Below are 60,948 nucleotides of genomic sequence, written 5' to 3' on the forward strand. Positions count from 1 at the left end.
ATCCAGATTATGAGCGCACTGGAGGACGCGTCCCACAAGAGACCGTACGTGATGTAAGTAGACTTGAAATGTGTTTAGGGGAACGTCTACCGTACAAAGCGGGTGTTTATGTACATAGCACGTCATTATCTCTCTGCAGCCTGATTAGATTCTCCAACGTTTCTCATGTTTGTACACCTAAATAAGAGAGCATGATGGCCCAGACCACCCAAACACACAGGGTATCGCACACACACTCAGTAAGAATAAGAGATGTTCATTATGTGGCAGGCAGACAGTCGGACGCGACGCGTTCTCCTCTCGTGGTTTTAGTTTAACCCACTTAACCCGTTTAGACCCGAGGGCCGATTCTAGAAAATGGCTTCTAAATCCAACCTAAGTTTTCAGGAAAAAAAACTTTTTTTTTTATCCAACTAATGTGACACAGATGCTGTTCCGGATTGAAAGGTATAGACCTAACAAGGTATAGGTTTAACCGATCCAGCATCCGTATTCTGGGGAAAAAATCGGGAGTACTTTTTCCAGGAAAAGGTGAATTAAAGTGATCAATAAATAATATCGAATAATAATCAATACATTGAAAGTTCAGTTAAAGGTAGGGTGAGTGATATTTTGTGGTAAAAACAAAAAGTTTTTTTGTGAAAACGTTAAGCACTATATTCTGATATTCCATTGCTATGGAGTGTTTACCTGTCTCTCCAGCTCGTTAATTAACAGAAAATAAATGTTCAGGTAGGTGACAGAATTACAGCCAATCAGGAGAGAGTACCCATTTTTCAGCTTAATTTTTTATTGTTTTCCGGTTCCAATTGTGTCTGCTAATTTCTTTGTGTCATCACTTCCAATTGCACTTTCTTTAATCTGTATCCTGTCTGAGTTCTCTATCCTGATTGGATAAAAGTGGCATTCCTAACTGAAAATGCATTTTCAGTTTAATAAAGAGCTGGAGAGACGTGGAGACTCCTGTTACTGAGCAAACACTCCATAGCAATGATTACTACCAGAATATAGAGCTATTTAACACTTATTTTAACCAAAGAAAATCACTTACCCTACCTTTAATTACGTTCAGGAGGCATAATGTATGCGTGACTTAATTTCATGTGCATGGCTTGTTTTTTCATGTGCAACATTTCAGTTCTTTAAACATCTGTCAACAATATGCCTTGATTTGTTGATGAATTAACCACTTAAGCCCCAGTATCTGTATTGTGGGGAAAGCTTTCGCAGAAAATAGCAGATCGAGAAGCTCACATGTCAATCGGCTATTTTCAGCGAAAGCTTTCCCCACAATAACAGAAAACAGAAAAGACACTAATATAGAGCCCTGAGGGATGTAGTCCACATGGCCACCGTTGGAGATGCGACAGGCCTATAAGACTTAGCAGGAAGACCATCCCATTAACGAGTAGCATCTTTTCAAATGTTTATGCATTGTAGAAATGCAATTTTGCTAGTAAAAAAAAACTATGAAAATAAAGAAATGAAACCACTTAAAAGTGATGAAAGTGATTGCTGTGTATCTAAAAGGCATCTAACACTGGACAGACTAGCACTCCCTAGTGTTCAGTTGTGGGAATGCACCCACCCAAACACACATCCCTTAGCGCCAGTGGTGGAAGATGTACAGTAGTAGCGTTGTGAGCTTGTAGATCAGCTATTTTCAAATAGCCTACGTATAAGATAGGGCTAAAGTGGTTAGTGTATGTTTTATGATATAATGTATGTTATAGGATGTTTGCAGGATGTTTGGAAAGCAAACAGTCAGACCAAGTTTTCAAATAATTGTAGTGGAGTAAAAGTACAATATTTGCCTCTGAGATGTAGTGGAGTAGAAGTAAAAGTATTGAAAAGTAAAAAAAATACCTCAAATTTGTACTTAAGTACAGTACTTGAGTAAATGTACTTAGTTACTTTACACCACTGCTTGACACACATATAGTACAGTACATGCATGTGCATGCCATGCTCACTCATATAACCCTTAAGAGGCCGTGCACTTTGTTGAGAGTTATTTCATCACCACATATACTCCACATCTAAGTTTGAGTTATATTTTCTTTTTTTTTCTCTTTTAAACATATAGTGCTATATAATGAGTGTGCTGCCATACTGAAACAACATGTTAGCTGATATGAGGCATTTATATAGCTGCCGAACGTAGTAGTAACTCGCTGACGAGGTTGTAAAACATTCTGGAGCACAACTCATAAAACAAAAAAAAAAAGAATATGTATGATTCCCCATTGCCCTCGGGCTAATGTTGCTGTGATCACATTACTGAACACGCAACTCTTATGGAGTATATGTACCCAAGTCCTTGTGATCCCTGAGATAAATAATAATCATAGGAAATATTTAGTGTTGTGCTTTATACCGGATGAAAACATACTGTGATTTACTTGCTATGCTTAACTAAGAAACTGATTACATTCAAGGTTAACCTTTGAACCTTTAAATGAATAGATGTAATCAAATATAATTACTGTTGGCCCGGATCGCTAGCCTTGCGGTCCGGGCACCTAGGCTCATAAGCAGCCTGACAGCGCGCCGCGGGTTTGAGTCCCGTTCCCGACGACCTTTGCTGCATGTCTCTCCCTCTTTCCTGTCTAGTTTCGCTTAAAGAAATCTATCAATAAAGGCAAAAAGCCAAAAACAAATCTTTAAAAAAAAAGAATATATACAGTATATAATTACTGTCTTCTGAGAAATATTGCTGAACTAATAATGTGGGCAAAGAACTTACTATAATACTTGGTGAGCAGCGAAAGGGTAATGACATTTAAATATGTGAGAGAATGACTCAGGGTTGAGCAACAAACTACTAATGTTCCTTTCGTGCCAACAAGCCACTCTCCCTGCCCATGATGTCTCTTTCCCAGCAACCATATTCAGTTGTTTGCCAAGAAGATGGCTTTTCATTTATGTTTTCAGTTAGTTGGACATAATTCCAAATGAGCTATTGTTTTAGCTCCGCTGTTGGGGCCATATTACAATTGCTAATAATGATGGAGTGCGTTATATAATAGACAGTGTCACTATGATGAATGTGACCTTTTCCAAAACATCAATTCCTTCTTTAATTACCTTTGATTAATTATCGTCTGGGCACAATGCACAGTGATGCCTTCGATGAAGACATAATTTAAATCTGTCCAATTACAAAACCTACTTTCATGTGTTTCTGTTGCGTCTTGTTGAAGACTCATCGGGTCAAATAGGAAGTCAACTCGCACAGCAAATCCCAGGAAGCATTTATGAATATATATTTAGCTCAGTTCTGAGTTGCCTTGGCTCTCATACCCTGCTCCCTGTGAGTCAGGTTTCCTACATTACCTGCAGAAAACTTGGCACGGCTACTGAGCAAGAGATGGAAAATTTAAAAACCTGAATGCCCATGGGTGAGAAACAATTATGGGTTTGTGTTCATTACAATGGAGCACAAAGGGAATGAAAATTCCACAGCTAAGTGTTTTACCGTCAAAACGCCACGAGCAAAATGAATGTAATTAAAGCCCACAAATACCTCCGGCTTTCGTAACAAAGCTGTTTTACTGCCTTCACCAGCATGCGTGTGCTTTGCTTAACACCAAGACCTCAAATCAAGGGCTTAGGCTTAAACTAACTCTGAAATCAACCATGCACAACAGAAACTTTGACATTTTAGTTTGTTGAATTTTTGTTCACAAATCCCGAGGTATTTTTTCCCTGTTTCTAAGAACTTTCTACATACTGAACAATTGTGTTCTGTGCAGTGCACAGCACTTGCACAACCCATATGCCTATCATTCAATATTCTCTGTCTGTCTGTCTGTCTGTCTGTCTGTCTGTCTGTCTGTCTGTCTGTCTGTCTGTCTGTCTGTCTGTCTGTCTGTCTGACTATCCATTGATACTCCTCATTGTCATTGCAGTGCTACACGGTCATTGAAACCACTGAGAAGCAACAGCAGTCAATTTAGTGGTGTGACAACAAACAATTCATATCCAGCTGTAAAGGCTCCGAAATCTGATCACATTCATAATTACCATCTATATTAAACAAACATGGGGAAAAGAACACATTCTTCTTAGCAGTAATATGCGGTTAAATCCCAGAGACTAGACAAAGTGCCATTTCCCTTTGTTAGAGTTGTACTACACCCCGTAATAATGTCATTGTTTTGCTCTTGATCAACAGTAGTCCCACAATATGTGGAGGGCAGCGTATGGGGTTCCACACAGTCTGTTACGGTCACTCCGAATCCAGAGGCTACAACAACAACAAATACAGTCAGAGCTACTGTAGCCTACCATCTACACCCCCTCAGGATGTTTGGAAAGCAAACAGTCAGACCAAATGCTTAAGTATTACTCTGTGTGAGAGAGAGAGAGAGTGTGTGTGTGTGTGTGTGTGTGTGTGTGTGTGTGTGTGTGTGTGTGTGTGTGTGTGTGTGTGTGTGTGTGTGTGTGTGTGTGTGTGTGTGTGTGTGTGTGTGTGTGTGTGCGTGTGCGTGCGTGTGTGTGTGTGGGGTGCATGCGTGCGTGTGAGAGCGAAAGAGAAAGAGTGCTGAAACTTCTTACTGTACAACCTCAAGAGAAATAGCAGACAACTCTGAGACGATATGTTTATAAGATGAGGCGTGTTTTATTTTGTACACTTTGTACACATTTACTTTATCAAAACCACACAAAAGAATGCTCTTATGTGCCCTTGCAACTGTACCCAATTGAAAACATTGTTCATCATGATTCATAATCAAATCCTAAAGTCAGATTTCACTGTACATTTGGGTCCTGAAATGTGATTTCTCAACTCTTTGATGCTATGTCCATATTCCTCCCCCCTCCCCAACATGTGTCCCTTGTTACATCACGTCATGCCAACGAACAATCAGTTTGTCAAAACACATCTCAGGGCTCGGAGAAAAGGGATGAGAATGGCTCGAGAGGCAAAGAATGGCTGAAAACTGAGCACACTGTCAGGGCTATTACCGAAGCAGTAACAGATATCTCCTCTTAGCCATTAGCACTGGATGGCTAACGGCTCCAGGGGCCTGGCCTGTAGCAACTTCTCCTTGATGTCAGCAGTGGGCTGTGGTAACACACCGGACTACGGCGGCTCACTGACTGACAGCTTCAATAAGGCTAATTATAGTGGGCTGCAGGGCCCAGAGTTATGTTGTCTGGCGACCCCACCCACTGTGGAGCCAGAGTGACTGTGTTAACTACGGTGTCCGACCAAGGTAGGCATCAGACAGCTTCCAACGCCAGCCAGCGAACCACTGCACCAACCGGTCTGTGTGTGTGTGTGTGTGTGTGTGTGTGTGTGTTTACTGGCTTTATAGCAATAACCACACACAGGGACACACGTACAGAGGCTAGCTGGTCCATGCTCACAGTCACTTTGATTTTACTATAAACATTACCTGCAAAACAATCTTCTACATCCACACTAATATTTTCTAATATTTAAAAAAAAACATGTTTTTAGCATAATTTCAGAAATTAGCCCCATCCAGACTACACGCCTGAAAACACAAAATTTGACAGCCATTTGACATCAACATCCATGAAACGGCACTATGTTTGTACATTCGAAGAATGTTTCCCCTTTCTGTTGTGGTACAGTAGCCTGTGGATTTAGCTAGGGTTGTTTGTATGCAGTCATTTGCTCCCAAGCATTGTGGCATAGCGTGTGTTTGGGAGAAGTTGACAAGATCCTTCCTTCACTTAGGGCTCTGTACGCAGTGTTTTGATATAGTCTGTACCCAGGACGATGGTGAGGATAGACTTTTCTAATGACGACTGGAACAACTTATTGGGATGCATCCAATGCGTGTGTGCACTGCACGTTAATTGTAAGTACGTCAATGGGTTAATAGCTTTTCTCCTGCACATGGAGGCAGTAGTTGCATTATGAAATGCAGAATTTAACTGCACAACAGCCGCTAGCATTGACAACAACTAGATTTGGGGAACACCCAAGTCAGGGACGGTGTAAATCGGGAACGATGCAAGTTGGGAATGCATGTCCCATGCCAGTTATGCAATAGCCGTTGTACCTGTTGTCAGAGTACTCGCTGTACCCGTTGTTAGATTGCCCAGTGCTGTACCCGCTGTTAGATTGATTACCCAGTGCTGTACCCGTTGTTAGAGTACCCAGTGCGGTACCAAGTTGGGAATTTAGCAAGTTAGGAATGCATGCCCCACCTGCTTATGCAAGTTTATGTACTTGTTCATGTACTTGTTCCTGTTGTCATAGTACTGTACCTGTTATACCCGTTGTCAGAGTACCCAGTGTGGTACCCACTACCATAGGACTGATCAACTAAATCTGGAGTGTTGTTGATGACGTACAAGAACACACCACCACTTATATTGGCGCAGTGGCACAAACGTGACGCAAAGCTTGGCCAATCCGTGAAGCCAATGCATTGGGTTGGCCAATCAGGGAATCGAAAAATGCAGTTTCCGAAACAGCAGTGTCTCTAAAGTGATTTAGATAGATGAATTGAAAAGGTATTGCCATCCCAACTGGCCAGCAGCAGACTGGCCTGTGTGTGTGTGTGTGTGTGTGTGTGTGTGTGTGTGTGTGTGTGTGTGTGTGTGTGTGTGTGTGTGTGTGTGTGTGTGTGTGTGTGTGTGTGTGTGTGTGTGTGTGTGTGTGTGTGTGTGTGTGTGTGTGTGTGTGTGTGTGTGTGTGTGTGTGTGTGTGTGTGTGTGTGTGTGTGTGCGTGCGTGCGTGCGTGCGTGCGTGCGTGCGTGCGTGCGTGCGTGTGCATATGAATGGGTGTGTGTCCAACATGCAAAATCTGAAGATTTTGTAGTTCTGTTTGTTGTTTGCCATTACATGTTTGCCATACAATGACATGCATTGCCTAACCAGGGCAATGCACGTGATTGTGTGCATTCGTATCTTTGTTCATATGACGTCTGGTTGGTTACAAATCATCTGGAATAATTCCTTCGTTTAAAATGATCACTGACTCGCCAAGCTGTCTTTTTTTGGCTGTCTGCACAGTAACCAGGGCCAACAATGTTTGTTATAGTAACACTCCCTGATGTCCCACAGATTCTGATTCAGGTGTAATCTAGCCTGTTTATATCGGAATGAGCAATTATGCATAATTAGAACCCGATTTAATGACTGTCATTGTGGCATATTGTAATTCATTATGGTGTATTGTAATGACTTTTTCCTCATGATAATCACCATGCAATCATGTTGAATCATTATCATTACATGTAGTTTTGGTCTTAAATCTCAAACTATACGTTTCCCTGGTGGAGGTCAACTTAGACCACCTGCGCTGTGTGGTTTATAATTCTGCAAAGACAGCATCCTTGCAATTCAAAAGAAAATAATTTGAGTTAGCCCCACAAAACATCAACCTGAAAAACACATGTTTTTCTTTGGGGGCTTTCTTGTATCGGTAGTTTCACCTCATTTTCAGTCACGCAAACCTCCAGCCAATCTGGCATCCCACCACCAGGCAGATCAGCAGTGTTCTGGAGGTTGCTTGGCCAACTTGGCAACCAAGCAGATAGGACGGTCGATGGCACTTTGGAAGTCAGTGGGGCTAGCGGGGGAGGTTCATTCCACAGTGGAGCCAGGGCCGTTTAGCAGCCTGTCTTGTCTGGAGTCTCTCGGGTCACTTTAATATCAGCCCAAGGCCCTGAATCTGCCCCATGCCGCTCCGCCAATTACCCAAGGATCCCCATGCTTCCCTCTTCCTCCCCTCTTTTTTGCTTTTCTTCCCAGCGTCCGCGTCTCCCTCCCTGCCACTTTGTTGTGTCTACTAAACTCTGACTTCCTACGTTGTCTCACTTCTGTCTGTCTTTATCAGTCGTCTCATTTCATGACTACGCTACATAGTCCGGCCAATTAGGCGACACTGAAGAGAGAACGCAGTATTACACATAAGTGTTGTATTTATCAACTTCTCTCTACTGGTGTTTTAGCCACAGTAGTTTGACTAAACATCCAGCTCTTGGTTGTGCGGGAGGTTTCACTGAGAGCTGTAACCCCCAGTTTTACAGCATGTTGTTTTGATCATCAGCCATTGGTTTATGCCCATGTCTATCCCTTCACTCAGTGTTTATACAATCACTGACACTGATCTCCTGCTAAACTATTCCTGTCTGTGTACTTGCGTGTAAGTGCACGCGAGTCTTCCCCATGAGCTTGCGTGTATACAATAATGCTTTAAGGAGATCAGGGTCTTGCAACGGGCCCTTTAACTTCAGTCAGCGCTGCATCCTGATATCCTGGTGTGACTGGTTCGAGGGGATAATTCGCTCCGCCAGAAACACAGCCTTTTAGAGGTTCCACATGTGCCTTGGCACCAGACAGAAGAGAGGCCGGTAGGTTCATTAATTACGGCAACATTCCTGTAGTGTTGTCACACAGTTTTATTAGCGTTAGCTTAGCCTGCGGGCTCTGTCATTATGCCTCATTTGGAGCTGTAACCCTCCCCATGGCTGTCCATTCATTACCGCCAAAGAACACGGTTAACTACAAGCAATATCATTATGCATAAATTCAATGAAGAATACCGTGACAGTCTAAAGCGGTTTAGTACCTGCCAATAAGTCTACACTTATTTGTACTAATGTGATATTATTTTAATTAATTATCAAAACCGTATATGGCGTTCTTCATAAAGAGGTCCAATTGTGATCACAGAAAGGATGGGGGGGGGGGGGAGAGAGTGAGAGAGAGATACAAGCCATAGCAACAACAATAGAAAAAATATGATGACACCAATAACAATAATGGCAGGTATAACAATAATATTATTATAATAATAGCAAGAGAGGGAGGCGAGAGAGAGACAGACAAACAGAGAGAGAGAGATACAGTAATAGCAATACAGTAACAACTGAACTTGGTATACTATTGGTCTGTACATTGTCAAATTTGATATTCATAACCAACTATATTTGCAATACTCTGGAAGCCTCTGTACTGTTAAGTATGAGGATATACAGTAAGTATTCTTGTATTTGTTTCATTGATACAGATCTTGGGTGAGATTACCAGGGTTGACTTCTTCCACGCCTCACATCACAAAACTACTTACCTGCATGATTTCTTAATGTTTTGGGGAAGAGCAGATTTAGCTGCTCAAACACGATTTTCAAAATGTATATTTATTGTTTATCAGAATGCCAACACCGTTTTTCATATTATTTGAACTGCCAGTGTTTAAAATTAGCTGTAGCCCCGTCTTTAAGAGTTGCCACAAAAGCCACAATCAAGTACTTGATATAATGCGCACAGGGATGGAGATTGAACAAAAAGTTTGCGGGCTCATCTGTCAGATGTCCCATAAGAAATGTCAACCACTCCTTTAATCCAGGCAGCTCACAGGGCCGATTCAGCAGAGCAATCATCCTAATAACAGTAAATCCACAATAATTGAGCTCTCACAATTACTAGCAGAAATCTTGCCTTTTTCTTGACAAAGACCTTTAAACTGGGTGAGATGATCCAGCGAGCTGAAATGAAAAGCAGATCATTTGATGGTTCCAGCAGGCATTAACCCCTGCCTATGGGTTTGATCTCCCGGGGTCATTCTTGGCTACTGAAACAGTTCCCAGCTCGATTATGCTGATCTGAGCTCTCTGACAAGGTCAGCTCCAGCTAGCTATGGGGTTGTCATGACTGACTGCGACTGCTCCTGACTCATCTGTACAATCATTTGTCAGCATGTCATGGTGCTCAAAGCAACACATTGAATGAAAGCACTCCAAGAATGATTCAATTTTGAAAACGTAAAAAAAGGCTGTTATCTACTGTTGTCAGCCACGCTAAATTAGTTTCAATATACATACTCTTGATTATTATTTATTTCATTTCTCATTTACAAACAACCTGAGTGCTTGGAGAAACCATACACAACTGAATATACTGTATTGTATACAATTATTTCTAGGGGTTTCTGTTGATAACATCTAAACAAAACATCAGAGTCGTCCAGGGACATTTTGAAACTTGGCAGCTACTCATGTACACTACACTTTGTACACTCTCAGAGTTAAATTAACAGTGAGGATTTGTCTTGTGTCGTTGACGTGATGTGGTGAGAGGGGAGTGACAGTTTTCTGCATCCTCTCTCCTGTAGCACTTATTTGTTTAACTGCTTTTCATTCCACACTTCAACCGCAAACTTGCGCTCCGTGTTGTTGTCAAAGCCTGAATCATAGATTAGCTAATCTGTGACCAAGATCTTTGGGTCCTTGCCAAAGATACGCGGCTTTAGATGAAGAAGAGCAACAAGGTAATTAATATAATCGACTCGTTTAGCATGGATAAATGTGGTGCAGATGATTCACGCAGCTTAAATGTTGCGCAATCAAGAAACATATTTTAAATACTTGTTGCTGCGTAGGCCTATTGTGGGTGCTCGGACATGATTTGTTTGTAATAAAAAGGGATTTAGAATCATTTGTAAAAATCCAACATGTGAACATGAAATGTTACGTCTTTTTCCACCAATGCGTCCAAAATCCCTTTAAGGTCAGAGAATTAAAATGGATTAGATTTTTTATTAGCATTGTAGATCGTTGTAACAGTCTATCAGTAAAACATGACTTTGATCAAGTTTGCTGAAGTGCACATGGACTTTTACTTGCAACATGTGCTTGCATGCGTGTGTGTGTGTGTGTGTGTGTGTGTGTGTGTGTGTGTGTGTGTGTGTGTGTGTGTGTGTGTGTGTGTGTGTGTGTGTGTGTGTGTGTGTGTGTGTGTGTGTGTGTGTGTGTGTGCGCATGTGTGTGACGTGCGCATGTGTGTGTCCAGTTGACCTCATCGGTTGGGATTGTGCTATTTTTTCTTTTTGTCTTTCAGTAGAAACAATATTATCTTATGACACCATTACCACTTCGTCATAGATGTGCTGACCACACCAAACGGTGTGCACACATCATCGTCCTGTAAGTGGCAGCTAATTCACGTTTTTACCAGTGTCATATGAGCCAACACTGTGTGTACCTCCCTGCTTGCCCGTCAGTTTGCTGCAAGCCTTCTGTCCCTCTGCACAGAGTTAAGATGTGAAGAGTGAGAGAGAGGAGCTCTACTGCCATCCGACTGCAGATCAAATACACATCAGGCAGTGGGTGAACGACAAACAGTCAAAACAGAACCTGATCTCAGGGGCAATTACCAGTGTTTGCTTAATCTTTGGAACGTGCTGTCGAGAGCTGGGGTCAATGACGCCGTTTGACTCCCCTCTTTCTAGCTGGGGCGAGGATAGGGATTATTACTCATTAGGACTTCACAGCTTGGGGTTTCGAGTTGTGGGGGTTGGAAAGTGTAATACCCTCCCCAACAAACGTGAAGTTAGAGACGGAGTGGGGTGGAATGAGATGGTGAATGAGAGAGAGTGTGTGTGTGTGTGTGTGTGTGTGTGTGTGTGTGTGTGTGTGTGTGTGTGTGTGTGTGTGTGTGTGTGTGTGTGTGTGTGTGTGTGTGTGTGTGTGTGTGTGTGTGTGTGTGTGTGTGTGTGTGTGTGTGTGTGTGTGTGTGTGTGTGTGTGTGCGTGTATAGAGAGAGAGCAAGAGAAACTGGGAGAGAAAGAAAAATATATTGAAAGCGAAAGAGAAAATAATCTTTTTGTTCTTTTATTTAAATTTAAAAAAAGGAAAACTACTAGAATCAAAGGAACTGTTAAGTACAACTGATAAGATGTAGACATTTCTCTCTCTACAATTTTCTTATTTTTATCTTCCAAGACTTTTTACAGAGAATAAAGCTGTGTGAGACTGAAGCTCTGAACCATTTCAACCGTTAACCCACTGGCAAAACTCTCCCAATGATTCAGTTACCTGTTTGTTACCTCAACAATAATTAAAGCTACTTGAAACCCCAACCACCCACGGGCGCTTTGCGCCGTACAATTAAGGTGGCGTGAGACCTGGGTTTACTTTAACCTGACTCCTTGGCACATTTTAAATGACAGCGTAAAAAGGCCCTTGAAGGCAGTGGGAATTGCTTTACTGCGAGAGCTAAGCATTTGTAATTACCTGAAAAAGTTATTACACCTAATTCCACCCAGCCGAGGCTATGCTTTAAACCACAGAGCAACACGTTTGGTGCCTAGTTGTCAGAGCTTGTCTACATTGGAAAATTAGGCTGTCGATACATACACGTTCTTTCTATGAATCATAAGCGTTTTTGTTTTCTTTTGAGGCAGACGAAAATAGGTTTTTAAATGAGAGGCTGTGTTGTAGTTACTGAACTGTGTCTCATTCCTTCTTCTTCCTCTGGTTTATGTACTTGCTCATGCTACATTCATCTTTTCCAACAAATGCACGCATGTGCGTACACACACACACACACACACACACACACACACACACACACACACACACACACACACACACACACACACACACACACACACACACACACACACACACACACACACACACACACACACACACATACACACACAGGTTTGTAGAACAATACTTGTGAGGAAAACAGTTGAAAATACAAGGTGAAATTACAAAGTGTCCAAGTGCAGCGCTTTGTAGATCGGCTATTTTTTTCGGTGCGTGATATCACCGCACAACTAAGTTTAAAATAGGGAAAAGCTCTAACCCCAAAGCCCTAAACCTAACCCTAAATGCCTAATCCTAACCCTAACCCTGCAACCACAATATTCTTTCACCATAAAACAACCATTTCTCACAATGTCTAATTCCCAATATACTTTTGGGGACATCTGGCGCTCACAAGTATAGCAATACACACACACACACACACACACACACACACACACACACACACACACACACACACACACACACACACACACACACACACACACACACACACACACACACACACACACACACACACACACACACACACACACACACACACACACACACACACACACACACACACACTCTCTCTCTCTCTCTCTCTCTCTCTCTCTCTCTCTCTCTCTCTCTCTCTCTCTCTCTCTCTCTCTCTCTCTCTCTCTCTCTCTCTCTCTCTCTCTCTCTCTCTCTCCCTCTCTCTGATATTGTGGTCATGTAGTGACTAACCCGGGGGATAAGAAGGGGTTCCATGCTGACAGGATGTCAGTGCACAGTGGGAGATGGCTAACTAGAGGGAGCATCAAAGAACGACTAAATCAGCTCACTCCGCCACAGCACACTTAGTGCATTCCTCTAGGGCAGAGATATGCAACGGAATCTGTTGTTTTGTAGACTTTAGCGGTGAAAATGTGGTGCAGGGTGAATGGAAGTTTTGTGTACTTCACTCTCAATGTATATATCCTAAGCCATTTTGTGGCGAAACGGTGAAATTGCAATGTCTTATTAGTTTGGGTGAACTTCGGGGCTTATCCACATATTTAAAGCTACCATTGCAGCCACCAACCATCTGTTCTTTCAAAGGGCATTCATGCATAGTAGAACAATATTACAGTCTGCAACTCATATCCTATGGTTTTATAGTTTTGTACAAGGCAGCCGTTAGGACTACACATTTTTCTTGAGCTACCTCCCATACAATTTCATTGTACAGTACTTGATGCTCATTGCAAAAAAACACATCTATCTTAACTCCTCTAACAATGCCCTTTTTAACGCTACAGCTGTCTTCACTTTGTACTTTATTGTTCACCCTTTTCATTACTTTGGCAGCAATAACACAGTAACCGCTGTCCTAAAAGAAAAGCCCATATAACACTCAACGCTCACTGAGAGGCCCTATGCGTGTATAGTTTCACCATTATGGAATGGCAAATGTTGTTGCAGAAAGGCAATATAATGAGACATTTATTTGGTGACAGCTTCACTTGCTGCGTCTATGAGCCGCACTCGTAAAGGGACGTCATAAATGACAAGACGGAAGTCGTGAACATGCACACAAAAAGGAAAGGACGGTTATACTTTAATTTCGTAGTCATTTTCTCAGAGTCTCCCAGCTGGGGGCAGATACATTTTACCATATGCGTCTTTATCCTCAAATGTTTTTTGTTCGGTGTCACGTTGTTTTTTTATTGGTAGCTTGCTTGTTGCAACATAAATGAAAATGCCCACAGACAAGTAGTGGGCTAGTTTTACAACTTCATTGTTCACACATCAAAACTGTCACCCATAAATGGAGGTGAGTAAACATTGCCTTTGCCTTTATTTCTATCCCTAGTGGGTTTTACCTCTCTGCGCTCTATAGCCTCACCCATTGTGTGCTAGCCATTCTCATGCTGTCCAAAGTATCCCCCCCCCACCACAAACCCTCTGACTTTGCTCCTCTAAACACGCCCCCCCCACCTCTGTCCCCCCAACCCACCCCACCTCCCCCCTGCCAGCTCTGTCCCACACCCAACCCAACACAGGACCTGCTTTGATTGCCACTTAATTACACACCGTTTTACTCCACCATTTACCAGTCAAAAGGAGGGGCCAACTGGAGGTGGGGTTGGTGGTGGTGGTGGTGGAGGAGAGAAGGGGGGGGGGGGGGTTATGGGGCCCCCAGCATCTCCTCCATCAATGTCGGCGGCCCCCACAAAGGCCCCCGCGACAGGGGATGAGTAGCCATAATGCTGTGGCCGTGCCTGCCGCTCAAAGCCACCCCATTCCTAATTGCCCTCAGAGATGGCAGATAATGGAGGGGCTTTGAAGTGAAAATGGGCCCTAATGAGCGGGAAAGAGAGAGAGAGAGACAGACCGAGAGAGAGAGAGAGAGAGAGAGAGAGAAGGAGGTTGGAGGAAAGGGGGATAGTGTGCATGGGATAAGGATCAGATGTCAACCTGCTTATAAAAAAAAGTAGTCAGAGAGAGAGAGAGGGAGAGAGCGAAGTACAGAGAGAGCGGATGTGTTTTGGAGAGACTGCTGTCCCTCCTGTCTCCCTCTGTGCTCACGGGAGTGCGGAGGAGTCGGAGACAGGAGTCAGAGACGGACACTCTGCAGGGGTCCGCTTCATCCATCTTCCTGCCCCCCCCTCGCTCCTTCCGTCCCACCCTCCTGTCTCCAGCATAGCCTTCAGGCGCCTGTCTCCCCCCAACGGTTGCTAGCAGCACCACTCTCTCTCTCTCTCTCTCTCTCTCTCTCTCTCTCTCTCTCTCTTGCCTGCCCACTCTCCCACGGATAGAACTCTTTTTTCGCCTTCCTCTTTCTTTTGCTCTGTTGTAATTTTGTCTTTCTATTCCCCCTCTTCCTTTTCCATGCCCTCCCTCCCTCCCTCCCTCCGTCCCTCCCTTGTTCTGTCTGTGTCTCTGAGAATGGGAGCCTCTATGAGGAAGATGACAATAGCACCGCCACTTGGTCTGGCGTCAGGGACTTCTTCTCATACCAGCTAACATGCTTGGGATTCTTTGCACTGTCTCCGTATCTCTTGTCTTTCTCCTTGCATGATGTGGAGGCCAGACTTCAAGGCGGATGATTTGCATACAAAGCGCCGTCGTCTTTTTAACTGCATGCTTCTTTTGTCCAGCTCCTTTGGTCCTGTCTTCACTTTACCTTTCATTGTTATTACTATTATTACTACCCCCCCCCCCTTTCTCTCTCTCAATTTCAATTCAAAGGAGCTTTTTTGGCATGCATATGTTTACATTGCCAAAGCAAGTATTTAAAATAAGACAAGATAAATGTTTGTTCAATTAAGTATATAGTCATACTAGAGTAAAGAAATGTGTATAAACAGAGCGGAATATACATATTCTCTAATTACAAATTATCTCTCTACTACCCTTAAGTCAGTCCATATCCCCGACATCAGAACCCTCTTGCGATGCCAAATGGGAGTACGTTCAAATCAACTTTTGCATGCATTGAACTGAGTAAAGACAAATATTTCTGTATTCAAGCATGAGAAAAAGGAAAATATTCGCACATGACTGTCTTCAATGCTCCCAGTTCGATTTTTATTGAAGTACAAAGTTACTTTTGACCTGGATATGTCTTTGCCAGGTACATACATGCATGTATTCAAGCATGATACATAGAATATCTTATCTATGGCACTGCATTTTTTCTATTTTGGTTCATTATGACTATTATGATATTCTTGTGTTTTTATTTTTGTCCACACTGTTGAAAAGTACAAGAATTTCAATACCGGCAGTATTTACTACAGCTGTGTTGTAAGGTTTCAAGGTTTTTATTGCCATATGTATGTGACAATAAAAACCTTGAAACCATCATATTACAACACTACACATGTTTTAATGGTAGCACCCAGAGATTAATAAAAATAATATATACATGTATTTACTGGCAGACCCATAGTCGAGTGATTAAAGTTCGTACCACATGGACTCAAATGCGTGACACTACTCTTTCTCTGTGTTTTCTGTCTCTATCAAAAAAATTACCCCCGCTCCCCCCCCACACACACATAACAATAGTGGGCGCCGATGGCCTAGTGGTTGAGGCGTATACCACATATAGGCTCTAATGCAACCTGACAACGAGTCGCAGGTTCGATTCCCGAGCCCGGCGACCTTTGCTGCGTGTCACTCCCTGTCTCTCTCTCACTGATTCCTGTCTGTCTCTACTGTACCAAAATAAAGGCAGAAAAGCCCCCAATTTGTTTAAATAATAACAATAATAATAGTATATAATAATAATACTTTAACATGTATTCCTTGGACTACACATACAGTATACCTGTTGATGACCTTTAGGTTCAAGTCCAACCAAGCCCTTCACTGCTGTATGTTCCTCTGAAGGTTTCCCACTGTTAAAAACTGCCCATTTACCTCTTCAGAAACCTATAAACCTGTCTGAGAAGCTGGGCTGACAACGGCCACTTCACAGCCCGTGAATGAAAAAGGCCTCTCTGCTCTCTTTAAACAAAGAGTCATCACACCAGACACTTGCAGGGGTATGTGTCATGACCCTGCCTCGTTACACCATAAAACAGCCTGTTTGGCTAAATGAAAGAGCCGGTTTAACTGTAATCTGCCTTTATCAGGCTCCATCAGCCATGGGAGGACTCCCTTGGCCTTTGTCTGGAGCCTTAAACAAGTTGTGGTTTTTGCCATTTCAAAGGGAACTCTCTCCGCTCTCGACAAAGAGCAGCGACAGCAGGGACCTTCTGAATGACAATTGTTGTTGCGAATCAGTTGGTATTTACTGCTGAAGAGGGTTGAGTGCATTAAAGCCGAGGCAATGATTGTTGATGTGTTTGCCTGTACTAATTGGCTCGAGGGCAACAGGCTGCTTATACAATGCAAAGGGAAAACACTAGTATCAAAAGGGGAGCTTGTGGAGTGGAAATTGCATATTAACCACTTAAAAGCCTTTAGTTGACGGGGATCCACCAGGGGGTCTATTAGTTGGTGCCCTCCTTTTTTCCGTCTACACCAAATCCCTTTTCCGAAAATAGCCGTATGTGAGCTTATTATGACAGGCCCAGAATAGGGATGCAAGGGTTCAATTGGTTAAATACAAAATAAATACAAAGACACACAGATCCTTTTACGGGTCCATTTTTACCCAGAGTTAAATTAACACAGAGTATTTTACTGTGTGGCTGGCATTAAGAAGTCCGATGACAACATCCACATGCAAAGCGTGCGGTACGGCCGTGTTTATCCAAAACTAAATGATATACTCCAATATCTGAGGTTGGCCTTCATCAATGACTTGCATTATGTTCATTGTGAAGTTACTGTATAATACCTGCATAATATGTATGAACCCGCACCATGCACGGTGAATATAACTTAAAGCAGACTGATTTTTATGTCTGTTTGACCTTCAAGGGGGTCTCCTGTCCTTCAGTGAAACCTCAGAGGCTGTCACTCTGAAATATGAAGGCAGTGAAACGAGCAGTGCAGGGACCTGGTTCCATCTAACCATGGGTGCTTGTCTACTTAGTAATCAGTACAAGCTGTGGGGAGACTTGGCCTAAACTCACGACCACAATTTGTGCCTCCGCAATGGAAGAAGAAGAGGAGGGAATAACAGGGGTGGGGGGGAGGGGGGTTCACAGGATGAACAGGAAAGTGGCAATCTCTGTGATGTTAAAAGAGGAGAAGGCATCGCATGCCACTCGTCTAGTGAGTGTGTGTGTGTGTGTGTGTTGTGTGTGTGTGTGTGTGTGTGTGTGTGTGTGTGTGTGTGTGTGTGTGTGTGTGTGTGTGTGTGTGTGTGTGTGTGTGTGTGTGTGTGTGTGTGTGTGTGTGTGTGTGTGTGTGTGTGTGTGTGTGTGTGTGTGTGTGTGTGTGTGTGTGTGTGTGTGTGTGTGCATGGATAAAGGTGTGCATCAGGTTTTTTTGTTTTTTGCTGGCGAGTGCTGCTCCAAAAAAAAATCATTTCTAGGTCAGAGGAACATTGACTGTATGGCATACAGTTGGAGAGAGAAATCAATGTGAAAGCCAAAAAGTCAGGATCTCAAATGGTCATGGTTGAAACCAGTATTCACAGCGAATTTCCGGCCGCAGTGCCATGCCTAAGTCCCCCTGATTATTTTCTGGTTCAAGGGTTGCCTCGTTTCAAAGCCTTCCCCTCTGCTGGTGATTTGGTCTTGTTAAGGGGCCTATATTTCAGCCGAGAAACACACACGGAACCTTAAATGAAATTAAAAGTGACTATCAATCACACAGGGTTCTCAGTCCTCCATCAGCGTGCGGTGTGTACCTCGGTGTTCAACAGACTGACCCTGTGACGCTGAGTGGACTGATATTTGCCGAGTGTTTTTGTAATGCGAGGGTTGAGTTTATGTACACCAAGGAAGGGGAATTCTACACACACCCAAGCCTTGAAAGTGAGAACTACGAAACTATAGGTTGTTTTACTGTAACGTTCAGAGGATCTGTAAAGTCTTGTCTCCTGTGAAGAGAGCGGGTGGTGGAAAAATATTAGCACCGTCCAGCCCAAAAAAATAGTGATTTAGAAATTTAACAGTAAGGACTTTTTTTAGAGCATCATTTAAATCATAGTAATTCGGAATCACTGACTTGTGAGAATGTGTTACACATAAGAGCACTTGGTGCTGTTAATGCGGGTTTATATTGCTGTGAATATTGGATATGAACAGCGTTTTCAGCTATGGTAAGCTATTGCAAATTGGCAAAGAGGTACATCAGGATATTCTGTCCTAGTGTCTACCCAGAATTATTTAACTTAAAATCTTCTTTCCTAGACAACTTATCTTCAAATTTAAATGTGCATGAAATAATTGGGTATTGCTGTTAATAACTATAATATTCACTAGGATTCACATTTCTGTGGCTCGAGTTTGCACTAGATGATGCAGACAGGTGGCATTTGGTTTGTGTAGAGAGATGCTTTATCAAGCTTTCAGATAAGATAATGGCCATAGTCTCAACTCATCAGGACTTAAAAGGAAAAATGAAGGCATTCAGACAACGTATCTGTTTCATATAGTCCCGTTCACTGTTCACATGCCCCCCCCACCCCCACATGACATGAAAGAGAAAACCTCATAATAAAATTGAATAAACCGTCCTCCAAGGTTGAATTATTGTAATTACATGTAATTGAGTGTTTGGCGGCAAAACCATTTCCTCCTCAGATCCCGCATGTACTTTCAGAAAATCACGAGCACTTTGTTCTCGGTCCTAAAGCCACCGCTTGACCTTCTCCAATTGCAGTCTTTGGTGAACGACTGTGACATGAGACAGAGTGAGAGTGGAGGGGGACGGCCACGCTATGTTGTCACAAAGATGAGTTGCTCTCCACCAGTTCCATATGGTTCCAGTCACGTACAGTGCTGGGTTCCCCTCTCTCTCTGCCCCTCTCTCTCTCTCTCTCTCTCTCCCTCTCTCTCTCTGCCTCTCTCTCTCTGCCTATTTATAAATACAGTCGCGCTGCATGCGTTTTTTGCTTTGGCCTGAGCCTGGGGTTAAGAATGGGAGAAACCACTGAGGCACAAATTAGTTCATGTTTCGTTTTGGAGTGTCTCTGTGGATGCTGGTTTGTTCTAGGTACAGTAGGAATGCTTGCAGAAGCATAACAGTGTCCATTGTTTTATGACTAGGCTGATTAGCCAACAAGTACATCAGCAGGAGAGCAGAAGACTAATTGTCCACAAAAAAGTGGTCTCTTTTAGGCTTGTCGGTCAATAAATTGGACGCTTGTGTGGACTGAATAATAGTTTTTTTTGTAAGAAGAGGTGAAAATGATGGCATCATTTAAAAAGCCTTTACTACATCATTACATTCTCACTTTATAATGGATTCACTGTACTATGACTTGGGCTAACACACCCATAACTGCCCAAATCATTTCATACACCAACTATGTTTTCATGTTACAGCTGTCCGGTGAGGATGAGGCAATGGTACAACCAATGACCAGCTCAGTAAATGCTTCCATGGTGTTTTTCCCCCCCTTCCACAGACTATTGTGTCAGTGTGAAGGTGGGTGCACACCTATGTCAACACTGTCCAGACGTAATTGAATAAGTTGCAGTGATCTATTGGGTTGTGTGATGAGCCCTTTCTCCACAATAACAGAAAACAGAAAAGACACCAGTATTTTGATGAATTGAGTACAAAGGACCCCAATGGAAACAAGCCATAGGCTTTCTTGGGTTTAAACTGCTAATAAGTATTCAATCAATCAACCAATAGAGCCCTAAGGGACTCTGGTCAACCATATGGGGTTTAAGTGGTTAATTGTTCAGCCATGACAGTTTTATCCTCAAAGAACAGGGAAAATAATACTTTAATGTCCATATGAGCAAATTCTTAACATTAACCACTTAAGTGCATTATATATTTTGTCATACGTCGACTAGCTAAAATAGCATATCTACAAGCTCCCAATGCGTTGCTTCGCTACGCGTTGTGAGCTTTTTGCTATTTTCAAAAATAAATTGAAATTTTGGAGAAATATTCACCTATAATGATAAAGACAGTGTTAAGGTCATGGGAAACAGGAAACGGCAGATAAAAATCCATTAACATGCCTCACTTCCATCATGTTCATTGGATGGGGAGCCAGTACCTCAGCTAACTGAAAATATTCAGTCACTAGACTGCAGTTTCCATCTCCAGTCTACTGGAGATACGACTTGACAGATTTCAATAAATAGCATAACTGAAGCCAGGTTCACCTTATGTTTAATGATCCAAATCAATAAAAACTGGTTATATACAGTATATTTGTCAAGTCTTTGTCAACATAACAGACCCAGTGAAAATGACAGCCTTCATGATCTTGAAAATAAAAAGTTTCAACAAGCTATGATTGAGAACGATTTATTTTTACTTTTACACTTTTAAATTAAGTATTCAATGTTGATTTGTCAGTGGGAATATAGTTTACTGGTCGTTGATTACATGGAGTCAAGCTCAAAAGCAAATTATGATTGAGGATGTCAGGTTGCCGTTTTCTTATGATTGGCTGATGAAAGGTATAATTTAGAACTGCCAGAACAGCAACTTCAAAAGCTTCAATCCCATTAAACTGGAATGTAAAAGCTGTCCAGGCAAAAAAAATAAAAAATAAAAAATAAATGATGCTATTTTCTATTTACTTTAATTACACAGAGGATTCATTTTCATTGATGGGCAATTGCTGTCCATTTTTGAAGATCATTGTGGAACTATCAAGTCAACCATATACACACACTTACATCTGGCTGGTCTGAATGTAGCCACTGCATGATTATTCATGTTCAAAGTTCATATAAAATCTGTGCAGAAACTCCTCTGAATAGGAGGTGACAAAGTATTTTTTCAGGGGTATACATGTGTGCATAATGGTACGGGAAAACTATACAAGAACATAATATTATACATCCATAATCCTATATTCATTTGTCCAAAAGACACATTTTCTATAATGCTTAATTTATATGTTACACTGCCTTTACCATTTTTGGGTAAAGGGTCATTTGCTTTTTAACGATTTCTCATTCGGAAAGCTTTTCCTTTCTTTGCTGACCCTATGCCAACAAAATAAAAACAGAAATGATGGTTAATCCCTGCAGTGGAGACGCTGTGCTTGTAGCCTATTGGTAATGGGCAATGCCCTTTCTAATCTAAATAAAGTTGAGCATTTGTAACAGTGACTGCATTATGGAAAATCCAATTTGTGATTGCAACATCTGTACTTAACCTACGGGTAGACTGCTGATTCTTTGTTGGTCCAAGTAGCTAAGCTGCATGTTTTTTCCATGATTATTTTTCCAGAGCACTTACATGTACATGACCTTGCATGCAATGATTATGATTCATATGCAAAACCAGGTCTCGGTTATTATGGTGGTATAAAAAATTAACATCTAAATATTCTCAGACATGCAAACCCTGGCACATGAACTGCATGGAGAAAGATGTGCTCATAAGCACACAATCTGTCTTTTTTAATGGAAGCATGCTCGCGCGCACAGACAGACAGACAGACAGACTTCACTCCTGCTATTGATCATCAAAAATGACAAATAGACTCTGAATCACCAGTTTATCACTCAGCTATTCTCATGTCAACTCAACATCCCCTCCCCTCATAGTCCCCTTGCTGTCATAATACTGGACTAACTGAACTTGATGGGTTAATTCAAAGTCTATGGCAAGACCCCCCCCCCCCCCTGCGCGCACACACGCACGTATACACGCCTTGCCCCATACTGTCAAATCCTGTCAGACCGTAAGTCATGAGGGGCAAGGAGGCGAAGAAAAGGGACCATTCTCAAAGAACTGGGACGTATCCAGAGGCTTATTTGTAAGCCTCCAGGGTGTGGCAGGTAAGCTTCCACCTCAAAGGCAATGGCTCCCTCCCATGTAATTGCTCTTCGTCAAATCGAGCTGCGTGACATTCCTTCAGACTGTTTCAAGTAATGACTACTCGAGGACCAAGAACCGACTGCCGTCAAACGAGAAGCCACTATCTCAAATCAGGATGATGAGTGATTACAGGCTCACTATTTTATAATACTGACTTTTTGTGCCTTGATGAAGATGACACAAATAAATAAAACATGGAATAGAATGGAAAACATATAGTAATACATCACAGGAAAGAGTGTGTCAAGCCAATCAGATGTGTTCAAACATTCAAAACACTTAGCCACCCCAAAAAGTCACCCTCTTATCCTGTCTTGGACCATTCCTAGCAGACAGAGGAAGGATGCATCCTCAGGCAGAGGCGAGATAAGGGCCTTTGATATAATCAAGCCCACGTCAAACAGCCAATAAATGAGGCTTGTGAAGATAAAATGGCCAGGACTGACAGGTCTGATAATGGGCCAAACAAAGAGAAAGTGGAGATTAAGGGGTAGCTTTTCAGTCAGCTAAGTGGACTGCCCAGAGGGCACTCAAACAACATGGCTCATCTGTCAGAGACAGAAGGAATGGGATACCATCACCTACAGACTGTTCCTGCCTCATCGAAGGACGTCCTGGAATGGCTATACCATGCTTTGTCTGTTATGCTTGGTACCAGGCAGATTTAGAGAAAATATTTCTAAAATATTTTATATTATATTAGTTTTATTACATCATAGGTTATCTTCATTAGGCTACCCTAACATAATTATACAAAAAAAGATCACAATAATATAATCACCTCTTGTGGCGCAAACCATCGCCCAAAGACTGACGACACAGCCGAGTGCCAAGTGTCACTAGGTGGTGATGTGTTTTGATCCCGGATTGAGATGAAAGGAGGCACCTCTTATGTTTGGACAGACCTCACATTTACACATTTGATGTCGTAAAGGCAATGCCTCGGTCCCATACACTGTATGTGTACTGTATGGCATACAGTACACATAACCTTGGCTCATGAACGAAGGTTCTCTTTGCTACGGGAAAAACTGTAGAATGAGGGGGGGGGGGGGAAATCAGCGAATAGGAGAGCAAACGCTGAGGCTGCAAAAGAAAAGAGACAGTCACACCACCCGACTGTAACAGAGTCTGGCACAACACTAACAAAGGAAATGAGCAAACCGCACAGCAAATAACAGTCTTTTATTCAACACTCCAGGCTCCCTCTGCTTACATCTGGGTGCCAACCCCAGTCACTTACAAATAAACGGGTTTATGAGAAATATTATGTACAAATTACTACATTCGTCTAGACAGGACATTATTTTAGCTCTACTTACATTGGCATGATCAAGCGCAATTTTCATAAATATGTATATTGGTGTATGTCAAACATTTATAGCTTCCAAATATGCACTTAAGAATAAATGACATGAATCAGCAATTAAACGACCCCTTTCCACAGTGTAAAACTATATGTTAAATGAACCGTTCTAACCAGCCAGGAATAAACGACTATATGCTACACAGTACTTCCAAAACGTACCGTGGACAATTTCAAGAATTTGTTAGCTTACTTCCTCAAATTCCAGAGATTCAAACTTTGGGATTTTCTACATACATTTGAGTAACTCATTGCATTGTTTCAAATTCAGGTCTTCCTGAGTGAGAATATAACATGAGGGGCCAGACATCCTGCTGTCATGCTGTTTCTGAACAGCCTAAATTTGATGCAACAGGGAGGTGAAACATAATTACCATCAATGTTTGATCCAGGATCTTGGTACTGTATAAACAGACCACACAGTAAATAATCGTAATTTTTAAAAGCACACGGCTTTGCGTCATTAACAACTTAACCATGTGTTTCAGTTGTTTCTTTGCAGATTGCCTATTAAAATGGACACCTATGAGAATTATACTGGTCACAAGTTCCAGCTGGCTTAATGCGGCATTAATAATTATGTTACTAAGCAAAATGTTTTCATATGTTTATATTCAGGTGTTTTAATGACTAGCAATACCTAGTCTGAAAGAAAACATTTTACTGGAGTCACAGCTGGAGTTAAAATATGTGTTTTAGAAGTAACATTATTGGGAAAGTGTATTCAAAATCAAATGAGTGGCAAATTCACATTAAAAACTAGTGGAACACATAAAAGTGCTAAAAATAAATCTCAAAAACAGAATATAAGTGTGACGATTTGGGGGGGGTTAAAGCTAACCCGGACTGTTGGATGAAAGCTGCGAGGGGTCTACACCTTTGACAGTTTCCAACACCTGTATTAAAGATAACTTACAGGTTTTATGACTATCAGACAGATGCGCATTAATTTATCCGTGCTGGGACACCCTTTTTTGGCAATGCTGTCACCTAGGGCTGGCCAATATCGATATATATTGATATTGTGATATGAGACTAGATATCATCTGGCATTTTGGATATTGTAATACCATGATATGGCATAAGTGTTGTTTTTTTCCTGGTTTTAATTACTTCCCAAATAGACAAAATAGCTGATACGCTTGTAGATCGGCTCTTTTTGCTATTTCTGAGAATTAAAAAAAGAAAGACAATATATCACAACAACACAATATGATTACAATATCGACATCGAGGTATTTGGAAAAAAATATTGGGATACCTGATTTTGTCTACATCACTCAGCCCTACTGTCACCCCCTACTGGTCAATTTAAAAGACATTGTGGGGACATGTTTCAGCAGTTTATATACAATGACAGTTTTGACAAACTGTCACTGATTTATGGCCACACCAGGCACCTGTTTGAACTGATGGGGCCCCCTATCCAACTTCAAAATCATTTTACACACATATGAGACATATCATGTGCGTTTTGCACTTATTGAACAAACCATTTTAAATGTACAGTCTGATTTGTCCATTAGTGGTCTACTCTATTTGACATGACTGGCCTAGGCTAATGATTGTTGACTTTGGTCTATTTATGTGCTGAGCTATGTTCTTCATTGGTCAATATCTTCACAACTAAATAATATATCAACCAGCTGTACGTCAATGTTGATAAGCTTGGTACAATCCGACCTGCAGTTTGGATAGAAATGCAAAAATGTGTTTAAAAAATAAATACAATGGCATAAAATCGAGTCAGTAGTTCTTGAGGCAGATTTGTAGAGTGAAGATTGATGGATGTCTGTAGCAGGTTTTGTGTAAATTGGACTCACTGTTTAGGATATTTATGACTTTTCAAAGTTCAATATATTGACCTTTAATTCATAGCGCCCCATCAGGCCAAATTGGGGTCATATTTTTTGTTCATACAACTTCCAATCATTGGTGAAAATGTCATCTCTACCATCTCATGGACATTTGTACAAGCCCCAGCCAAATGAACCAGCACAAAAACAAGTAGTTTGAACCCCTAAATAGTTTCTGCCTTATCACACCCACAGAATGCTCTGAGGTGTAAGAAATGTTAGCTTATCCATATATGGTTGACTTTGTGATTTTTTATTCATCGACTAACATTGTCCAACTAATGATTTATATAAAAAAGCACCAGTAGGATGTCAATAAGATTTGCCTAATGTCAATAGGCAAATCATTAGTGCTACTACCTAAAGCTGCAATCCATAACCTTTATGGCCTACCCAAGATTCGAACCCAGGTCCCCTGCCCTAGTGCCAACATTTATACTGCTATCTCTTGTCAACCAGTAGTGGTCCTACCCGACCACAGGATATACTTTTCTCAGAAACAGCAGGGAGACCAACTACCACCACCGTTGTTAGTTATATTGTATTAACATACTCTACCATACTGCCCTACAAAGTGCAGTAACTGCGTTTTTGGACACACCGACTGTATCCCAAAGGTCAAATTAGCCTTCGTGATTTTGGGAGATTACCAATTACCTCAAGAACAGATATACAATTAGTGTAATATCACTTATATGTAGATATCTCATTTGGCTGACCAGTTGAAACACTTTTAAACCCATTTATATATTTTTTCCATAGTTATTGCACTTTGGCTTTGTAGGGCAGCATACATTTTTGTCAAAATAGCGTGAATCACGACATTTGAGTCACATGGGAACGGTATGTTGGATCAATCAATGTGGATCTCGGACTTCATGTGGCCAACCTGTGACGTTGGTCATCTATAACGTCAATCGTCTATGACATTTCTGACGTATGACTCCAAATTTGGGCAAGGTTTCAGCCCTAAATAGAGCCTCTTTGACTTCCATTATAAGATTAAATATTTCAAAAATATAAAACATGTGCGGAAAAAAAATAAACAAGGGGAGGTACCTCTGTGGCCTATGCTGTACTGGTGGTGTGCACAAGACATTTGGCGCTGATCAGTCCAGTGGTTAGAGAGATTAACTCCGGTCACACACACAGACAGACAAACAGACAGACCCTCTCCCACGTATAAAAATAAATAAATATGGATTGCAGCCTTAATAGCATTTATGTTGGTCACTTTTCACCACTAGCCACAGGTCACCACAGTGCTGCAGGGTCTCCTATACATTACTTTAGTCTTTTACGTGTCGGCTCTGCCATTTCGTCTTTCATCAGCTTAATTTTGAGAGTATAATATTCCTCTTGAAGCTTGAGTACAGCCTCTTGTCTTCTGAGCACAGACATCTCCAAGTCCTGTCTTTCTTGCAACGGAGTGGAGCTACAGTGAGAAGAAGCCAGGTGTGATCCACTCGTGGTTGGGATGGCAGTACAAGGCATGGCGAAATTAACTGCCGAGGAACTCGAGGCTTCAGTAAAAGAAAATCTGTGTGTTGTCGGTGGAGAGGTAGAGGGCTCACTGAAGTGTGCTGAATGCATAGCAGGGGAACCGCCACATGCAGGGTGCCCGTTGTCTGTCAGAACTGAGTTCACTACCGCCGATGGTTCACCTGTTGAACGGCTGTTTTCTTCATCATCCTCATCATCATCCTCATCATCGAAGCTGTACAAAATACAAAATAAAATACAAAATAATTCTGTACGTATTGTCATTTGGTTTGTTTATTTGATTTGTAAACAAATTTAAATGTAAAACTGCTTCAGTGAAACCTCAAACCTCATACTCCGATTGGAATTCATTCTGTAAATTATAAAGTCCTGAACGTTTCAAACTTCTGTGAACTTCCTGTTTGTAATTGTTGCCCTGGGAGACAGCATAAACTATGAGGGAAACAGCTGTTGCCTCCCTAGCTACCCCGCAAATAATGTCCATAACATTATCGTTATGCTTGTTTTAAATTTTGCAAGCGATAAATCCAGACAGACACTTTATTTGTTTTATGACGGGATACGGTGAGACACTGTAAGACACTGTAACCTGTGTTGTTGCTTTTCCTGTGCAGCGCAGGACGGGACACGGCGAGACACTGTTGTTTTCCTGCATAATGCAGGACAGTTGTAAAGGTTTTACTTCTGTATACCGTTGCTCTGTATTGTTGATGCTTTTTGTTTTTCTTTTTGCCTTGAATTGCTGTACACAACAGTACTTTTTTCTTTTCCTTACTCTTTACCTGTAACTCTGTAACCTTAACTGCTGTGCGGCCTCTGGGCGACTGAATTTCCCCCGCGGGATAAATAAAGGTATCTATCTATCTAGCTCACTGGATGTTGACCAGGTTCAACAACTGTTCGTTGTCTATAATCTAGGTCTAAAGTTGCAGTGAGAAGATGTCTTACCTTTGACTGTCCATCATGTGCATGATTGACGGGTCTTTCCTATCCTGCAGCAGCCTGTCTGAATTCATCACAGAAATCACGATTTGGGTGATATGGCTGAACTGTTCAAGTGAAAGCTCTGCATCTGTGAATGAGAAATCATGTAGGAATCAGAATCATCTTCATTGTCGCATCACAGGTTTACAAGTTTCCAGAAAAAGAGAAAGAAGAAAGAGAAACTCTATAGCTTTCAAGCTATTTGAGCCTTTCTTTATGTAGCCTGGCATCGTTCTCCTTCACCAAGGCAAGGCTTCAGACAGTGCCTTTAAGGTTCATAACACACCTATTAATCACACAGCAGTTTTTTCTTACCTTCACCCAGTTGCATTTTCTGTCTTTTGATTTCTTCCCTTGCTTTTGCCAGCAGATTTTCCCATTTTTTGCTACAGTCAGACACGGTACGTTGAATCTGTGGAAAAACAGAGTTGATGGCTTGGGATATCTCTTCCCAGGCTTGCCTTTTATCCTGCGTTGACACTCCAGTGCTGCACTTTCCCCTGATCACCACTTTCCTCTCCTCCATCAACTGGGCTAGGAATATGCACTCCTGGTCGGTCCAGTTGGGCCTTCGCTTTCTAGTGGACATTGCCTCTAGTGGCAGGGGCATTATTCTGAAAGACAGACAGAATAAGTGTGTGTGTGTGTGTGTGTGTGTGTGTGTGTGTGTGTGTGTGTGTGAGAGAGAGAGAGAGAGAGAGAGAGACAGACACAATCAGAGAAACACCACTTCATCATTTTAATTGTCCCAACAAATATGCAATAATAAATAGGATTATATCCTACGGCTGGGAAATAATGGACATTCTAACCCCAGTCCAAATTGGACTGTAAAATTATATAGTTATAGGTCTACGTGTTTAAATGGTACTGTAGAAGTAGACTACACACAATCTGGGGTATTTGCTATCTCTATGAATTGAACACAGAACCACAATGGAAATAATAAGCCCTCATGGCTTTTTGTGTTATCCTTTTAGTACCATTGTACCACTGACTGTACAATTTGCAAATCTGTTAAAGTATTCAATCAATCAATCAACGCTGAAGTGTGTCTAAATTTGCCTGCCGTCGTTTTTCTAAATTATCTTCCAACTTTAGATCGACATGTATTGCCCCAAATTCATAACCACAGTGTTCAGCATGTTCAGCTACATTCTATAGACTACAAACTGAAACAATGACGAGTTATACAGTACTTCCGTATTGTCGCTAAGATAAGACATTTATGCTTAAGAGAAATTTAAAAATCTCCCCCAAGTGGGCCACCATCAAAGTGTGGCTAACAGGCTACTTAAAACAATAATCAAGACACGAGTTATCCAGATAACTGATCAACAACTTACACAATATCAATACGGCCAGGTGTAAATACACGCTGTGATACAAACTAATGTTGTTAAAATGCCTTAAGATTAAAACGTAACGTTAAGGCTTTCTGAGTCTCATATACTGTGTGTCGCAGGGAAATGACGTCCCTAGTCTTGGATCTCAAGATGGTCATCTGTCATGATAGTCTTGGATGATCTTCAAAATAGTGTTTGCACTTTCTTTCTTTTTTTGTCCGTACATCTACAAAAACGTTCAGATTTCAAGTATAAAGTGCTTACCCTATGGTTACAAATGTTACAATTATGTACGACCCCTCAAAAGTACCCGGATATTCTATGATGTTCAACAAAAAGTATTTTAATCCGATTGGTGGCCATTTTCTTCTTATGCTTTCAACCACGTGACCCTATGGGTTGGAAAGTGTATTGCACTCTGATACATTATAACTCTATGAGAAAATGGCCACCAATTGGATTAAAATGCTTTTTATTGAACAATACTGAATACACAGGTATTTCTGAGTACCCGTACATAATTGTGACATCCATGGCCATGGGTTAAGCACTTTATATTTTCAATTTGAACGTTAATGTAGATGTACGGGCCAAAAAGGGAGAAAGCTTAAACACTATTTTGAAGATCATCCAAGACTGTCATTTAATATATGACAGTCTTGTATCAAGGCTATGACGCGGTCAGCGGTGACGTGTCGCCGTGTTTACACTGTGCTGTAGGAGGAGGCAGGCTGCACACCACAGACATCATGGCTGTTGACATTACTTTACTGTTCAAAGCCAGTGTGAAAACTGTTAAAACACGAAATAAGGCGCTAGGCGTCGGCTTTGACTCTCCCAAAGGAGACGACATTCTGAAGCGGAGCAGCAACAGACCCAAGAAGAATGGCTTCTCTCCCAAGGCGAAAGAAGTGGTGAGTGAGTGTTTGCTATGCTATGCCGGGTGGCTAACTGTGTGAGCTAATACTGCTGCTAATGTTTGGCATATTCCTGTAAGTAGTAAAGTCGTATTTACTACTGTTGTTACACATGGATAAGATATTCCAGACTTTGACGTATGAACGTGTACCTTTTGTATGTCGTTGGTGCTTTAATTTAAAGTGTTGACAAGACGTGTTAATGTTAACATTCACACAAGTATGAATGAAAGGAAATTCGTGTAGTGGTCGTGGGTGGCTGGGTGCTGCACAGTGCACACACAGTACTGGGCTGGCACTTAGCTTTGGATCACAAGACGGTCATCTGATGATGACAGCCATGTTATCAGGGCTAGGTTGGCACGCTGCTCTCAGTTCTTGATCTGATCATACAAGGTGCATCAGTTTCTTTTATCTGGCTGGAAAGGTTTTATTGTAAGCATGTCGTTTATTGGGTATTATAAGAAAGACAAGGTTTGGTTAACTATTAAGGTTATCAATCAGCAATCAATGTTAAGTGTAATACTGACAGTTCTTGAATACATCTCTGATGCACCTGTCCTGAACACATCATCAGTGAGGTTACCTCCTGGGGTCATTGGCTGTTTCGGGTCTTTCAACATCAGACACCCTCGCCCAGGCGACCCAGACAGTGGCTTGTGTTGTTCAGGTGGCATTCACGTGTCCCCATGGTTCTTTGCCTTGAGATGTTCCTTTGCCTCCTTTGCTGTTCCTGTGATGTACAGTGCACATAGGGCTCTGTGGAGTGCAGTGCCCCACAAATCCTCTTCTGCCAACTTCAATGGGCATACATCTTGCCCTCTAGCCCTGTGCACGCCAGTTGATGACCAGGTGTTGGTATTTGGTCCTCTTCCTTTCATGGGCTTCCCCATGTGTGTGACTGTGTTTTTAAGCATCAAACAAAAAGTTTTGAAATTTGTGTTTTTTATACCGATGGAAGGCCTGTTTATTACTTGTTACTCAGCCGTGCTGCTGCTCATCCCACGAATGCATGTTCCTTACAAAATACAAATGCACAATTTAAAAAGGAAATACAATTCCAACAGCATAAAAGTTATTGCCAAGAAGCATTGTTACAACAGACATAGTCTAGTGTGTGTGTGTGTGTGTGTGTGTGTGTGTGTGTGTGTGTGTGTGTGTGTGTGTGTGTGTGTGTGTGTGTGTGTGTGTGTGTGTGTGTGTGTGTGTGTGTGTGTGAAAAGCATGCCTTGGAAATAATTAAATTGTCTAGCCTCACAGAACCCTGGACTCCTTGTCACATTTAAAGGAAAACCCCTAGTGCATTAGGCCCTTGTCATAGCCCTCTCCTTGGCCCTGCCTTTCTCTTTCTCCTGAAGGGGCTTTTCGCCCTGCCATTTATTTTCAATTTGCCATGTATTCTTGTGAACTGCCCTAGTGTGTTGTCCCAGTGCTTCTTTATTCAATACCGCATACAGCAGAGATGGTATGGAGTCAGCGTCGTTAGAGCTGGAGGGTTGCTACTGCTCCCACCGCTTCCCAGGATGGCATCTGTCTGAAGACCCGGATAGACAGCTCAAGTTTCCACAAAACAGAGCAATAGCACCATGTGTTCTTAACTTCTTTAGTGAATACCACATGCAGTATGAATGGCTTCTCAGTGACTCAGGATCAAGACCAAAACACTAAATGCGCCTGCCAGTGCTGCCGTGGGTTGGCATGTCAATATAATGTAGGACCGCTAGATCACAAGGTGGCCAGTGTTTAAGACAAAAAACAGCCAATGATTGCAGGTCACATAACTGATAATGCATCCATCTGCATTGCTAGACATCCGTTCAACCAAAACAACCAACCACCTAAAATTAAACTGAGAAAATAACCTTAAAATCACAGGCTCATGGCCCGGATGGCTGGCGTAACAGTCCGGGCACCTAGGCGCCAAAGTAGCTTGCCAGCGTGTCGCGGGTTCAAGTCCCCATCCCGACGGCCTTTGCTGCTGTCACTCCCCATCTCTCTCCCCATTTCCTGTCAACCTACTATCATATCATTAAAGGCATTAAAAAGCCCAAAAATAAATCTTTAAAATAAAAAACAAATCATAGGCTCAGAAGATCATATGGTAGGGTTTTTTCTAACTTTTAAACAAACATAATATGGGGAAACAATGTCAGAGTGATTTGTTCAGTCAATACACATAGTAATAAAATAAAAAGTACATAAATATGAAAACTGCACAAAATTACAGAAACGACATGTCTCTAAAATGGCAGCATTGTCCTTTAAGAAATGTACTCTATTGTGGAAAAAGTACACATAGATCATGAATGAATGAATTTATTTGGTGATAAAAAGAAGAGCACATCAGCATTTCCACAATTTACATCAGACAAAATATCACAGTGGATAAAAAGAAAACACAATGAAGCCATAAGGCTTATTTCCATTGTGGTCTTGTAAGAAAAACACAGAACGGTCACAACAGAGACAAGTACATATCACAAACTATGACACAAGTAGCAGCATTACAGTTTACTGGCAAACAGTCTACGCACCTTTACGTATTTGTAATTACTAATTTGATTTACTAACTAAAACCAGGAATGAAAGGAGGGCATAACAAACTATAAGACGCTAAACATTGTTACCATCAAGATCATCAAGATCATTTAATTATGTATTTATTGCGAGGAAGTGGCATTTGTACCTATAACTGCCGTGCTGCCTCTGGGCGACTGAAATTCCCCTGTGGGATCAATAAAGGTATCTATCTAATATTCTTCTTATTGAAGCAATTAACATTTGGTCATACTGGGTCGATGTTTTTTATTTGACCATGATGGCACCAGTTAAGCAGTCCCAGACATATAGGCAAATTCCATCTATAGGGATGAAAAATAATTAGCAAGTAATACAGTGCTTTATTAATCCTTGTGGGGAAATGTGTCCATTTTGACCCATCCTAACTATTAGGTGCAGCAGTGGTGGAAAAAGTACTCAAATGTTTTACTTAAGTAAAAGTATCAATACTGCAATGTAGAAATACTCTGTTATACTACTAAGTAAAAGTCCGAAATTAAAAATGTACTTGAGTAAAAGTACTGGTATCAAAATGTACTTAAAGTACCAAAAGTAGAAAGTACTCATTATGCAGAATGTACCATTTCACAAGTTTTCAAATGCATACAAATATTTTGAAAATAGCAGATCTACAAGCTCACAATGCGTCGCATCGCGACGCATTGTGAGCTTGTAGATCGTCTATTTTCAAATGGACGAAATGTATATAAGGCTTAAGTGGGTAATATGTTTTGTATTATATAATCAAAATCTACAAGTAACAAGTAACTCAAGTTTTCAAATAATTGTAGTGGAGTAAAAGTATAATATCTGCCTCTGAGATGTAGTGGAGTAGAAGTAAAAGTACCTCAAAATTGTAAGTACAGTACTTGAGTAAATGTACTTAGTTACTTTCCACCACTGAGGGCATTGAATGGAGTATGCCCTCAACATGCATGTCTCTCTGTTCTCACATCCTTAGTTCTTACAAAGTTACACATCCTTCTTTCAGTGGCTCCCAAACGGTGTGCCAAGGTAGGCACGCCTTTGGGATTTTGTGACAATCACACTATATTGCTAAACATACACAACTATACAAAAAGTTGTGAATATTCTTTATTTATTTACTATATCAGTACTTTGTGTGCAATCATTTCCCGAGCAAGAGGAACATTTTGAACCGTAAAACTATTTTAAACACTTTTTTTGCCAGGTTCATGGCATAATAGGCAAATATTTTTTATCTAAATTTGTATTTATTTATTGTTAATTATTCATTATTTTCACAATTAAAATAAAAACAGTGGAAATAGCCAATCTAAGCTCACATCGTGTCGCATCGATGCATTGTGAATTTGTGAGCAGCTATTTTTGTTATGAATACAGGTGTGCCTTGAGATTTTGACTTGCCCATTGGTGTGCCTTGGGAATACAAAGTTTGAAACTTTTGAAACTGCTGTATGTCACACATTCAAACCCTGTATATATAGCCGTTGGACGAATAGGGAAAATAGCCGATCTGCAAGCTTGTAGATCTGGCATTATTTTTGAAGAGTTTCGAAAATCTTTTCCTATAACGACATGCCCAAAAGAGGGACGCCACCGTGCACTAATTTATACTTTAAAAAATGTTCGCGATCTACAAGCTCACAGCACATCACATCGTGACGCATTGTGAGCTTGTAGATCTGCTATTTTTGCTACTTTTGCCTAATGACATGCCCAATTTGTCTAGTAAGGCACACAGCATTAGTGATTACTGATTATTCACTTGCAAGAAATGTACGTGAATATATTTAAGAATAAGTTGAGATTTCTGTTGAAATACGGAGCCGAGTGAGAGACTCCAGTCAAATAAAAAGCTCAGCTGCATGTAGCATGTTCCACTGCCGTGAAGCCAGAGGTCATTGACCTGGCATGATGAATATCATGTATGGATAATCCAAACGATCTCATGTTAGGCGAGAAGCCAAAACCCAAGCCTTCCGGTCGGCTGTTGGTCGGTTAATATTATCTTCAACGTAGGCTAAACTGTGTTAGCTATCATCAGCTATAGAGCCCGCAAAATCATTTCTCCCAGTTTCATTTTTTTTTCTTTCTCACCATAATTGTATTTGGTATATCCAAGAAACAGAACGGAAGTTCATATGGGTTCACTATTATCGTTGTCAGTTCGAGACCATCTACTAAGAAACCCTTCAAAGCCACCTTGAAGAACTACTCTACGTCTCCCTAAGGACATCAGAACTTTTAAACCATACCTGATGCCTCCGCCCCAAAGTCTGCGGCCGACATGGGCCCAGTTCACAGCAGCTGTGCAACAACCAGGCTTTTGTTATGTCCTCTGCACCCCTGTTGCATTGATATTAGAAATGGTGGTTTAATAAAAGCAAGGATGCTGATTCAAAGAAACTCAAACCTAGCCTGTGGTGCCTGCCCTCTCCACTCCTCCCCCCTACCGCTGTCTCCCTTGTGCCGTCGATATCATCTCCAACCATCTCGGTGAACCAGCGTTTGGAGAAATTGAAATTGCAACTTTGGAATGTCCTGACTGCTTACAGTTATGTTGTGGTTTTCGCCCACTCTCTCCCCTTCCAAGTAACTATCCGTTCTCTCTCCCTGCACAACTTGAGATAGGCAGCTTTTTTTTTTTGGTGCAAGCCCTCTCTCCTCGCATGTATGATTCCATAAACATGCTGCAATAACATTTTCTTTCGGCTCTCGAACAATTTCTTGGGGAAAGCCGATCCTCCCAAGAGCCAGTGATTAAAGGTGGAAGATCAAAACAGAGAAAATATTAAATTAGGTCCCCAGTAACAATGTTGACGGCCCGGTGCCTAATGCACAACAGATGTGGGTTGCCCTTCAAGACATGCATAACTCTTTTCAAGTTCCCACCGACACTCCACACAAATAGATAAAAAATAAATAGAAAAACATCAAAGTAAACAAATATAATGTGGCTTATATGTGTCTTTTTTTCCTCTAAAAATGTAGGCTAGCTCAGTGAGCAAGTAAATGTCACATCTTTAGAACCAATCCAAAAAAAAAGCCTTGATTGACTAATAAGAGGGCCAGTGTTTGCAGAGCGGGGCTTGGTCAGGGGAATCTTTTACCTCATAGGGGTCGGTTTGGGGCACTGTGATCTCCATTTCACCGTTCACCTCCTTTCTCTCCACAGCATGCTGCCCTTCTCGTGTTTAAATAGAGGAGGTCGCCTCAAAATTGTTAAATTGTGTGTAGAAAATAGCGCTTGGCTCCCCACTGTGCCTTCAGCACTGGTATTCCTAAATTGGCTCCTTCTCACAGAGTTTTCTTTGAAACCCTGAAAAGTGTGGCGATCGGCCAGCACTCTTAAGTATGCGCTGTTAGGAGCTTTTCTACCATACAGCACGTTTCAAATGAAAACGATAATCCTGTATACTCTCAAAAATGTACCGTAGCTTGAATTTGAAAGGTTTGGTTCATTTGGAATATTTCATGTGTGGAAACATGTAAAAAAGAATCACCACTTTAGCCCTATTTTATACATAGGCTATTTGAACATAGCTGATCTACAAGTTTGTAGATTGTAGACATTTCTTTCTACAAAATTAATATAACATTTTAGAATTTCTAAATAGACATGCCTGGGTTAATGTGGTTAAAGCACTATTTGAGTTGATCCGAGGCAAATGTTTATGTGGATTAGCCTAAATCACATAGGCGTGCAGAGTGCCAAATGTACTATAACCTGTAAAAGGCTGTAAATGAACTGCTTTGAAGTAAGCTGAGTTGAAGCCTAAACTGTAAATTCATAGATGGCTTTAAAAAGTTGGTGGTAAAATGGAAAGCGCTAATTGTTTAACAAGTTATTATTGGCACATGGTTTACTGCTGCCACGACAGCAACCAGACCAGAAGCAATACGGCAGTATAGGCTAATTTAAGAGAAATCATTAATGTCAGTCTGACCTCATGCTATCTTGCTGTTATTCAGGTACTCTATCAAAAGTATGTATTAACTCATCTCCAATATGCTCGCTTGGCCTACCTGGTAAAAAAAAAGCAGCCGAGGCTTAACTTATTCAATAGATATGTTAAATTAAGAGATCACATGATACTACTTTAGGTTATAGAAGAAAATAAATAAGTTAAAGCGTATGCTATAATACTCATGAGACATTATGCTATGATATGATTGTGGACAGATTCCTGCTGAATCCTAAACTATGACAACAGTCACAGTGTATAACTGTGTAACTGCGTTATTTCTCTAAACCTTACTTATGAAGTCAGCACTGAAAAGTCAAACGTGCAATTGTCTTCCCATCACAAAGATGCACAAAAAAACCTCTTCTTTTGTTGGCCCATAGCCTAAATCACAAACTGCAACTGTGCGTGTGCATAGTTCGAGGCATTGAAAAAGTCATCCTCGCATAAGCAGAACCATTTAGGCCGTGACTATTCAGACCCGGGGAGGGTACTTTTACCATCAGGTTGCCATTTTCAGGGATTATCCTGGACTGAATGTGCTGCTAAACGCTCTCTTTACCAGTTGTCCTAATCTCCGGACTGTTTTCCCACAAAGACCTGGCAAATTGAATTTTGAAGCATCTGCAACCAGGACCGATTTCCCTTGCAATAAAACAGGAACAGTGCATGTTTCATTAAAATGAAAACTAATAGAAGGAAGAATAAGTCCTTAAACACAGGTCAGTGACTATATGTCACTTTCTGAATAAAGAGATGAACACCAGATACTTTGCAGACTAAACAGTTTAACTGGAACAAAAATAGAGCTCAGGTTCATAGACGCACAAGACTAAATCATATTAATGTGTGGATCAAAAATTACTGTGAGGTTGTGGTTGTGTTGATGCGTTCTGTGAGGCTTGATTAGGTCTATATTTGCAATCAGTTACATTTTACAAATAAATCTAAACACAGATTTTCCACCGATTTTCCCAGTTGACAAGTTAATTTTAAATGAATGTTTGGAGTCTAGAATGGATATGTTATATTCTGAAGTGTGAAAAACTTATGGACTATACATTTCATATTGTCACCTTGGCTTGTAAATAAGGAAAACCAGACATTGGAATTCTTTAAATCCTCAAAAGAAAACCACTGTGATGTTCTGGCCTGTTAGTGTGGAGTTCAACATACAACATCTAGATTAAAGGAATTGGTTAAGACGATTGTTTAAAGAAATAACTGGCTTCAAAGTCAAATAGCTTTAGAGCTTGCTTGCCTACGAGGTACAGACTCCCAAGTCTTGTTTCCCCTGCTTTCAATTGAGTGTTACAATATTGTTAGCATCCATGAGTCCAACAGCTGAGAAGTCTTTGTTGTCCAGGCACACTCATTGCTTCTGGTTGCTATGTCTGTGTCTCAAATGATGTGGCTTTGTTCAAACCAGAAGAAAGTATTACAAAAAACAATCAACATGTTGTTTTAAATCAGTGATGTGAAGAGCTTGCATGCACGATGCATTTGGTTTCTTCTGGCTTGTTTTTCGAGCTGTTTAGCTTTGGTCTCCACTTCATTTCGCCAAATATAAAAGTTGAGAATCATGAGAAAATGTTCCTACTGTGGACAAATCCAGTCCTGTAGGCTACATCATTTATACCCATCATAATCAGTGTAATAGTTAAGGAGACTGATTACTTGCTTAAAATTGTTAACAAACATGAGTCACTGCTTAGTATTATTCATTTTCCAGTACAAATCTAAACACTTACTACAACTTAAATCTTCAGCAAAATGTGAAAGGCCCTATAAGATTCCCAGACACTAATGGGTGCTGCCATTTGTTTATTGTGATGACGTACACCAAATGCACTTTAAAAAAAAAAGATAAAACTGAAACCTTTAAAGACAGGCGTAAACATGGTGATTGGTGATAAAAATCAACAGGCACCATAGATCTCTCCTGTTAAGTGTTTCGTTATCAGGCCTCACATGTAAAAGCAGATCGGGATCTAGAGGGTGTGTGCCGAGTCCCTAAACCTGAACAGCGGCCGGGCGGTTGTTGGTTACATGTATTTTAGCTAAATAATGAGCCCGTCCAAGCTCCTCAAAAATCTGCAAGCTATGCCATTTCTCTTTTCTGCCTTGTAATAATCCATCTGATGGTTTGTTTGGACTCCACCAGGGTAGGAGGGAGGACGCTGGAGGGAAGGAGAAAGTGAGGAGGTGAAGTGGGGGTCCTTGATGTTGATGAGATTAGATGTAGCCCGGCAGACTGTCTCCTTCTGCCTTCACTGCAAGCCCTCTCACACACGTACACAGTTACATATTTGTGTGTGTGTGTGTGTGTGTGTGCATGTGTGTGCACACGCATGCACATATATATGTACACACACGCGCACACACACACACACACACATACATAGGGTGAGTCACAAGCACAGGGCCACCCCCTTCTTCATTGTTGAGGAATTACTCGCTCTTTAGGGTCTTAAGTTACAAGAGCAATTGATCCCTCTGACCCCCTGCAAACCCTTGAGGTTGCGCTCGCAATCTGAGCTCCAATGTATACACATAGGAGACAGCTCAACCCCCAGAGCAGCACTTTCACATGTTGTTCCCGTCTCCACTGGTTTGGAGTCCCATTCAACACTTTTCATCACTGTGGACTTAGCACTGCCTGCTGGTCAGACAGGTGTAGTGCGCACACACCTACAGTATACATACGTGTCTGTTGAGAGTACTGTACATCTTATGAGCTTATAGGCTTGTGGTCTACCACTACATTCATGTTTTAAATATAGATTGCAGTAAAGATAAATTAGTCACTCTAGACTGTGAATGTCAAGATTAAATTCTACTTTGTGGCAGAGCTACGAAGGCCTTAAAAAAGTGGGTCGGGGCAAATGAGTGAAAGACTTAAAATTGTACTCTTCCATGAAGTTTGTTTTTGTCCTGCAATTTAAAGGTTCATTACTTTGCAAGTGGAATAATGGGATTGGTTATACTTGAGGGTGGTGTTTATTCCAGTATATGACAGTATTTGAATAGCTGTTGCTAATTCTTCAGACGCCAAAAGCTTCTTCTTAACGTATTAAAAGGCATACTGCGAGAAGAAACTTTGCATGAGGCTTTAGGGTTTAAGGACCGTTTTTGCTTTATTTAGGTAGGCTAGTAGAGACTTACAGAGGGAAGGACATGCAAGATGCAACACAGGTTTCCAGACAGAATGAAACTATGGATGTTGCGTTTATGTGGTCACTGTCGTGTCAGCTACCAGCAGCGATGCAGGTAGATTTGTGACATTTTCATTTGCAACAAACTTCCATGTTCCCTACTTCCCTTTTAACTTCTTTTAGTGACCAAAAGGACATTTAGTGTCCATTATAGGACCTTCTGGAGCCCACTTGAGTTTCTGTCCAGTGAAATGTCACACAACACAATCTTTTCTCTTTTTTTTTGTTACAGCCATTTAATGGCGAGAAAAGTTTCTGTCTCTTGATCCGTCTACAAGTGCTCTCAACAACAATTAACTTGTGACCTCTCATAATTGTATTATTGCAAAGTCCCAGGCTTGCTTCAACAGCCTGACTTAACATATGCCCCAAAGCCGTGCCATATATCATTTGATTGCTTTCTAAGCAATGAAGAGGGCTACATTTCTAGCAAATTGCTTGTCTCTGTTTATCTTGACACCTTATTTGAGTAAGCAAAAAGCCTGTCACCTTTCAAACGTCATCTTTAATAAAACATTTTTTTTTCTCAGGTCACCGCAACTCTCAGAATTTTTAGACACAATTAGAGGGCTGGGTCCAGGTTACTCCTTTACAACCGAGGCAATTTGATAATTAGGGTTGTTAGACTCAAAAGACGTGAAGGTTGAAGACGGCGTCGTTATGCTATCAAAATAGTCTCCCACGCTCATGGGGTCCCTGTCACAGTCAGATCCATTGTGTCATTCTTTCAATCCCTACCCTGTCTAAACTCTGTCTTCCAGTGGCTCCAACAGACCCTGCTGTGTGCGTTTTCATGCACACTTCTGCCCTGCCAGCAGACCTCTGTGGACAGGGAAGCAATTTGGCCTTTTTCAGTGTTTGACCGAATTACAGGAGCAAATATTGGATTGAACGTAGTTTCCTCTCTGGTTTTCTTACACACACACACACACACACACACACACACACACACACACACACACACACACACACACACAGTACATTTTCCCTGTGATAAATGGTAACGGATCATGAATTTCAGGCTTATTAGAGATTGCTCTGTCAGAGCTCTGTGTGGAGCAGCTTATAGTTTTATTTACTCAAGCTATTTGACAAGGAAATTGCCGGTTTGATTTCGGTATGTCCTGTAGTAAATGAATTGTCAAAGGTAAACATTCAGAATGCACCCAGATAGATGGACATGGCTGCCTGACACAGTCAATAAATACAAAATCATACATTTAAGCCTTATTCATACCTCGACTTATGATGGTGTTGCTCGCCAAACATAACTAAATAAGTGGGGTGATGCATTTTAGGTGAAGGTAGCCGGGACAAACTAGCATTCTGTCTTTTTTGTGTGTGTTTACAAACTCATCTGAGAGTTTATTATGCCATGTTGACATGTCTACTGAAGCAGAACCATAGACATGACATTCTAAAAATAGTCATGCTGCAGTGCACACTCATTAATATGAAAGAAAACGTTCATGTGTTGCCTCTTCTCTGTTCATCCTGGCAGATCACAAACATCACCAAACTGAAAGACTTCCTGCTGCAGCACAGGAAAGACTATGTGAACGCCGGAAGGTAAGCCTCTCCTCCAATCACCTCTTAAAGGAGTAGTTCACCCAAATAATTACTTATTTTCTCTCAATTACACACCCCATGAAGCATTGAATTCATAGAGATTTTTTTGTTTTTGTCGCATTTTTGTCGCATCCATAATTTGATTACCGGTGGAAAGATGCTGATGTATCCGGTGGGAGACTCAAAGTAGACTCTTTGAGTCTCCTACCAGAGAGACCGCCGGTCATCAAATGATTGGCTTAGGAATGCGACAAAAACAAAGACATCTCCATGAATTCAATGCTTCATGGAGTGTGTAATTGATAGAAAATAAGTAATTTGGGTGAACTACTCCTTTAAAACCTTCGTGTTTTTCCTCTGCATTATTGTGACTGAAATATTCTGCTTAAACATTTAAACCCTATATACTTCGTTGTATATAAAATAGCGAAAGTAGAGGATCTACAAGCGTTACAGTGCAAGCTTGTAATGTTCACTGAATGTTCGACTGTTCTCGCCAAACTTTCATACATTTTTGCCGAATGTTTGCCTCTTCATGACATGCCCAGAATAGGGAATCTAGGGTTCACACATGGTTAAAATGGACGTGACGATGTGAAAGTGCAAAGGCTACGGGGCAGGGCGTTGGTGGCTTCTGGTGATAATTGGTCTGGTTGGTGAGGCGGTCAGGAGGAGGGCCAGCCAAACCTGTGACTACAGGGTTATATCGTAGACTCCTCAGGGTTTATCTAGGATAATTGAGGTATGTGTGTGTGTTCTTGTGTCAGTGTTGTGGGGGCTGGCTGCTGGCACAAGGTCAACAGCGAGTAGGGTGGTCTGACTCTGAAGCAGCAAGCTCCAGTCTAATTGTCTGGAATAATTGAGCTGCAACCAAGTGAAGAGCAAATCATGCCTGAGACTAATCCTGGCCTTCCTCTCCTCAAGGCCCCTCTGTGTGTGGGTGTGTATATGGGTGTGGGTAGTATTGGCATGTTTTTGTTAAGAGTGTTGATAAAACAGAATAGATTAAGTAAACACTCCACGTGCAAATGGGCGGAGTGGACTGTTCTCTACGGGTAAGGAAAGGCGTCGAGCCACCCTCGGCGGTACTCATTTAAATGTCGACTCCTTTTCTTTCATCATCTCCTCATTAGCCATAACAAACTCCCAATCTTGTGACGTGATCCACTCCATCTGACTTATGTCCCCGTCTAGTTATTATCAACTTAAGATATCTTACATGAATTAAATACACGTTTACAAAATAACATAAATACATACATACATACATACATACATAAATAAATAACTCAAAGAAATAAATATAATCACCCTAAATCTAGCCTCGATTTTAAACCTCTAACCTAACACAAAATAAAGTACATCAAAGTCCTAAATATTCGCTATTCTAATCTAACAAAACATGGCTTCATACAAAAAGCTGGCTTCCGTGGTCCATTGCTTTCACATTACAAGATGACTACGTAGACTCAAAAACCTAACTAATACAGAGAACACTAATACAGAGAACAAAACAAAGTGCATGTGTGGGTAGTCAGCATTACTGCTAATGCTGCCAGAGACCACAGGTGTTTGAAGGCCTGAAGAAAAGGCCTTCAGAAGAAAAGCTACCTAGGAATGTGTTGCAAGTTTTGTCACTTTCTTTGAACCAGTGGGTAACCTTTATGAAAACAAACACAGTGCTGCTAAAAAAAAGTTAGGCTACAGCGGGAAATAATTTAGTAAAATGCAACGGGGACATTTGTTTGCCATAAATCACATTTCATCACCGCCTTGTAAGTTTTTATTGCTATCATGGACACCACATAATCACTTACTGTCATTTGGCTAACACTATCGGACATGGCGCACACTGCACGCGTCCACCGCCAAGTTCACAAAACTCCCACGCGCATTTCTTTGTCAACATAGCCATTAGTCATGATGTGAGCTCTGATTTCTCTTCATTTGGTTCATGAACAGGGTATAGGATTTCCACAGCCTTCGTTGGGGGGGGGCGACAATTTACTTCGATTTCATGCCAGGAAAAAAATACAACCCACGCTAATAGGCCTACTTAAGCTCTGCAGCCTATTCTCACCATATGTGGTTGAGTGAGCTGTGTCATTGTATCATTGGAGTCCAGAAAAAGGACTTTCTCAACTTCATGGGAATGACAGAGCAGAAAGTATTATTGGAGAAACAATGCATACTCTCTGCTAAATGCCTGAAATGGTACAATTGTAATTTTAACAAGTGATTCTTACTCAATATTGGGGTGAATTGAACCTTTTATGTAAGTCACCACCAGATGTTAAAACACTGTTGTTATTATAAATGTGTTCACAGTCTCATCTCATCAGACCTTACTCATATGACGGACAGCGAACGAGACCAGATAGACCAAGACGCTCAGATCTACATGAGAACCTGCTCTGAAGCTATCAAACAGCTACGTCTTGAAGGTACCGTATGTGTGTGTTTTACTATAGCTATGTTTAGATATGGATACCGTTAACATTTTCGGCAAACTAATTAACAGAAGTTGCCGGCATAGGCAATAGGAGAGGGGTTCTCCCATGACCTATTTTCCTGTACAGTTTGTGGTATGTACCGTTCTCATTCTTGGCGGAATAGTCGAGTACAGTGCCTGCTACTCACGTGAGAAACCCCTTATCTCCATATTTGTAAATTAACGCCCTACTTGATCATACTACAGCGTCACACAAAAGCATCAAAAGTAGCAGATCTGCAAGTTTGAAATGCGGTGCGTAGCGCCGCGTTCGGAGCTTGTAGTTCTGCTGCTTTTGCTGTTTTTGAATTTGAATCCTGAAAAGTAACAGTTTTGGACATACAAGGTTTCTACCCGACTGAGATATCTGTTACTGTGGTCTTTCCAGCTGAGAAGCAGGTGTTATCAGCTCAGGTAAAGGAGCACAGAGGAGCAGTCTTGGACCTTGTTGAGATGTATCTGAAAGGTAAGTTCCTGTCACTTCTCACACTAAAACACACTCCCCTAACTGTCAAATGTCATATTCTCTATGGGAAATTATATTACATTATATTAGAAATCACTATGTTTTCCTGAGATTAACCACATGAACCATAGTGTCCCTATTCTGGTCATGTCATTGGCGAATATTCTGCGAAAATAGCAGATCTACAAGATCTAGAAGACACTTAATGAGCTTATAGTTTGGCTATTTTCAATGAAGAGATTTGGTGTAGAGGGGACAAAAGGTAGGGGCCAAGTATAATTTAGATCCCTGGAGGACCCCGGTCAACAAAGTACAGTAGGGTTTAATTGGTTAAATAACTGAAATCACCTTTAATATTTACATGTATCTCTTTGTTGTTTTTAAGGAGTATGTAAGCTGTACTCTGAGCAGAGAGCGATAAGGGTCAAGAGAGTGGTGGACAAGAAGAGACTGTGAGTATTCACATTGCCCAGCCAGTCACTGCTCACTACACACAAACAATAAACCCAGTACTGTAGCTCATCCTCATGTATGGAGTCAACACAGGTTACAACTAAATGTGAGCAAGTAACATTAAGTTGCACTAGCAGAAATACTTTTGCATGCCATGCAAATCTTTGTCTTAGGAGTAATCATGCAAATGCACATTTTGTTTACACTAACAAATGGTTGGGTGGTTTTAGGTCAAGACTACAAACGGATCACCACAGTAAGAGTACAGAGAAGAGTCCCCAGGTGGAGAACACAGAGGAGAAGGGAGCAAAAGAGGACAACTCTGGTATGCTAGCTGCTATATTGTATATATCTTCATTTGCATTTGTACTTTTATATATATTTTTGAGATTTTTTCTGTGTACACATTTTATTTTTAATATCTTGTTATTCATTGTAATACACCTACCTACACATTAATCGTATGTGCAAATTTAAATTACCCGCAAAATCATTCAGATTTTCCATTCCAGCTTTTCAGATCCTACAAAAGTCTTAATTTATACTTGGTCTCGAGCCAGTGTCGCATGGCAAAAATAGACAGACTGTGACACGTTGTGAGCTATAAGTATAAATCAGGCTTTTTGTGTTTCCTCAAATGAGTGAACACCTGAGAATGTGTGAACACAGCAAAATCCTCAGTGTTAGTTTAAAATGTAAAAACCTTTTTATAGGTCAACACACTCGAGAGTGAAATCATCACTGAGGATTTTGATGTGCACCTGAGAACAATTACAAGTGATTGCAGTTAACAACTGAGCGATTTATTAAGCGAAAATACAGTGAGTGAGTGAGCGAGCATTGCTGTTATTGATGGAAACGTGTTCACGTGGTCCACTTTCTCTTCTTGTAGAGAGGGGAGTGTCTGAGGTCCTGGACAACAGCGTCAACCTGTGGGAGGAGGGCAAAGTGGAGGATGAGCTCTCTCCTGAGGAGATCCAGATGGTGCGGAACTTTATCATAAATACAAGATACACAATTGTTACTGGTCCTGATAAATCTGTTCTATCCTATTGAGTTTAGAATATGCAGTGCAGATCCACAGGTTGCAGGTTGTCACATGTACAGAATTTACTTGCACAGTACAACCCCCTGGGGACCAAATGAAATGCATTGAAATTCCAGTTTTCTTTTCTTTCGATTAGCACTAGATAAATCGGAAGTTCCAAAAATAATACAATCAATTGAATATATATCAGCTCATTTTGTTAATTGCTACAGTGGAGTCTGTAGGAATCTAGAGGGTTGAGATAATTGCTCTCAAGTATTAACAGTGTGGCAATGATACTTTAATATTATTGCAGTTGAGTACATTTGAGTATTATGTAAATGTGAAATATCTTATTGCATAACTTTGTTCTTAATTCCTCATCATGTTATTCCTTTCTAGTTCGAACAGGAGAACCAGAGGTTGGTTAGTGAGATGAGCAGTCTGGTGGATGAAGTTAGGTGAGAATCTGTCAGCAGAAATATTACTCAACCTTTTCTTAGCAGTATAACCAGTTGTTAACAGATGTCATATTCCTTCCATGACCTTTTATCCATCCACGTTCCTGTAGGCACATCGAGGGGAAGGTTGTAGAGATCTCCCGACTCCAGGAGATCTTTGCTGAGAAGGTCCTTCAACAAGTGAGTTGAGTCCCTCCCATCTATTTTGTATTGAATCTGCATAGCAAAAATGTAGCTAGGGATGGGATGGGACGTTAATCCTGTACTTCAAGAAGAAGTCACTTTCCATTTAGGACTAAATAACAAGTTTAAAATAACTCATCTAAATCATTGAAATTATTAAAATGTATTTATATTATAACACATACAAGACTCTAGCAATGTTATACACTCATGCTGTTTTTCAGTGACTGTCAGCAGACAAACACACTCACAGACACAGTGACAGACCTTCTTCTAGACAGCTAACCTCCTACAGAGCCATGCCTGATCACACATACCTAGTGCGCGCATGCACATAAACCGTAAACACAGGTAGAATGTCCTAAAGTGTTTACACATTTTCTCCCTTGACAGGAAACGGAGATCGACAGCATTCACCAGCTGGTTGTGGGCGCTACAGAGAACGTCAAAGAAGGCAATGAAGATATACGAGAGGTATTTACTGCTTTCTGTTAGCCTAGCTATTGTTGTATTTCTATTTAATATTCTATCCAATTCCATGCATTCATTTTCTATCCAGCCTCATGTCAGATAGTTAACGTGTCCACTATAATCGATAGTTGCAGCCGTGTTTTTCATGAATCTCATTATGTCTCAAGGCCATCAAAAACAACGCCGGATTCCGTGTGTGGATCCTCTTCTTCCTGGTCATGTGCTCATTCTCTCTTCTTTTCCTGGACTGGTACGACAGCTAACCTTGTCAAAGCTTCAAACCACGGGAAGAGGGATCCATCCAGCATTGGCCCTCATTGGTTTGCATCCAGAAGTAGTGAACTCGCTAAGACTAAATGTTGTTATGGCGGCTGACTGGCTGTACACAATGGACTAGGAGGAATGGAATGGATATCTCCAGGGGTCAAAGGGTCATTGTTTCTCTTATCATAATGATTTGGAGTGAAAAGTAATCCCAGTCTAGTGCTTTCCAGCAGTCTTTGTGAACAATGGCAACTTTCATCCACAGGAGGGCAGTGTCAAACGCTTGATGTACATCAAAGCATGCTATTGGCCTTTGTCTGTGTCAGTGGAGAATCAGTGTATTCCTATCACTAAAATGACTGACAATTGATTAACAGATAACATTTTTCCTTGTCCGGCTCTTAAAAGTAAATCTCGGAACTGTTTGTTGTCGACTTAAATCCACTAAAGTATACTGTGTATACTTGCATTGTGGTGACAAACATGTTTTTAAGTACTTTACTTTTTTAAGTACTTTTTTTAAGTACAGTGTTATTTGTTTATTTAATCACTTTCAACCTGGCATCCCTATTTTGGACATTATACTGCAGGTGAAAATGTAAAAAGAAATCTACAAGCTCATAACACATCACATTGTGACGCATTGTGAGCCTGTAGATCTGCTATTTTTACTATTCATCATATGACTAAGTAAGTATATAGGACTTATGTGGGTAAGTGCATGATAGACGTGTTGTGTCCTGCAATCACTATTATGTTCAGTCACAGAGAAAGACTTTGTTTCCAACCAGCCCTACTGTAACGACTTGCACTTTTTACTCAAATAATAAACTAATGCTCTTAGTGAACTTTTGCGTTTTATCTTCATTCTGTCTTTGAAACTCACAGGATACTACTTCATAACAGTTCCTGTATTTTTACATAAAGTCTCCAATATATCCAGATAACAAGATGGTTGTTGAAAAGCTTCCACTTGCCTTCAGAGTTATCTGTAAATCAGAAAGTTTGTTTTCAGGGAGTAAAACTAGACTACACTGCAGATATTTTTTGATTCACAGCTCACTTATATTCCTGCCTGAACGTTCAAGGATTAATATATATTCCAGTGAAAGGAGTGTTTAGAAACGTCACTTTGATCTGGACTTCAGGGAGGTGGAACTAAAGAGATTCATGTCTCCTCCGATGTGGGAATTTTGATGCGGCACAATTTTACAACCATAGTATTTTTGTATTATGTGAATGAACATTATTCATGTATGGATTCCACTCTGCAGTTAATGTGAAATCTGGGCACTTTATTTCCATCTTTTACATTTTAAGTCAAAGCAAATCATTTTACAATTTGATAGCAAATGCACTTCAATGGTAATCCTTACATTGTTTCAAAAGGGTATGTAACATGTGACAACTAAATGTATATGACAAACAGGAAAATAGCAACAGGACAAACACTACTGTCACTACTGATTCATTACAGTTTTAAGTCTATAGCAGATAGAGATCTTCACCAATAGTCATCTGTGGTGACAACTACATAAAACAAAACCAAGGCATTGCACAATACAGTATCTTCACAAGCAATGCAAAAACATTCAGTAAAGTAGAACTAAAAAGTTTATGCTTCAAAAATTATCATTCTTTAATTTCAAGAGGTGTTGTGTCATTATATGCAATGTATTGTGGGAAAAGGTATAGTACAATGTATGGTGTTCACAAAGACGTAAAATGAATTATAGAGACAATCATTAAAGCTGTTGAAAAAGGCCTGTTGTGTCAATGATGAAAACGTATTTAAAAGCACTATTATGCAGAAAGCCACTTGCTCTTTTGCAAGACAAATCAAGACGTGTTAAGAATGTTTCATTTATCTAGTTCAAATGTGTCCCCACAGATCATACCTGATTTATTCACAATCTAATGCAAGTTTTTACAGATAACCTCATAGCCAAATTAGCTGCAAACTTTGTACAATAAGAAAATAGCCACGTGCTATATCTCGAGGGCTACGTCTTGCATGCGCTAACTTTGATGTATTCCAAAGGAAAGACTGAATACAAACTGATGCTTTTTTCGAGTCATGCGTGCATGTGTGTTCTAACAAGCAACGCAAGACACAAGATGGTTCACAGTACTAAAGAGAGTAGAGTTCTCCGTTATGTATGTGTATGTACAAAGACATTGCCAGTGAATGTGCATCTCTGGGTCAGTGTTCCTGTTCCAGTGGGTTTTTTTCTACACATTTGCCACCGTTTTAAAATGTAAATAAATAACCACATGTTATTCAAACAAACCAAAAATCCACCTGACAAAACCGCGGCTGTGCCGCAACCATTTTTTTCATCCAAAATATTTCCACATTTCCTAACTACAATACGCCTCGATTAATCAAAATGTCTCAGCTAAGCACGGCAGCTCAGACAAGTACAATCAATTTGACCCCAAAGACAACTGCTGGATTTGAAGTTTGCTTGAATTGCACAAACACGTTTTATATTTTTTGTGGTCACGGCATGTGATGATGCCACTTCTGAATCCCACGTCGATTAGGCCAGCTTCTGGGCTGTCTCGGTCTCCTGCTGGGTGACCTTCTCCTCAGACATGACAGTCATCCATGGTGACACAGACCTAGTGATGGTCTGTTTGGCCATGTTGTAGTGGTTGATAATGGTGAAGAGACGTCCACGACCCCCGGGGCCCTGTGGGGGGTAATAGCCGTACATCCCTGCTGGCATGCAGCGACCTTGCTGCTTGCAGAGAAAGAGAGAGAGAGGAACATATAGACAGAAATGACAGATTATGAAAAATCTATCACTCAGCACATGGTGGCGGTGGCGGTATAGCGGGTGTGGGTAAAGAAAATAAATGGGGTGTGAAAATATCTGCAGAGCAGAATGATACAGCACTAAGAAACAGACTGAACAGTCTTTTTTTTGTAGGTTTTTGTAGGCCAGTTTGAAGGCAATTTACCTTTATTAGATGTGTGAAAAACGTTGAGTGAGGGGATCATGATCTGCTACACAGGTCACCATGAGCCAGTTTGAAACCATGACATCACCATGATGAGGTCTATGTTTATATTGAATGTAATATATGCCAACTGGAATCATCGTAAGGAAGGTAATAGCGACACGGTATATTGTGATGATGGTGATGAGTCCCAAAAGGGAACAGTATGCTTGAAAGATAGATGAGTTTAATATAAATTCAGCACCTGAGGAGATGGTCTGTTTCACATGAGAAGTTGTTTTGCTAATTCTGTAAGCATCTGGGAAATCTGGCTATTACAGAATATTAGTCAATATCCAGTTACCCTGACAAAGTGGAGGAATTGATTAACATAGCAGCAACAGTTATTTTTCTCCAGACATTACCTAGGTGAATATCAACAATATGTGTGCTTCCACTTAAAGCTACATGCCGTAACTTTCATGTTCAACTGGGGATTTGAACCTGGTTCCCCTGCGCCAGTGCTGACTTTTTTCCTCTTCTTTTCTTTCTTTTTTTTTTTTTTACCAGATAGATGTTTGCTTGCTCAGGGGAGGTAGAGCATGCCTGCTTGCACAGGCAGTACCACTTGTCAACCAGCAGTGGTCATACCAGGCTACAGGATCTAAATGTGTTAACAGAAGCGCAGGGAGACCAACTACAATCACAGCAGTTGTGTTATTGTAATTGTTATGTTGTGCTTAAAAACAATTGCTATATAGTGTTTGTTCAGTAACAAGGGGTATCCCTGTCTCTCCAGCTCTTTAGTAAACAGAAAATGCATTTTCGGGTCGAGATAACAATTTTATCCAATGAGAGAATTACAGGATACAGGTTAAACAAGTGAAACTTGAACACTATAAAATTTAAGCTGATAAATCGGTATTCTCTCCTGATTGGCTGAAATTGGCAACCCACCTGAAAATGTATTTTCTGATTGTGATAGACTACTATTTTTTTTTAACACTCCACTGTTCGTGCTCAAAACAGAGTTTTAAGTTGGAATTTTGCTGGACGTACGAGCTATAAACTGCAATGTGTATGTACTGTTCTGTTTATTAAGATTGAATTCAAAGTGATGGAAGTCAGTGAAGGTGTGCTCACCGTGTACACAAAGCTATCAGGACAGGGCTGTTCATACTGGTAGACCTTGTAGACTACCAGGAACACCACACACACCAGGAACGCCAGGGCACAGATCACCAACAGAGTCACCTATAGGGAGACAACCAAACAATGCATTAGGAATTGGAAAAACTATGCTTATATACCAGGGCTGATCGAAAAGGCTTAGTAACACTTAGAATTTATTTTCTAAGAATATTTTGCATAAATCATTATTATGTGCTGTCTCCTTCAAAGAAATGTACCCCACATGATATGCATTTGCCCCAAAGTCCCTGCACATTTACAGAAGCAATGGTGGAAGTCGGGTGTTTTCACATAATATAGTCCTTTTTAAATAAACCAGTTATAACCCTAAATAACCCTAAAGTGGACCAAAAAGTGGACCAACAGAAATGGGACTCAGTTCTTTTTGCATTTACATTGTCAGCTCATTTGAAAGAAGACTTGGTTGTCTTTCTGGCGTAGGGTGCTAAAATACTATTGTAAAGGGTGATGCGAACCTAGAGCACTGTGTTCACAATGCATGCACAGGTTTAGCTCTGGTTCAGAGCGTTAGTGAGTTCCCTCTAACGCTCTGGAAGACCCCTCGCTCTGGCCATGTGCAAGGAATTCCACTGCGCCGCCAGCGCTCAACTATAGTGAAAATAAACTAAACCATTTCGCTACTCACCGAAGCAAAGGCTGTTTTGGGTTGTTGAATGTCTATTCTCCAACTGCGCACGCCTAAACGCACCCCACCTACTCTGTAAAATACACTTTTTGGGCAGAAAATAAAATATGTCAGCGAGACGGACATTATTTGTATTTACTCCACAGTGCCCTCTACATTTTGGTTAATGGTAAGTCCCCAAATCCTCCAGATCTGTAGAGGGCACTGTGGAGTAAATACAAATAATGTCCGTCTCGCTGACATATTTTATTTTCTGCCCAAAAAGTGTATTTTACAGAGTAGGTGGGGTGCGTTTAGGCGTGCGCAGTTGGAGAATAGACATTCAACAACCCAAAACAGCCTTTGCTTCGGTGAGTAGCGAAATGGTTTAGTTTATTTTCACTATAGTTGAGCGCTGGCGGCGAGGTGGAATTCCTTGTACATGGCCAGAGCGAGGGGTCTTCCAGAGCGTTAGAGGGAACTCACTAACGCTCTGAACCAGAGCTAGCACAGGTTAAAGCGAACCGCAACACAGACACCGTACTCAAACCACGAGAACGGTAGTTTCAGAGGGGTGTCGGTTATTTTCACATATGCACAATAAATGAATGAATCATGGTCTGAGTCCACATCAGAGGCTGAAAGGAACAAAGTATGAAAACACCTTTCAAGCATCTAGTTCTGGTGTCACATTATGGATGGTTGGAATGTCATCAAATGTTTTCCTTTCAGCTTCATTTAGATTTTTGAGAACAGAAAGAAATCACACAGGGAAAAATAAAGTGAAGGCAACTCTCCTACCGGATCAATACCGCCAAGAGAAGGCATGCTCTACTCAAGGGGAGTCTTGAGGAATAGTCTCTTATAGTTTAACTGGGTGCAGATTCTTGAGGCTATTTACAATGAAAGGATTATCCGCACTCTCTTCAGTTATTTCTTCAATTATTTTTTAATAGGTTCACAGAAGCAGCAGTCTATCTAGAGAAACGGACGAGTTTCGGCACGTCAGCCTTCCTCAGCGTTTCAAACACATGAGTTTGAAAGACTGGAAAGTGTGCTATCACAGGAACATTTTTCTTTTTCTTTTCAGAGGGGTGCAGAACAGTGTTGCCAAGTCCTTCCTAATGTTGAGTTTAAACACAGGAACTGCAGAACATTTCTAAATGTCTTGAGTTGTCACAATTAACCTTAAATGTCAAGAAAACAGTTTATCTCGATACGTAACAGGCCTGTTACGGATTCCTTTGAGTTACGAATTATTATCATTTTTTTTTTCTCTAGATTTTTGTCCCACGATTTTGTAACCCCATTTTTTTCACCCAGTGCCAATTGTCTATGTAATCCTGGGCACTGCACTCCCTCTGCCAAACTAGGTAGCGTGTGGAAGGAACACGTTATTCCAACCAGTTCCTTTCCCCTCCAGGGGGAGGCAGTATAGTGGCAGTATAGTGACCAGGATTACTGCATGTTTTTGTGAGGGTACCTACCCTAGGCCCTAGGGACACGGGGAGAACACGCAAACTCCACAAAGAAAGGCCTATACGCCAACCCCACCTAGGGTATGGGCACTAAATTTAAAAAAAAATTAAGTAAAATATTTGGGCATTATTTTGGATTCAAATGTAAAATGTTAAAGATATATATGCAAGAAGGTTAAACCGAACTTAAACTATTTTCGTCATATTAGAAGGGACTTATCATGTAAAACTGCTCAACTTTTTTCACATTTGTCATACTGCATTACATCATGGTCACAAACTTCTGAAACTGTCTTAAAACCATAACATCAATATACAAACAGGCTATAAAAAACATGGATCAGAAACCGATGAGATGGCACCATTGTAGTATTTTAAGAAAACACAACCTTTTTAGTTTAGGAAAGTTTTTTTGTAATATCAAATTGTTTTTTAAAAGTTTACATAATCAGGAGTTTCACCTCTGTTTTCTGGACTGGTTGGTAGATGTCAGAGCTCTGGTAGAGCAACTACACAAGCTTCAACAAATGGTGACTATTGTTCCCATGTGCAAGAACTAATTTGGACAGTCTGCCTTCTCAGTAAAGAGGGCAAACCTTTGGAACTCTTTGCCTACGGATCTAAATCTAGAGACGGATGGTAATGTGTTTAACAGAGGACTTAAATTATGGTGCTCACATGAATAGTTTCTGACTGGTTATTTGAATGATCATGTCTGTATATATATATTTTTTTGTTGTACTTGATTGGGTTTTAGACAAGTGTTATTCTATTTTAGAAAAGCCTCCTGTGGACAGGTGTTGAAAACTACCACTTGTGCTATACACTTTAAGCAATGCATCTGGTATGTACAATGTGATTGTGATGTCCATGTCAAATAGATAAACATAACATAACATAGACCAGTGGTTCTCAAATATTTTCATGTCAAGGAAGGTCCCCCAAATAAACATGTATTCGGCACACAATGCCTCGCTACGACACATTGTAAGCTTGTAGATCAGCTATTTTCAAATATCCGATCTATATACTGTAGGTTTGAAGTGGTATGGTAGTCATAGAAATGGACGCTTGTCTCTCTTGCGAAATCTAGCAACACTGGTGCAGAGGCCAGTGATCATTTTCCTACTGCACAGGTTAGTTCCTCCCATCCTTATCCTGCAGTGGAACTCTTCTTAAAAGGGACTGATTTGAGTGTGTGACCTTCAGACAGGTCCACTGGCTGCAAAGTCTGCAAAGTCTTAACAGTTACATCATTCCTCGTGCCAAGCAATATACTTCAAAAAAGTGCTGTAGAGTCAAGACATTTATAGCCACATTAACCCTGGCATCCTTATTTGCCACGTTATTATAGGCAAATAAAATGTCTACTCTTTTTTTGTAAAATAAAACAAAATCTATAAAAACTACAAGAAAACCAAACAAAGATAGCCGATCTACAAGCTCACAACTGGTCGCAATGCGGTTTAAGTGTTTAAGGCAAGAGAACATTCTAGGAACATCTTGCATGTGTGTGTGGCCATCTGTGCTGCTGCACACAGCTCTCAACTCCCCATGGAATTATGTAACGGCTATCTGTGTTAGTGTGTTTCTTGGAAGTAGGAGGTGGACGAGGCAAGGTGCGACTGAAATCACTTCGTTTACAGTTGCCTGATCTTAAAGGATCATTTATTAACATTTGCCATGCAACACTTTTGCGCAACAAAGTATAAATTGGGCTTAAACATTTATCAATTTAGTTGAGATCCCTATAGACGGGTTTCCGAGCGACGTCATCACAGAGCAGAATGCGCAATCTGCGCATGCCTGGGGGTGGAAGGCGCGTTCGAAAATACAGCCCTGAGCGGCAGTGAGCGCACTGGCCAATACAAACTAATAGGCGAGTGTGCTCCGGTGCGTAATTTCCAAACGCACCCATAGGCTTCCCCCCGCAGCTGCGCGGTCATATTCCTCTCATGTTTACTAACAGGAAACCTCTCTATATTTTATCTCTATGAGGTAACCTCACACAGGCTTTCTGCAGTACCTGTGAAAACGCCTGGTTTTGGTTTCCAATCAGTGCCATCCACTCTAATGTTTCCATATCCGCTGATCTCTAGACCGGATATGCAAACTGGCAAATGGAATTGATCCTGGTCTACAATGGGGTTACCCGTGGTGGATAAAATGCATCATTTGAGGTATGCCTTATTTCCTTTAACAACACGTTCATATTTGGGAATACAATGAAGATACAGTGATCTACCTTTGCAAGGTATTTGTGATTGTACAATTAGGAGAGGTGAGGTTCTCGATAAGCACTATTGGGCTTCTAAATTCTCCTACACACAGTATCTGCTCATGTTTTCTTTTTTCTGATTAAAATGTTCAATTGTCACTGACAATAGGCTACCAGAGAGAGCAACAAAAGAAACGCTGAAGGAAATGTTCTTCCCATTTTCACTGTACAGTCAGTGTGCTCACAACACATAAATAAGAGTTATTATGACCGATTTATTCTTTAACACAACACAATATTGCTCAGGTCCAGAACACCTACACCTTGTAATAACAGGCAGTTGGAGTGAGAAATAAAACTGAATTATATTCCTACTATGACTATGACGTCAAATGGTTATGTGGCAGAGTGTACAGAACAGCAGATTTAAGTTCAGTATGTGAAAAAGGCTAAATTGTTTTTGTGACGGCACAGATGACTTACATTTGGCTACACTGCCCAAAAAAAGACTATTGATATTGTTTGTTGTGATGAAATGCCTTTGTATGTGACTTTGTCATGGTAAGATACAGTATGACATGAGATGCAGTTGGCACCAAGGAACGTATTTCCCTATTTTCAAATATGGCCCCCATTTGACAAAAGTTTGGACACCGCTGCTAACCTGATTCATACTTAATCGCACACTGAAAATAGCAGCTCTACAAGCTCGCAACACGTTGTATGCGGTGTGCATACAACATCGGTGTGCAGTGCAGCATAAATTAGGCATCACAGAGGTAATGCAACAGGAGTTGATAAAAGAGATGTTTCAAGGCAGTGATGTGAGCGTACAACATGCCGTGTTCCCAGAACCTGTGAATTGTCTTCTCTTTGCCTTTCACAGAGATCTCTCGAATCAAAGAATTTAAAGAAAGGGTGAGAAAATCTGCAGTTAAACCCTCATCTGTTGATTTCCTAAGCTATTGTTTTGAGATGTATTTATGCATACACAAAAGTCATATAAATCATAGGATCAAAAGTAAAGGAGGAACTGTAAGTACTGAGCACATAAATATATAAATATATATTTTACAATGATTAACCAGAACGCTATCGTTCTCTTGTGAGGAGGAAAATATCCGCCAACCTTCGAATAAGCGCTTTACTAGCAATAGTTTTCCCAGTGCCTTTTTAGGGCAAGCTCTTGACACACAAACGCATCAGGAAGTTGCACGTTCTAATTTCGACATGTCCTCCTGACAATAGAAGAGGATTCAGATTAAAAATGTCTCATTTTACCTACACATCATTTCAAACTCCCATCTCAACTTGTAACCACTCTCAACATTATACTGGCTAAAATAAATGCCTAGTTTTGCTTGTTTTGACATTTAGCATTTGTTGTGAGAAATCATTCATTGACATGATCTACAAATCACCAAAAACACGTTGTCCGCCTGCCAGGGAGCATTAAGGGAGGTGGTGTAACGGGCTACTAACGGCGACTGCCGTTTGGAGGCCATCGCCATGGTAACAGCTGAATTAATGAGAGGTTCAGGGCGGGGTTAAGTGAATCATTGTGCACTATGTCCCTGACAAGAACAAGTAGGACGACACTGGAGATGAAGAAGGTACAGCCTCTCTGTTAAGTCACAGAGCCAGGACTGATGTGTCTCTTTGTCTTGGCCACTGTGTGGCAGAGGGAGTATTATGACAGCAATGACAAATGTCCCCCCAGTCTGAATGCAAAGCATCAGGGAGAGAGAGCTGTGTTTCTGGACTCCTGTGTGCGTGGGTTGCTTGTGTGTGTGTGTGTGTGTGTGTGTGTGTGTGTGTGTGTGTGTGTGTGTGTGCGTGTGCGTGTGCGTGTGCGTGTGCGTGTGCGTGTGCGTGTGCGTGCGCGTGTGCGTGCACGTGCGTGTGCGTGTGTGAAATACAGACAGGGCATAAAATACAGTATTTCTGAACAATTAAGTTCAAATGTTTTACTTGATATGAGCTGGAAATTTAAAAAAAGCATGTCTTACTTTGAGCCGCTCAGAAACTCCTTCGATGATGCTGATGGAGAACTCTGCAATTTTAGGAGATCGTAGCTTTCCTTTTTTGTTCTCGCCATCATAGTCGGTTTTAGTCTTCACAACCACCTAGTAAATAAGTATAACACAATTAAAGCATCTCACATGAACTGGACTTTTTTTCTCCTCTGAGCGTATAGCTCAGAGGAGAAAAAAATGACATTGTGAAAATGGACAAGAAAAACAAATAATTAGGCTACTAATGGTCACCAAAAATGCTTTTTAAAAAGTCAATTCCATTTGAGAATCTAATTATAAGATCCCCATACCCTAATGAATGTATTTTTCCTAGACTTAACTATAATTTGGCCTAATTGTTTAGAATCTTTAAAAATAGCCTAGAGACCATTAGGTCATCGGTTGGGGTCATGCAGGGGGTTCCAGTGGGAAGTAGTTAATATAGCATCACAATCATCTTAACCACTTCATCCATTTATATGTCATCTATTCAACAATAGCAGATCTACATGCTCACAGCGCACGCTGTGAGTTTGTAGATCTGCTATTTTTGAACATTTTTGGATAATTTCGTTTTTTTTTTACACAAATCTTCTTCTGGGGGTCCCTGGCACAACACATTTTCAGATGGGGGTCCGCGGCCAAAAATATATCAATTTGGGGGTCCTTGGCATGAAACAGTTTGAGAACTACTGCATTAGGTTACCAATGTAACAGTTTATAATCCAAATTCTACTTCTATTTTCTATAAACCATTGTCAGGCAAAATCTTACCTTGTCTGGTGGAGGAAACTGCAACTGGCTGGCATCTAATGGTGTGATGAGGGGAATGGTATCAAATCCATCTTCAGAAACGACCTTGCCATTATTTTTGTCACTGAAATTATTCCCCAGTTTAACCATTTTGCCAAGAAGATGATGAGAATCAGATCTGAAACAAACAACAAAACAGCATTTAGGCCTATCTAATGTTTATGTTATATATGATCCTGTGCACAATCCTACTAACACACCTGCACACAAAATAATTTGATTGATTGATTGATTGATTGATTGGTTGATTGATTGATTGAATACTTAATTTGTTTTGTAGATCAGCTATTTTCAAATAGCCGATGTATAAACAAGCCCTTCTTTTGGGCTTGTTTTCGTAGACCTGAACCTCTCATTAATGCAGTTTAATGCAAAAAAAAAGCACAGAGGTACAGATTCATACAAAAGGATGCTAAAAGGATTAAAACCCAAGAAAACCCTGTGTATATTCAATGAATACACAGGAATGGAAACAAGCCATTATTCAATTCATCGAAACATTTAAAGACAAACAATAATATGCAAAAACATCATATAAAGGATAAATGAAATGAGCCTGTTTGTGTTTCTGGGCCATCATGAAATGATGGGCTGTGATTGAAGCACAATAAGCGCTCTGGAGGAGAACCAACGCATCCATAAGGGGAATAAATTAAATAAAATAAAATAACATAACGGTTCCATGCAGTAAGATATATAATAAGAACACACAATGATCTAATTCCAAAAAATACTTACCAGTTCAGTTATAATAATATATTCAAGTGAGATTCTCCTGTCGTTATTATTATTATTATTATTATTATTTTTATTGTTACAGCTTGAAAAACCGCTGGTGTTGCTTGGATGTGACGCAGCCGATTTATTACGAGGCGGCTGTACAACAATATGGCCAGAGTCTGAAGTGGTGTCGGAGGAAAAAAGATAGCTGATCTACAAGCTCACAACGCGTCACGGTGCGACGCGTTGTGAGCTTGTACGTCAGCTTTTATTTTTTGACGCGCGAGACCGTTATACGACGAGGCACAAGCATTGAGCCGTTGGTTGATGCTGCTGCTGCTGGCAGCCGGTGTTGCCAGGTTTTGCGAGAGAAATAAGCAACCAGGCCAAGAAAAAAAGCACAAAATCTGCTGCGAGCCCTTGAACCAAACTCACAACGCGTCGCGGTGCTATGCGTTGTGAGCTTGTAGATTTTCAAAAAAGTCTTGAAGAAATTTTGAAAAATGTGTAATATTATTTTGAAACATTTTAACAACACAAATCTTGTATGGGGGTCCCTGGCATAAATATTTTCAGATGGGGGTCCGTGGACAAACACACTAATTTGGGGGTCCTTAACTTGAAAATGTTTGAGAAACACTGGTTTTAACAACATTAGGAAACAAGCCCAAATAAGCAACTACACTTTAGAAACAAGCCAAAAAGAAACGCAACCACACATTTACAAGCAACTTTACAGAAAAACAAGCCCAAAGCCGCTTATAATAAGTAGACATGGCAACACTGGCTGGCAGCCCAGCAGCACTGCAAGTGATGTAACATCCTCCTCTTCTCTCCTCGCATCCATGGCAGCAGAACATCTGCTTGCAGCAGGCTGGCAGCTGCACACATATCGGCAAAGAAGCAGTGGTGGCCATTTTGTGGTGCCACAGATAGAAAACCCATTAATTTTCCCCATAGAGATTTCTGAAAATATTTATATACATTATTTTAAGCCTGCAGAACCAAGCCATCCAGGCTCCTCCTGGTGAATCGTGACCATAATAACATATTTGATTCTGTGTCAAAAAAGTATTTCAATATTTAATTATATTATATACTATATTTAATAAATGCCCTCTTTTTGCATAATCCAGCATACTCTTCAAGGATAAACA

The 60,948-nt window shown here is 40.8% G+C and overlaps 3 protein-coding genes across 3 annotated transcripts; 1 reads left to right on the plus strand and 2 right to left on the minus strand.

Moving 5' to 3' along the window:
* Positions 1-26,685: 26,685 nt before the first annotated feature.
* On the minus strand, positions 26,686-29,867 carry LOC311048363 (uncharacterized protein). Its single transcript, XM_084061612.1, has 4 exons — positions 29,760-29,867; positions 28,729-29,027; positions 28,378-28,501; positions 26,686-27,643 (listed from the first exon to the last, which is right to left on the minus strand). Exons 2-4 carry the CDS (start codon positions 29,021-29,023, stop codon positions 27,211-27,213), a joined length of 852 nt encoding a protein of 283 aa, XP_083917738.1. The 5' UTR covers positions 29,024-29,027; positions 29,760-29,867; the 3' UTR covers positions 26,686-27,210.
* Positions 29,868-30,488: 621 nt separating this feature from the next.
* On the plus strand, positions 30,489-48,620 carry stx18 (syntaxin 18). Its single transcript, XM_084061528.1, has 11 exons — positions 30,489-30,673; positions 41,902-41,969; positions 44,298-44,413; positions 44,849-44,926; positions 45,312-45,378; positions 45,610-45,704; positions 46,272-46,363; positions 46,809-46,867; positions 46,978-47,047; positions 47,444-47,524; positions 47,689-48,620. Exons 1-11 carry the CDS (start codon positions 30,509-30,511, stop codon positions 47,782-47,784), a joined length of 987 nt encoding a protein of 328 aa, XP_083917654.1. The 5' UTR covers positions 30,489-30,508; the 3' UTR covers positions 47,785-48,620.
* A 450-nt stretch (positions 48,621-49,070) lies between these two features.
* LOC311048909 (neuronal vesicle trafficking-associated protein 1-like) lies at positions 49,071-59,948 on the minus strand. Its single transcript, XM_084062258.1, has 5 exons — positions 59,810-59,948; positions 59,033-59,189; positions 58,253-58,369; positions 51,875-51,985; positions 49,071-50,529 (listed from the first exon to the last, which is right to left on the minus strand). The coding sequence occupies exons 2-5, from the start codon at positions 59,159-59,161 to the stop codon at positions 50,329-50,331; spliced, it is 558 nt and encodes a 185-aa protein (XP_083918384.1). The 5' UTR covers positions 59,162-59,189; positions 59,810-59,948; the 3' UTR covers positions 49,071-50,328.
* Between the last annotated feature and the right edge of the window lie 1,000 nt (positions 59,949-60,948).

Source organism: Gymnoscopelus microlampas (genome assembly GCF_963454915.1).
Source record: "Gymnoscopelus microlampas genome assembly, chromosome: 7".
In the NCBI taxonomy this organism is placed as follows: Eukaryota; Metazoa; Chordata; class Actinopteri; order Myctophiformes; family Myctophidae; genus Gymnoscopelus; species Gymnoscopelus microlampas.

What these genes read in the sequence shown, in the direction of transcription:
- LOC311048363 (XM_084061612.1), bottom strand. Translation starts at nt 29,023, where the DNA reads ATGCCCCTGCCACTAGAGGCAATGTCCACTAGAAAGCGAAGGCCCAAC. An exon ending in GAAAATGCAACTGGGTGAAG is followed by an intron (nt 28,502 to 28,728) that starts GTAAGAAAAAAC and finishes TCTCATTCACAG; the next exon opens with ATGCAGAGCTTTCACTTGAA. An exon ending in CACATGATGGACAGTCAAAG is followed by an intron (nt 27,644 to 28,377) that starts GTAAGACATCTT and finishes TATTTTGTACAG; the next exon opens with CTTCGATGATGAGGATGATG.
- stx18 (XM_084061528.1), top strand. Translation starts at nt 30,509, where the DNA reads ATGGCTGTTGACATTACTTTACTGTTCAAAGCCAGTGTGAAAACTGTT. An exon ending in TGTTGAGATGTATCTGAAAG is followed by an intron (nt 44,927 to 45,311) that starts GTAAGTTCCTGT and finishes GTTGTTTTTAAG; the next exon opens with GAGTATGTAAGCTGTACTCT. An exon ending in AGTCTGGTGGATGAAGTTAG is followed by an intron (nt 46,868 to 46,977) that starts GTGAGAATCTGT and finishes ACGTTCCTGTAG; the next exon opens with GCACATCGAGGGGAAGGTTG.
- LOC311048909 (XM_084062258.1), bottom strand. Translation starts at nt 59,161, where the DNA reads ATGGTTAAACTGGGGAATAATTTCAGTGACAAAAATAATGGCAAGGTC. An exon ending in GAGTTTCTGAGCGGCTCAAA is followed by an intron (nt 51,986 to 58,252) that starts GTAAGACATGCT and finishes GTCTCCCTATAG; the next exon opens with GTGACTCTGTTGGTGATCTG. An exon ending in CTGATAGCTTTGTGTACACG is followed by an intron (nt 50,530 to 51,874) that starts GTGAGCACACCT and finishes CTCTGCAAGCAG; the next exon opens with CAAGGTCGCTGCATGCCAGC.